General features: G+C 32.0%; 1 protein-coding gene and 1 long non-coding RNA gene across 3 annotated transcripts in view; both read left to right on the forward strand.

The window, feature by feature from the left end:
* The first annotated feature begins 8,947 nt into the window (after positions 1-8,947).
* On the forward strand, positions 8,948-25,025 carry LOC128164406 (receptor-type tyrosine-protein phosphatase epsilon-like). Of its 2 annotated transcripts, XM_052828203.1 has the most exons (26): positions 8,948-9,082; positions 10,431-10,652; positions 10,892-11,134; positions 11,253-11,390; positions 11,481-11,621; positions 11,791-11,931; positions 15,110-15,250; positions 15,464-15,604; positions 17,790-17,895; positions 18,838-18,920; positions 19,014-19,177; positions 19,284-19,371; positions 19,499-19,569; positions 19,681-19,717; positions 19,807-19,904; positions 20,030-20,158; positions 21,660-21,808; positions 21,906-22,041; positions 22,323-22,481; positions 22,877-22,970; positions 23,170-23,231; positions 23,505-23,639; positions 23,791-23,910; positions 24,012-24,163; positions 24,328-24,463; positions 24,711-25,025. In XM_052828203.1, the coding sequence occupies exons 1-26, from the start codon at positions 9,019-9,021 to the stop codon at positions 24,780-24,782; spliced, it is 3,222 nt and encodes a 1,073-aa protein (XP_052684163.1). In that variant the 5' UTR covers positions 8,948-9,018; the 3' UTR covers positions 24,783-25,025. The 2 variants fall into 2 exon arrangements, with proteins under 2 accessions (XP_052684163.1, XP_052684164.1); XM_052828204.1 differs by lacking the exon at positions 11,791-11,931.
* A 38,110-nt stretch (positions 25,026-63,135) lies between these two features.
* The window catches only part of LOC128164416 (uncharacterized), a 23,329-nt gene continuing 14,375 nt past the window's right edge, over positions 63,136-72,089 (forward strand). The window contains exons 1-3 of the long non-coding RNA XR_008240937.1: positions 63,136-63,271; positions 68,559-68,699; positions 69,084-69,224. This is a non-coding gene — a long non-coding RNA (uncharacterized LOC128164416). The remainder of the gene's footprint in view (positions 63,272-68,558; positions 68,700-69,083; positions 69,225-72,089) is intronic.

Below are 72,089 nucleotides of genomic sequence, written 5' to 3' on the forward strand. Positions count from 1 at the left end.
TCATAATAAGTGATTTTAGGTCTTCGTTGTTTACTAAATTAACTTCACCAGTAATGACGTATCCGACAGGACCATAGTTGTAGGGCGAAGAAGAAATGAGAACGTTAGAGAATAATCTTTCAGATGTTCGATGTTAAGGTCTTGTAGAGTTTGTTTGGAAGGAACAGTTGAAGTTAATTTTAGGAAATACAAGGGGTTGTCTTTATCTTAAAATATGGCGGAATGCAGGACTAAACTTTTTGTGATAAGGAATATTGCTTATATTAACGGCATCGATTCCCTTGTTGGCAAACTGCAGTTTGAAAAAATAATAAGGTGCATGAGCAGTGTTTTCTGTTTGTGTAAGCTTAAAAAGGCGATGATAAGCAATATCCATAATCATGGATCTGAGTCTGTATTCCGGTGTAGAAAAATCAGAAAGCGGCTTTTCCTTGACTTTTTTCGAGAAGATTGTTTAACGCTTTCAAAGGGACAGAGTTTGGTGCTAATGTAATGGACTGTAATTTTATTTCATAAATATAATGCATCACTTCTCCTAGTGAATATAATACAAATCAGCTAAACATTGTCTGTGTAGATTTTGTCAAAGTCGTATTAAGAAATAATTAGATATTATCACGTTGCATGCACATATAATAAGGTAACGGTTAAACTTAAAAGCGAGTTTGAAAAATTTCTCGGCAAGATCTTATGAATGGATGGTGTAAACAATGCTGATACAAATTGGACTGCCTAAACATGGGAAAGTATATTTATATTTGTAACTTCCGCAACCTAAGTATCAAAGTTTATATATATATATATATATATATATATATATATATATATATATATATATATATATATATATATATATATATATATATATATATATATATATATATATATATATATATCTATATTCAAATGTCGGTAACCGCTTATCCTCGATATCCTGGCATACTTCACCATACTTTCCAGCAATAATATTCTACAGAAGGTCGCTGACCATCTTTTTTCAAGCAAATTACGATCTTTAAAAGATTATGACAAGCAGGTGTCAAAAGAAATCACGTTTTGAACAGTCAACTTCGTTTTTTTCAGAATTTTTCTATACATGTACACTGCACAATGGTTTTAGAAATTTGGGATTTGCAGATCACGAACTAACGCTTTTTTGTTCAATTGCTTAAAAGGGAAAAATAGGATTCATACAAAGATATAACATAAGAATATGTTTTAAAGATTTATCAACTATGGACAGATATTTGCATTATTAGAGATAAGCTATGTAAATATTTGTATAAACTTACTGGAAAATTAAATGTTAAATATTTTTTATATATATATAGAAAAGATATAAACTGATCAGGTCGAATATTTATATTTTATTGATACTCAAAACATGTTACATGTTTATATATGATTCAAGCTTATCATCTTGCTATCTTTAATAGCAAATAACTTCCTGTTACGCTATATACACTGTCCCAGTAACACAGCTGTTTATAATATATTTTTCTCCGTTTTGAAATCAGTCAAATAGGAACACAACTTTTTAATCGTGTTAAATCTATTTAATTTGGCTCAGTAGCCCTTTATCAACTCAAAGCACTGTTACAAAGAAATATGGTCACAGGGGTCAATTTTCAACGTAGAATATTGACACGAGGGTCATTTTTCAATGTTAAAAATTGATACAAAAAGTCGATGAATTTTATACCCGGGGTCATTTTTTAACAGCTAATCTCTGATAACCTTGATACATTAGAAATTGGCCCTGTTGAAAATGAATTCAATCTTCAGAGTTTAGAATTGTCTTTGAACCGAGATGGAATTTGCTCTACACATTTAAATGAACATGTGTATAAATGTAGTTGAAAGTTTCAGTTTTTAGCATTTAAATTCTTTTATACTGACTGATACATATGCGGTCGTGGCTGGTAAGTTTTAGGTTATGAATTGTCCGATGGCAAACATTTGATATTAAGACTGGATATCCTTTTCACAGCAGTATACATCAGTTAAATTATGTATGAAATATCTTGATTTACCAACCTCAATGATATAGGTTTTTAATCATAATTGCAAAAAAAAGTTAAAATGTGCAATAAAATATCCCATTGAGGGCCCCAAGTTTACTTAACCATCCTTGCATTATTTTCAAGAGTGCGGCAAATATGTCACGTGCACCTTTTACTCCTAATCAATTCGAGACATGCGGTCATGATCACTCTCAGGATGGACCATCTAATGCTTGGCGATTTTGACTTTTTGTCGGATATTGCACCTTCTGACATTTTAAAAAATGAAGAGGAAAACATTCAGTTTTGACAGATTGCAGACAAGATAGAACAGGATTACATTTCAAGGGACCTGGACATGATTTCAGATGAAAATTTTATTTTTGAATCTATGTATAAAATAGTTTACTTTTGTATTTTGAGTGATTCACCAAAATGTGGATGTTAAAAGTCATGTTACAAGGGAGATACAAAGGAAAGAAGTCCTTGTTATGTAAACAAAGCTCGAGTCTTATATTTGTTTACAAATACTGTTAAGTAAAAAAATTGCCATTTCTTTATCAAAATAACTTGTGGAAACAAGATAGACTTATTCATAAATAATTTCTTCACAACAAACAGCAACATTAGATTGAAACATTTACCAATACAACAGATATGTAAACATTAACAGGACTCGAGCTTTGTTTACAAAACAAAGAATTCTAACCTCTGTAACTCGCCTATAATTCGATATTTGACTTTCAAATTTTGTCAAAGCATTGAAAACATCTACATTAATAAGTCTAGACATAGGAATTGAAAATATAAATTTTGAAAATTTTGAGCTCAAATCCTGTCCAAGTCCCTTTAAGAAAATACGATGGTTACCGATTTTAACAAACCGAATTTTAGTCTTGATTCCGAGCATTTAGATATGTACATGGACATAGAAGTCAGGCAAACTGTAAGACATGAGATCCAAGAATAACTCCAGATGTGTATTAAAATATGTATTAAATGAAAATAATGATGAAAACACAGAGAATGACAAAGATGATATATCCGACAGACGGACACACTTGGCTCAGATGACTAACGTTTAGCACACGCGGACTCACACGCGATTGTTAAAACTCAATTGGTCAAAACCCCTGCTAATTTTGGGAAACCCGATGATGACAGTGATTTGAATGAACTTGATTATTTCAGACGCAATTCCACCTAACACAAAGAAGAGCCCATTGTTAGAAAGACAGAAAGGATATGTCCGAGATAATTAGTGACAATTAGCACTCGTGTTCATAATGGCTTCGATTAAGGGCCGTAAAGATAAAAATGAAACAGATGGTTGTTTAATTATAAAATTGATTTATTTAGTTAACGTAATACTCATGCTTGCTATTTTTAATAAATTTTAAACAAACTATAATTACGATTAACAAGGGGCAATTTAGGCCCGCTCATGCACATATGCATCTCAAATGGCAGCCTAGACGGAGATGGTGAATGCACAGCTCAATATTCACGGTGGCTTAATGTTCACAGAAAATTGTCTGTCTGTGAACATAGTGAAATTAAAAAACACCGTAATGTTTTTAACGTCTACAGTATTTCTTGGCTGCTTGTTACAAATTCCTAGTTGCAAATATTTTTTTCACTTACATGAACATCAAAATAAACCTATAAATCTGATTGTTTAAAAAGCTTGGTCTTATTGGTGGAGTATGCCTAAAAACAATAAGCAGCAATTATCGATGTAGCCTATAAGGTACACAGTCCAATATTTGAGATGCTGTTTAGCGACCGAGAATTTTTTTTGAAACTCTTGAATGATTTTGAATTATTTGTACATTCATGTCGATGAGTGTGAGTGACAACCATATATCACAGGAGTATAGAGCGGAGTGTAACATAATGGGTGTCTAAATTTTAGCAGACACAACTGGATGAATGTCGGAGTTATCAACACCAATAGTATATAATTAATGGAGATTTGATCTTGCAGTTTTGCACACTCGTTCGGTAAGCTTGGCAGTTTTCATATTTGCTTGTTGAAGGCAACCAGCATAAAAAGTGCTATCAAACTTGGGAATATCAATGCCAAATAATGTAATAGTAAACTGAACATTTATGGCTTTTGTAACTTTGATTGAAAAGAAGTATATTTTATTTTCTTGTACTGTTTAAAAATCCAATTTACCATTTCATTGACGAAAACAATTATAGTTATTTAACTTATACATAGTAATGATGTAAGCAAAATTATGTTATTTAAATTGTATTTTCTTTATGGGGTTTATTACCGTTACTTTCTATTTAAATGCTCTAAAAAAAACTTTCTCTCTGATTTGTTTTTATCTTAATTAGATTAGATCTTGAAGATTCCCATGCCGATGTAATGACGAATTTTGACCCGGGTCATGAAACTGAATCAAAATTCAAAAGCAAATAAGCACAAATTAACGAATTTATATTTATAACCTAAGTTTATTCAGCACCAAAGAGGGTGTTGCAGTTCATATACTAATTTTCCCTTTAGGAGTTGCAGAGAAAATAGAAAAAAAATCAAAGTTACAGAATTTGATGTAAATCTTTTTTCATGCAACAGTGTACATAAAGCAGTGTAGAATTTTATTTGGAAAGGTTGTAATAATTTATTTAAGACCATGAAATAAATTTGCAAATGGTTACGCAGACAAATGTGGCAGAATTCCTGCTATATAAAAAGGGAATCCTCATCATTGTGAAAAAAATGCCTCCTTGAACCAAATTAATTTAATCTTAACGTTTAGAGTAAGACAATTTCTTGAAAACTGCTATTTCCGATTTTTGTTTCAAAGAGGTATATTTTTAATAAATCTGACTTTTGGAAAAAAATCTTTTATACCTTTGAAATCTAAAAACGACGTATCAAATTTTCCCTCAGTAAAGCATATCTAGATTAGTCGAGTGGTAAAGCAGATAGAATAGACTAAAACCGTGTCTTATATTTTTGACTGGGTTAGAATCCCGAAAAAGTTGGAATTTTTTTTAATTTTATTTCTTTTAATCGCATGGAAAGGTAATTTATAGAGATAATTTAAGAATGTCAGAATAAAGGTATTTAAACTCTTGTTAATGTAATATTTTCCATGCCTGCTTATTTTTTTTTCAACATTACTGTGTGAAGTCCCCTTTATAAACTTGAAAAACAGTTTCTTCTGATCAAGAGATTTTAAAACAATGTACTTAGTAGGCATTAGTGTAGAAATTTGATGTTCACCCTTTTTGAAATAAACAGGTATTCTGACTTCAAAGATACATGTACACGTTGTTAAAAGCAAACAAAATCCTTTTAGAAAGTTTGAATCGGTGATGAAGCAATAGGTTACTGAAAATATTTACGGAAAAAATTGTATTTGTTTACTAGACTTAGCGTTTATTTAGATACTATAGAAACATAGGATGCTTATAATTACAACTCTGACGGTTTTTTTGAAGAACCAGAATAGATCTAAGATTTATTCATGTATCTCAAAAATGATATTTTAAACACGCTGGACAGTAGATATCAAATTGAGATATGTTAACATTCGATTACAGAAAACATGTATATGGTTATCTTTCTGACTGTATTTGGTGACTGCCGTGTTCGATGGAGATGCGCGTAAAATGTTACATATACAAATGGAACATACCCGCTATGTGAATATAGTCGTCTACGTAATGTGTCTATATTTAGATGTGACTCACAAGCGATATGGATATTTAAGGTCCTTTCCAGGTTAGGGAATAGTCCCACTGTTTTGCAACACCTTCTTTACAGTTTTATTCAAATTTTTCCGTGAGATTTACATGTTTACATCTTTTAACGATCGGACGAAAAAAAAAGAAACATTTCAAGATTATTTTTCGAATTTACATATTTAAAACTCTTCTAGATAATATAGATTGGCTATTTTATTCATAGCGAAATGTTCGCCTATATTAAATGTTTTGTGTGATATCTATATTTCAAATATTATGTTTTAAAATAAGAATATTGGTATACGTGGTTAGATGATAAACTCTCCAATTCAGAGAAACAGTTTAAAAAAAAATATTTTCTGGATAGTTGTACAAATACAACTAATGAATAAAAAATTTCTGTACGTCATATTGTTTAATTTTGGTATTACACTTACCTTGAAAATTGAAATTTTGATATTGTTCATTGTAAGTTTTCTTGATATGTGTAAATACAAAATTTACCGTATGACATATTATGATTTTTGTTCTTGCACACACTCAGTATGTTAAAACTGTGATTATCTAATTCTTACCAACCCAGTAAATCACAAATTTACAATACGACGATACGCTAACAGTATTCTCTTTATATAGATTTCTTCAGAGAAAAAATACCCAGCAACCATCGCTGTGTTCTTAAATTCATTTCACCTAACAGTTGTAATAATAGTATTTAAGACACGTTGAAGATTTAAGACATGCTGTACATGTACAATTTCATGCATACTCTTTTTCAGTGTTTTATTTTGCTGTTAACAAAGTGCTATAATGATATATTAAATCAGGATGTATCTAAATATGATGAACATGATTGAAACAATTTTTTTCTTAAGTATTTACTGTCCGCTTAAAGAAATATATATCAAGTTAGCAATCTAATTTTTGTTCAGGATGACAATGACGTAATTTTGCTTCTATAGTTTCAAAATAGTTTTGATCACTAAAACTTAACAGAAGTTTTGATCGATTATTTCAATAAATTGCAATTGGTAAATTGTATTTTTTAAATCAAACAAATCGTACATCAAAATGAAATAGAGGGTCATGCGATGGGGTCAGAGTTGGTGTTGGACCTTCCTATCACAGTCACTTAAATTATTAATTTAATGTAAAGGTTATATATTTTTTATACATGTAATGTTATGAGAAAATATAAAACGTCAGGTGCATGTGTTTCTAATCTACACGTAGTTAATGAAATTGACAACTAAAAAATAATAGAGATCAATTGTAATCTTCTTAAAAAGAACTATATACATATACAGAAAGTTAGCCCGTACTTCACAAGTAGTTTATCTGGCAAGTTTGCGAAAAATTATTGTTAAGTCGAATAAATTGAATAAAAAAAACAGTTGACGACTTGTCAAATAAAGATATGACAACTGTTCATTTATTATTTGTCAGGGAAATATTCTCGGAGTAAAGCACAGGCATCGGCGTTATATATTTTTCTCATAATAAAAATTTATACCCTCTACCTAATAATATAGTATTATAAGGTAGTTAGTATGACAAGTTAACATCAATTAAGGGACAATCATTATATCTCGATAAAGGGAAAAGTGGGGGTTGCTGTCAGTTTTTGAAATTTAGATAGAGACATTAATTTGTATTCAGTTCTAGTATAATACTTGAAAACAATTAACCTATTTTCTTTAAGCTACAAAATATTCTGACAGTAGAGACCAATAATTTGTCCTTGGTGAGTGACCATTAAATTCTGTCCCAGGAGGGAATGAAAATCAATTCTATGTCCAAAACAATTGTAGCCCGACTCGCCCGTTCCATTCAGAAGCAAACGGTGATCTTCTTAGCTTTATTTACATTGTATAATTAATGGATACATGTACCAACTTTTCAGTCATAATATTAACGACTTTTAGTCTCGATTTTCAACGTTGAAAAATGACCCCGGGTCAATATTCAACATTAAAAAATGACAAGTTTCAATTCACATTTGATGATGGTATTTTATCTTTGTAACTAAGCGTGTATACAAATGCAATGTGTCTCACTGACGTCAGCATCGGTGCTGCCCTCTCTTCGATGCTTAGAGATAACCCAGCAGGGAGGTAATAATTTTTTTCAATCTGACACCGCTTATGGATTGCAAGAATTAGTTATTCTAAGTGGGATATCTTAATGAGGAAAGCTGTGTCTAAATGGTTTTTAGATATCATTATATAAATCAAACAGACAACTTTGATCCCATGGATATTTTTTCATGTTCACTTCCATTGAACAAATCCAAGTAATGAAAATAAATTCATTTATTTGTGCTAATTTGCTTTTGAATTTTAAAACCGATTTAATTATCAAAATTCCCCAGTGCAGGTCAATTTTCAGCAAACCAGGGTCTTTATTTAACACTTTTTTTTCAATATTCAAAGTTGAGATATCACATCCGGTTCAATCATCAAGCCGGGTCAGAATTGCTCTTTGCAATACGCGCCGCTTTATTTACATTATTCACATTTTTTGATGAACGACATTTCCAGTTTTATGATTTGAGAATATCTTATTTTGTTTTGTATCCCTTGTTACGACGATCAAAAGAAAAATTATGAAACACATGTCTTAAAACAAGGATAATATCTAGTTAGATTACCAAAACAAGTCTTTTTTAAATTGCGGTTTATACACTTGAACTATCAAACCCTAAAATACACTAGTTCGTTCATTTTATTATGTTCAAGTATCAGTAATCGTTGATGATCAATGCAATAACTATCAATCTTTTATCATATTTAAATAGTGGTAGATTGTGATTTAATATTACTCGCAAGTTTTATGAGCAATTTAATCTCTGTGTTGTATATGTATTTGGTATTCTTTAAATCATAGTGAACTGTGTTATGAATAAAGAAAAGTTAACCATTTTTCTCGATATCCTGACATACTTCACCATAGTTTCCTGCAATAAAATATATTCTAGAGAAGGTCGCTGACCATCTTTTAACAAACATTTTACGATCTTTAACAGATTATGTGTCACCCAAATGAACTTTTGGACATGTCATATATTTATTTTGTATTTGACAAAGAGAGAAAAGTATATTGTCTAATAATTTTATCATAGGAACATTGGCGATGTAGCCCAAAAGGATCTTATTTCTATTTTAAAAATGATCACTCAAAATATATTGATATATGACCAAAACTTACCACCTTATCTAGAATTTCAAATTACTTCCTGATTCACCATTATATTACGTAATCGTGTAGAAATAATTTGTTTGACTATGAAATCACAACGTTTGACATTATGCTCATAAACACTCTGTGGATCAATTGGACTTTCCTGAACTTTATTGTAATTAAGGGGTATGGTAAGTAAACATTTCTTTCATATATAACTCTAAACGTAACCACGTTTGTCTACTTTCGTTTTATTTCAGAAAATGTCAATCACTAATAGGTAGCAACATGAATAAGGTTAAGAATTGTGATTGCATCCAAAGTTGATCAAACTATAACTATACTGTGTTAACTAGGTAAAGTTAATCGTAGAGTATGTTGAAAATGATCCAAATAAAATACTACCCATATCATCACCTGTCAGGTGATCTGGGGCTCATTGTTTAAGGATTGAAAAACTTCATTGTACTTTTCTATTTTTAGTGAATAAATTAAACATTTAACTGAACAAATAGGTCTTTAAATAGATCAGTAAATCAGCATCTCGTATACCTATATTATCTAAGATCTAATTTACTTGCAATAAAATCACATTTTAATATACTTGTATTTAAACAAGTATTCCTTTTAAAGGAATGATCGGCAATAATGATATATAGATAGCTAGAAGCAATCAACATGATCAGTTTGATGTAAAATACCCGGTAATTAAAAAATACGGTATTTAATCAAAATATAGAATATTCTGAATCTGTTCACCATAATTTCATCATTATAAACCGTCAACAAATTTAATTTTGAAATAAATTTGGGGAAGGCCGTACGTAAACTCCTTGTCTTGTTTTATATTTTTAACGTAATTTTTAAATGTTAATGTATCTTCTTCTTCTTCAGAATACCAGGCAGGACTCTTCAAAGAGCATTAACACGTATACAAAGAAAGAGTTGTATTAAAATAATTCATAGCGACTGAAAAACATTGAATGCCATCATAACTTGCTATTGAGGTCTCATTATAACGTTACCTTGTTTAAAAATCAAACCGTCTTCCTAGCTACTATTATGCAATATTAATAGATCGAGGTCAGTTCATGGAGCATCTTCTTATGATCGAGGTCAGTTCATCGAGGTCAACTGCATTACTGAATGAATCTTTCGATCGAAATTCTTACGCGTGAGACAAAATGTGCATTCTTGAATTAACAGGTCTAACTCTATTTAATGTATGTTTGCATCTCTTAAGGTAAATGAATGTAAATAAAACTAAGTAAAATGTTATCTAAATACTAAACCAAAATTTCAAGTTTTATAAGAACTACTTGTGCAATCGGAATGTGTGCGCACGTGGATCCCGGAAGCATTTGCCGGATGCCTCATATGGACACAATAGTGATCGGCCGAAACCGATCACAATAACGACCAAGTTGAAAATAAATTCAAATTGTATTATTTCTTTAAGTTTTCAAGATAACATGTATACTGCTTTTACATTTCTTTTTGTAAATGACGTACGTAGTGTGTTGATTGATTCCTTAACAGATGATTTATCAGCGAATAAGGTCGCACATCAATACAAAACATCTAGTAGTTGCGCAGGATGTGAAGCTAATAAAGCTGTCGATAGAGACATACAAACCTGTACCAGGATGGAAGAAATAGGACCCACCTCGTTGGATAAGAGTACCTGGTGGCATGTAGACCTTGGAGGTACATACAATGTGTACAATATCAGGATACAGTTCAAGAACTATGATGGTTATAGTAAGTACTAAAAATAATAGTATGTATTATCATTAGAACATAGTCTTTATAATGTTTAACCTTATATAAATATGGAAACAAAAATGTACTTGCATGATTTCCGATTGCTCTATTTACCATTCATGTTGTTTACCAGATACATTAAACAGCAGGCAATCCTAAATTAACGAGTGTTAAACATCATTTAATGTTCTTTATTTAAAACTCAATTCGTTCCTTCACTTTGTTTAATTTAACAGCCATGAGACAGAGGGGTCGTTTTGCCGGGTTTTCCTTGTATGTGTCCAACACAACTGATCGACATATGGGACACCTGTGTTACAAGGACGGACCAGAGTTACCTCCCTTGGATTTCAACACAAACTGTTTAACTCATGGACGTTACGTTATCTTTTACAATGAAAGACTACCTGGAAAAATCTATCCTATGGGTTATAAAAACACCAATGTTTTTACAGAGCTGTGTGAAGTAATAGTGACAGGTATTTTATCAGATTTTTCAGCTGGTTTACATACTTTCAATAAACATTAAGGAGTTTTATATCTTTTTTCTTCACTTTCGATATAGTTATATTATCTACACTAATAACACTTTAAAAGGTTGTTCCTCGTCTGGTGTTTATGGAGAAAACTGTGATAAAGTCTGCCCAGGGACTTGTCAATATCGTAGATGTGACATCATCAATGGGACCTGTTTAGGATGTTCACCAGGGTGGTTAGGAGCACGCTGTGACAAAGGTACATTGTAAAAAAAAAAACCCGAAAACGTATGAACATGTTGAAGCTCTGTATATTTGATTATCAATACATTTTTGCTTTTTTACAAAGCATGCTCTGTTGGATATTACGGTCTACAGTGTGAATCAAAGTGTGTTGGACATTGTAAAGACGGCGTCGGTTGTAATCACACCAGTGGTTTGTGTGACAAAGGATGCGATGATGGTTGGACTGGATCAAACTGTAACAAAGGTTGTCAGAATATTCATGATAACAAACAAATACATGTATATATTTAAAGATTAAACTGAATTATGTAATGCACATTTTTTTTAATTTACAACTTTATTTTTTTCATTTAAAGTTAGAGCTTTCATAAGTTTATCTAATTCAATGCTACAAAGATTGTAAAAATTTACAGAATGTCCTTTTGAAACTTATGGACCAGATTGTGCGAAAAACTGTAGTGGTAACTGTTTAGGTGGCATTGCGTGTAATAGAACGACCGGATATTGCGACACTGGCTGCAATTTTGGTTACAACGGAGAATTGTGTAAAACAGGTTTGATAAAATGCCGATTGAATTATTCTAATATCTTGAGAAATTGATTTTTCAGGTTAGAAGATTTAATATTAACATGCATTTTTATGATGAAAGACAATCGCTATAATCAAAGGTTATGTGATTGTTAGTGGCATATTTAAGTGTAAGACAACTGACAATTATGGTTTAAAAACTGATGACATTTTCTCAACCCTTTTTCTTTAGAGATGATCTTATTATATTTCCGTGTATTTTTTAAAGTTTCTTATGCTTATATTTGAGGTCGCTCAACACACCAATGCATTATTTCATGGATCGATAAAGAAATATTTTTTAGAAATTATTGTACAAAATTGAAACCAATATCGGTTTCCATTAATTTTAAATGATTTTTTTTTTGTATTTTTAATAGAAAGCGGAAACATCGTTTTAGCTGCGAATAGAATACCTTAAAACCTAAACTTTATTATCAATTAATACATGTATACACTATAAAATTACCTATAAATACATATCAAAGTCGGCCATGTTAACTTTATAGAATTTTTATAAAATAAATATTTATGAAAATGAAAACAAGAATTGTAGATAATTTTTAAATCTATAAATAAACACTGCAAACAAACTGCTACTAGCGTTAAGCAATTGCTGTACAAACATATTTCAACTAGAAATTGAAACGAAATTGTGAATATGAAGAAAAATTGAAAAATCTTAAAATCGAACCGATCCCGATTGCAATTAAACTGATCCAGAGCGAAATCATATAAAGTTAGAATGTATCACTATTTTTTCACAAATTTCAGGTTGTTTAGCTGTAAAACGGTAAGGTTATTTACTGACTTTATAATTAATATCAATTACTCAGAAGAAACTGCAGTTTTTTTGGTAAAATTTCATTTTAAATTATTCTGATCGGGATATTTTTTTTTTATTCGGATTCGGTTCAAATTTGATAAAAGCAGTTTTTATAATATTTCACATTTTTGTTTGAATTTCCTCGTAAAATATCATTGATTAGAAAGTACTTTGTGTGACTATATATTAGTCTTTGAATTATATATATATATAATGGAAAAATAATAAATACTAATTGACCAAACGATCTTTGGCATGCATTCATAAATACATGTATATTACACATTAATAAACACCAAGCCTTAAGCTCTAAATACTGTTTGTCCAATTTCACTGAAAAAATACAAATAAATTAACTGAAAGCAGATATTGATCTCCGTTTTGTATAATTATATCATCGGACTTTAAACGTCTCCTGATCTTACTAGACTTTGATTTTGATTTTGCATAAGATATCTGACATTTATGAAATAGATACGTTTACATAACCAAGCTTTAAGCCTACGATAATGCTATTAATTTCACTACACTCTGCTTAGTTAGAATAATCGAACTGTGGCTCGGGACACCACAGTTAAAATGCCTCCCATATACCCGTAATGTGCAGAAAAATGCAGAATCGCTGGAGAAAATTAATAAAGTTGCATTGAAAATAACAGTTAAATTATTCATAACAAACCATTTTGAGGCTGTAAATACTTTTCGTCTTAAAATTTAATCCATATCATTGAAGAATTCAACACTTTTTCACCAACATTTTTTACCCGCTTGTTGTCAAATTTAGTCAAATTATTCATAATTTACAAACCATTTTGAGGCTGTAAATACCTTTCATCTAAAAATTTAATCCATATTTTTGAAGAATACAGCACTTTTTTACCAACATTTTTTACTCGCTTCAAATTTACACATCTTGTTGACATTCGGATCTCTCGGGACTTTTCATAGTAAATGCATTGTGTTAGAGTTTTCTCCCGCATTTTATTTAATGGACAGAATATATAGCAAATTTCCAATGAAAATTTACACGTATTTGTATTATCGTTTCTGAGTTTATCCATGCAAATGTGAAGTTGTGGAAACATAAACTAAAGAGCATCCCGTGATTTAGCCTAAATGTAATGCGCAAGATTGTAACCCCCCCCCCCCAAAAAAAAAAAACAAAACAAAAAACAAAAAACAAGATGATTTCCGGGATTCTTTAAAGAATTTTCGTTGATTTTTAATTAGCAAAGCTTGATGGAGAAAAATAAAAACATACTGGCAATCTTCAAGTGTCAGTGATGTTTATAATTTATATAAAACAAAAGACAACACTCTTCCGATTTCTCGGTATTAACTAATGCTTTACAATACTGATGCAAGATGCGCAAAGTTGCCAAGTAAGCGTGCTTCAGACTTGCACTGACAGTATTAATATTTGATAGGGTCTTCCTTGTCCAATGCACCAAACTTTACCGATTTAGATGAGACATGATTACACATACGTGTGGTCAAATTGTGAATGTAAATATATTTGAGTCACGTGGCTTTGCTATATATGAGTTTAAAACGGGTTAAGATTTGTAATCACCCTGCCTTTACTTAAGAAAAAAGCACATGCACAAGAGTTTGCATTTTTAGATTTTAAAAAAAAACCCATTAACGTTCGATTGATTTATTTACTTTTTGGATGTGAATGATTTTATATAACTGTTTTCAGGTAAACAGGTGGCTCTCAAAATATATGTGTAACCTAAAATATAAGACATCGATGTAGACAACATACCCCTGCTTTATTATTCTACGTAATGCGTAATTACGCTGTCAGGATGTAAATAATTAAATTTAAATTAAAAAACGTCAATGTTTGAAGGAAAGAATGAGGCAACAGAATGTTGACAATCTTTAATTTGATTATTTTGTAAATTATGAGGGTCGAATTTTTGACGATTAGAGTATTCATTCTCTGATCAGTTCATTTACATCACTTCTACCGACGACTGTTGTCGCCCAAAATCACGTGATGCATATAAAATTTGATAGTTCGAGTCGGTGTGTTATCAGTTTTAATTCCTGAAAATCTATAAAACGCAATGTGAGCTTCTTACTCGTTAGAACAATACAAATTTTCAGCACACGCATGACTTCTCTTCTATTTTTGTTTTATTTAACTGTTTTTTTTAAATCCAAGGTGAGGATACTTCACTTTATTGTCTCATTTAGGAGATGCGGCAAAAAAGATTCAAACATTTTTGGCTGATAAGCCGAATGCCTGTTTACTTTCCTTCAAAGAGGTACCAAACATGAATATCTATATCAATAACAACGTTTTAATCTGTTTTAATGTTGACTACAGGTTGTGTAACTGGAATGTTTGGTAAAGGTTGCAGCGAAAAGTGCAGTGGACACTGTCTAGATAACGTTTCCTGTAATTCAACAAATGGACACTGTGATGGTGGATGTGATTTAGGATATGTAGAGCCATTTTGCAACAGAAGTATGTGTGTTATCAATTTTTATTTATTTGATTGAGCAATTGTATTTAGTAAAAATCAATATTTAAGATTTATAATCAATATTTTAAGGACATATAACTGAAATATGTAGAGTGTGACGGGGTAAAATATTTAAGTAAAATTATAATAAAATTACGTTTCAAACGCCGTTTATCATAAATTTCATACTTTTCATATGTTGTAATTGCTAACAGGTTGTGAAATGGAAAAAAATAGTAAAGGATGCAGCGTAAAGTGCAGTGGACACTGTCTAGATAACGTTTCCTGCAATTCAACAACTGGACACTGTGATGGTGGATGTGCTTTAGGATATGTAGAACCTTTCTGCAACAAATGTATGAATGTCATCATTGCTAAATGAAACGTTATTCCATTTGAATCACGTCGATATACTTTGTAGTCATAAATAATTGAGGTTTTTATTTCATTTAAAAGCAATGAATCAATTTCCCGACTATTTATTGATATGCAAAATCAAACAGAAGAAAATATTTAGACTTTTTCTATCTCATTATTTTAATCAATAAGATTTGAAACAAGTTATGGGAACGTATAATGATTATAAACAAAAAACTGTCTATTCTGTTAGATATATATCTGAAATAATGGACAGTTTCAGGCTTATAACTTATTTAAAACAGTTTGTCTTTTCATTGTTTATGAACAGTTACTGTTTTACGATTGTTCTATTTCATTTAACCTGGCGCTATCCAATAGTTGTACAATTAGCAATAGTCAAAAATGGATCATTTTTTTACGTGGGTATGTAAATAATCTAAATATTTAATAAAGAAACGCTGTTGTGACGATTAAGCATGTTTAGATAGACAAAACGATGTTGTTGCATTTCTTCTGTTACTTCCAAATTTCGTCATGAAAAAGCAATCGCAAAAGCGAACATAGCTCCAAAGCCCCGCATTGTGGCAACGCACTTTGAAAAAATTAAATTAAATTTTGGACCAAGTTAACCCACTTTGAAAAAAATTTCAAAGTGCGTTATGAAAGTACATCAAAATTTTTTAGTATCGACACTCTTAACGCACTTTGAAAAATATTTTATATCACAATTCTGGAACTGAATTTCTAATTTTTTGATTTTATGATGATTTGTTAACACTCGTGAATCTAACTTAACGTTTTTAGAACGAGGATTGGGGTGGGGGTAAACCAAAGATACAGGTCAAATACCAGTGCATCATTTTAATTGATTACAGGATAAAGGCCCCCTACCCCTCATTATTCCTTCCAAAACATATGATATTCAGCAACTTTGGGTAAACATTTAAGATCGGAAAAAGAAATATGCTCTGTATAAGTACATGCAGTGTTAATGAAAAAACGAGCTGGCCGAACAATAATTTCTCCATTGGTATGTTAAAGAATCTATGTGTTTCAACAGTTACTGTAACCCTCTTTTCGTATTCTAATCAAATAAATCACTTCAATACAAGGATATTAACATTAACGAACATTAATTTTTTATAAAATTAAAAAGCAAGCATTAGGATGTGGGTTAATTTTCTCGCACTGATCTTCTAAAAGATCATATTTTTTTTATAAACATAACTAAGGTATCCTTTTTACCTTAGATACCATAAATAAGGTATCATATTTGCAATAAGCCAGTTGAAATTTATTATACATTGATCTCCAAATAAAATACATGCACTCGTTAATGGAAATATTACATTGCATTTTGAACCTACAAGAACCATCTTTTAAATAATAAATATCAGAAAAATTGCTGTTTTGTAAATAAATATGTTTACGAATAGATATTCAATGTCCCAAAGTAACAGGTATAAAGCTAAGATATCTATACAGATATTATAAACAGTTGATTAGATTCTTTTGAGCGTTGACTTGTTTTCTGCAGACATTACCACAAAAACATAATCAATAAGTTTGCGTTCGAAAAAGAAATGATTAAGTAAATTAAGTTAGCACATACACATTCATAAAAAAAAGACATCCGACAGAAATACAAACATTTTGTAAGTTGTTCTGCGGAGGCTTATGGAATGAATTGTTTTGTATCAAATGCAGCAAAGGTTGTACAGACAAATAATGTGACATGTACCAATGTACCAATAGGTGCACATTTTCATATGAAGAATTAACGTGTGACAAGAACAGTTTCGTAAATTAAAATGTAATTCCAATAATAATTTGTTACTTTAATGGAAAATTATTTTTGTGTATTTCAAACATATTTTTTCATAATTTGATAATTGAAATTGAATTTAATGATTGACTGTTAACAATGCATGCAGTTGCTTAGAAAAACTTAGATTACTTTAATGTATTTTTGAAAAAGTCATCCGGTCGATCTATTATTGTCGAAAAATTGCTGTTCACTGAAAATTGGTTAAACCACAGTGCCTGCGTGAAGAAAAATGAATAATATTTTTTTTTAATGTTTTGATAATCAGTCCTTGGAAACATTTTTTTTTTTGCTTTTTATTCTGTAATCTGCTGATTTCTCGTTTTGCTTTATGTTAAACAATTTACTTTTTGTAGATTTAGAATCACAGACCGCTGACCTACACCTTGAAGTAACTATAGGAGCAGTTGGAGCTGGTGTTTTTCTCTTAATATTTGTTGTTATCATTTTGTATGTATTAAGGTAAGTATTCATACAACTTATATATTTTATCATTTAATATCATAGATTACTTACACCAGAATTTTATTTGGTCATAATTGGTCATAATTGGTCATAATTGTCCGGCATCTGTCGTTAACAATGTCTTCATCTTATCCTAAATAATTTTTTTCGAAGAGTCCTGAATTATTTTCAAAAGCGACTTAAAATATCAAAATATTAACGATTACCTTAAGTTTTTTCTTGGTTTGCTTTTAAAAAGTAAACGATTAAAAAAAACTAATAAACAAGTCTAATAAACAAGCACCGATTTAGATAATAGATATTTGTTTATTTAAAAACGATGTGCAAATACAGGTAGAGATTTATATAGTAAATTTTGACAGCTTTACTTTTGTTTCCCTTAATAAAATACAATCGGAAAGGTTCCGGGTTTGGGTTTTCTTTGCGTGTTTTTGAAGGATTTTTCTATAAATACTAAGAGATCATAGTATAAAAATTTTTTAAAAAATAGGTTATTGGCGTAGTTGTTTGAAAGAAAGAAATAGCTTAAAAAGCTAGATTATACGAAAGTATTTTTTCGATCATCACAATTTTCGTTCATATTATTGGAATGAACATCAGTAATCCTTTAACAGGAATTTAAATTTCTTCAAAGGATTTGTGGTAGCAATGTGATTTATTTTACTTTTGTAACGAGAATGGATGCCTTCAAGTTCCTCAAGGCCGATATCGCTATAATGTGTGATATTCCCTATGCAAGTACTATTATTATATGTATTGAAATAAAGAAAGGGAAACGAGTGGAATTTTAGTAGAACTGATTCCAAAGTGAGCGATACAACATCGGTCTGGGCTACATCTGAATATGGTTGATATTTTAATTTTAAAACAATGAAAACATTGTTAGAGTACATTTATCATTGTCTATACGAAAATATATTTTTTGGGTTTACGTCACAGGCAGAGAAGAAATAAAAGTAAAAAGGCTGATGGAAGGGAGGAAACAATGGGATTTTCAGCTATGGATGAAATCTTAATCAAAAGTAAATGTCTATGAATTTGAAATGATTTTTAACTTATAAACTATTTATAAGAAATTTTAAAAAGTGATTATAATTATTACATTCAAACTACAGGTAGGAAAAAGCCAGCTGTTAAAACCGGAATCAAAAATGACGTTTTGAAATCAGATACGAAAGAAGGAAAGGAAAGACTGTTATCCAAAGATTCTCAAAACCTGAATGGGTTGACAAAATATCTTTCTGAAATCAACAATACTAAGATGGAAGAAGAATATAAGGTGTGTTGAACGAAATATATAACGTCAATGTCAGGCAGGTGGAATTAACTTAACTCTATATGGGAAAACGGCAGATGATTTAATTCATTAAAATATATTTATACAGGCAATTCCAAAGGGAGAGTTACACTCATGCATTGAAGGGAAAAGACAAGAAAATAAATCCAAAAATAGATATACTACAATCTTCCCATGTAAGTTTCATTGATGACAGATTGATAAGCACATTATATTTTATATTTCGTATGGTATCTATTCATCATATAGTACAGTTTTAAATGACAAACGTTGGTCAGTTGTTTTATTATTAATTATTTAAAGATGACCACTCTCGTGTTGTTCTCAGTTCCCCTACGACTGGGTCGGACTACATAAACGCCAACTACATTGCGGTCAGTTGATGTGTAACATATTGTTTATTTACTTAATGCCAAACAAATTTACATTGTTACTGTTTGAATGTTTGAAAGATAGATGTTCAATTTTTTCGTGATTTACAACAGGATGTATTTGGAAAAAAAAAGTACATAGCAACACAAGGTAAATGATTTTTAAAACTAAGAACGAATATGCACTTTTTTCGATCAAGAGACATACAGTTTTTTCTAAAATATCGTTGTTTTATATAGGACCAAAGGAAAGTACAATTGCTGATTTCTGGAGAATGATCTGGCAAGAAAACGCTCGAATCATTGTTTGTCTCACAAATATTAGTGAAGCCAAGACCGTATGTTTATTTTTTATAAATTGTGTGTTTGTGGTCATGAAGATTTAGAGAGTTGGTTGTATGAATTGTTCCACTGGCTTATTGGAGCAATTGTAATCTAAGTTTTTTTGTAATTGTTATTTTAGAAAAAATGCGCTAAATATTGGCCGGACCTCAACGATAAACACATGGAAGGGGACATCAGCGTACGCTGCCAGAAAGAGCAAACCTATGCAGAAAATGTCGTCAGGCATCTCCGAACTAAAAGCAATTTAGTATGTGTAACAACTTTATTTGATACTTTCTATAATTGTAATTGTAGCCAATGCCGAGCTCATCAAGTATCATTTTAATAAGAACATATTAAAATAAATGTAAAACTTAACAAAAAACCTATAATTTCATTTTTTCATTCTACAAATAGACACACTTTTAATTTCTCCTATTTTATTCAATTTACCTACCGATTATCAAAAAGAATAATACCATTTGCACAATTACATAGGTTTTGATTTGCAAAACTCCCTTGATTAACATATGAATGAAAATTAAATCAACCATGACATAATCCGTGGGAAATAAACAAAAGAAGAAGCTAATCTACATCAGATAATAGAGTTAGAAAAACCAACAATACTTCAAAATAATATATGGTTCTAAATTCAATAATAAGTGTAATGGTCAAGTCGGTCAAGTCTCTTTTACCACAAATTTTTATCTAGTTTAAGCGATCAGAGTTAAGGTAAAAGATAAAATAATAATGTAAGGAATGTTGGCGCATGTGTTTAGCTGATTTGTATTCTGGACGTGTGTGCATTATTTAATGCATGGTGATATATTCTGGGTGCATTATCAATACATCGTGGTTATCTTATGATAACTGTTAATAATATAAATATATATATCACTTAAAATTCATAAGATAGGACAAGAAAGAAAAAAAAACTCTGAGAAAAAATTCAGTGTAATCTCAATAAGTTTATAAAACTGTTGAAGAAACATAACATAATAGTTCTATTTAAGGTCAAGATCTAGTAAGTGATTCCAGAGTGTCTTTTTGGTGGTAGATTCATTATGACGTCATAATTGATTTAAATAATCGCTTTCCCGTCCTTTTTGTCTCTAAAGGAATTATGTAGAAAATTAAATATTTTCTTGACATTTTATATTAAATCGTGGGAAAAGTAATCCCGATACCTGTATTCAATTTGACACCACATTAAAGAGGAAGTCAAAAGCTTGTTTCATTCCGTTTTTGGAGAGACTGTAGGCATTTATATATATTTTATAAGAAAAAATGGACAAAACTTTTGTTCCTTATTTCCTTCATATTTAATTGAAAATGACAGTTTAAAACATGATTTTTCATTGTGTTTACCAAAACGTTTAGCCCCGAAACACCCAATCAAACAAAGCTATTGTTATGAAGCCTCATGGAAAGAATTTATATCTTTAATTTCATAAACCTGTAGGCACCTTTAATTTACTAGATCTTGACCTTAATGCATGGTATATTCAAGTTCTAATATTTTGAGACCTTAATTGTATGATATAATATGTTTTGCTCCTATTTTTACAAGCATTGGTTAATTTTGTGTTAGAATTAACCCTTCGCTTGTTACGACAGCATGTCTAATGCTTGTTTACAAAATCTGTATATCTGTTGTATAGGCTTGGCAAAAAAACTGTTTCACTTTTTATGGATTTGATACCGTAAAACATTTGTTATACCTAAGTCAACGATTGAAATTTGAAATTACCATTGTAATGTCTCAGGATAAGACAGAGCGAGACGTGTTCATGTTTCACTACACCCAGTGGCCAGACCACGGGGTCCCAGAACCACTCAGTCTAGTCGTGTTCCATCGTCACGTGATGAAAACTGTAGAGGATCATCCAATGGGATACATTGTGGTACACTGCAGGTAATTTTCTCGTAAAACATGCACCTACATGGATATGCTTATATGGTTGTATGTACATGTAATGAACGTGTTATAGTGTATTACGTTATTCAAACAGTGCAGGTATAGGTAGGACCGGAACCTTTATAGCATTAGATGCCCTTTATAAGGAAGGGGGGAAAACTGATAAAGTGAACGTTCCTCAGTATGTAGAGAAGATGAGAAACGCCAGGATGAACATGATACAAGGAGAAGTAAGTGACTTTCAGTCATTTGATATGGGTAAGAAGTATTTGTAGGTCATATTCATTCATTAAAGTGATAAGTTTTAAACTTTTAATTGATATATCATATTTTTAATTGTTAACCAGTATATTTGTTTAAATATAAACATATGGTTTTAGCTGTAAAAAGTATTCCTTTTAAAGCAATAGTTGAGATATTAATGATCGACACCATAAAATGTCTTTATATAAATGTTTTAAAATATTTGATATTTTTGCTGAATAATTAAGAATTTGATTTTTTTCACTAGGATCAATACAAAACTGTGTATATGGCATTACTTGAGGCTTTCAGAGGACGACTTCGTGCTGTACCATTAGATTTTTTTCTCAAGGAATTTCAGGATCACTCTTGCTACTTAAATCATGGAGACGTTTCCAAACAATCACCGTTTGCTTTAGAGTTTGAGGTATATGTACTTTGAAATAAAGAAATTTGACAGCCCGTATCATAAAACTGGCCTTTAGCTCACCTGAACTACAAGTTCGGAGAACCTCAATCGTTCATCTGGGTTTTTTCTCGATATATTTTTTTTTTATTTTGACTTCTGTCCATTAACCGTGCAACTAATTTGATCCAAACCTTTTAATATTTGAGCAAGACATTTATTTTGTCATTTATGAGGGGGTTGTTATTTGGTATGTGCTTGGGTTTTTGGGGAGGGTGGAGGAGATGAAATGTTTTTTTTAGTCTAAATCAATGTATAGCCAATTAAGAATTGTATGTATGTTGATCTTCGACAAATAATAAGTTAACCAAATTACTTTTTAAATTGCGATTCTAACATTACTGCATTCCTTTTAGGAATTGTTGTCCTTTAGAAAAGTGTATACACATGAGGATTATAAATCTGGAATGTCGAACATAGTAGCAAACTATGTTCCAAGTGTCTTACCAGGTAAATTGTCTGCTTATACTGTATGTAATGGCAAGCAATAAATACACCTTGAACTATTTTTAACTGTTTGCCTTGCTCGACTATCTTTACACTTGTTCAATGTGGGTGTGATCTTTATATCTATAGGTGATCTTATCTATCATATGTTTGTTGAGGGTTATTTCACACTAACTATTTTGCTTCTTTTATATGAATGCAGTTGAAAGATACCTATGTCCATTAACAACAGAAAATCTATATTACAACGCAGTCTGTTTACAGGTATAAAAATATACAATTGTCATAATAGTTAAAGGAAGTGAAACGTTACAGATTTTTTTTTTGGCTTTTCCTGCCTCTAAGTATGGTGTCTTAAGCAAATTCAAGTATTTTTGTATTTGAAGAGGAACAACAATTAACATCTATATCTAAGCGATGTAATCAGATCATTGCTCCGACCATTAATAGTCATGAATAATGATCCCTTTCAACATCCTTTGATTATCAATGTATATTAATATCACTTGAAAACTTAGAAATGTTTTTTAATTGCAGTCGTTTAAACAATGTGACCGATTCATCAGTGCCCAGTTCCCTCTCCCCGACTACACAGAACACTTCCTGAATCTTGTAAAGACAAACTATACATGTACCATCGTATCGCTGTATCCTCTAGGGGAAGTCAAATCGGTACCGTATTTTTTAAAGTTTGTCTATATTAGTAAAATAAAGAAACAAACTACTATTTTAATTTCAATAAGTGAACTAGCAATTGTCATTTGATTAACGTGTCTATACTACATGCAGTAATCAAAAGAACATTTTATATCTTATATTGCAGACTTCTCTCTGGCTACCAACAAAGAATCAACAAAAAACTGTTGGACCTTTTACAATCAAATTGGCTGAGAGTACACAGGCAAAATATGTGGCCAAGACTAACATTACGATACAGCAAAAGGTTTCTCACCATACCTATTCAGTTATGCAATATGCTAATAAATATCAATAAAGACTGAACAAATGAATATATTAAAACATAATCCTTGTCAATCTTTACAGGGAGGCAGCAGCATGCGAGTTGCTGTTCTGGAGTGTAGAGGGTGGGAAGATGAGTATGACGGCAAGAGTAGAAGAATACTGATTGACCTTGTTCAAGAAGCCAAAATAGAGGAAAGGACCCATCCTACTGGAAGAATACTTGTTCTCTCCAGGTTTGATATAATCAAGCATACGCTATTTCATTAGTAACAAATCCCCAAACAGTGATTCGATACTGTCTTGAATCTGTTTTGATATATACTAGTAGAAGAGTTTATTCGTCCAATTTAATGCAGATCAGAGTAGCAAAGATGAAATAATTTAAGTTTGTTAACAGCGATGGTGCTAAACGGTGTGGTCCATTCTGTGCTGTATTTAACGCCCTGGAACAAATGATGATGGATGAAGAAGTGGACTTATTTACCATCACACGGCAGCTTCAGACTAGGAGACCAGAGTTTTTGTCTAGTCTGGTAACATTAAACATATTTATACATTTTAGCTGTCGTGATTATTCCATATTTGATGACTGAAATCGATCATTACAGTTAATGTCACAGCAAAGGTTTTTTCTAAATAGTAATTAACATCATGTTTTGATATTTAAATTGTATCAAGAAAGCAGCATCTGTGTATGAACAAGATGTATAATTTGTTTATTATATTCCTTTTTTTAAGAAGGAGTATAATTGTGTGAACTATTTTGTTGTTGTTTTTTAGGAGGAATACCAGTTTTGTTTCGACACGATTTCAGACTACCTACAGAATGACACTTTGTATGCAAACGTTTAGACTTTTTGGAAAATATTTCGGAGTGTTGTTCAACAAAACAATCTTATTTAGTGCTCCGAATCTAGTACATGTATACAACGTTCTGGAACAGTCTGTGATGAACAATAGTTTTCCCTCTATTTTATACTACATTAGATTTTTTTCCATTCAAATGAAAATTGTGTTGTGTTTACTAGCAGAATTGTGTTCTATTCATTTATGTAAAATAATATCTGATCATTGAATTAATTTAGATGAACTTAGCATTTGTGTTCAACTTTTAGACTTTGAATAATTTGAATCAATGAAAATACTTGCTAACTGTGTAATGCTGTAAAGTTTACATTTTAGAAAGCGTCATCTCATTTACATATCATTGTTATATTCTTAATTGTTGGCTGTTAAAAAAATATTTTTTGTTGCAGTTGTTTTATGTGCATGCTTATTTGTTTGTTTTTTATTGTTGAATTTAGTGAATATTTTTAGAATATCGTCAATTGTTTACCACGTAATTTTATGTCAAGCAGAACATAAATCCCTACATTTTGCACTAGTTCTGACATAGTTTATGTTTGTTAATTATTTTTATCAGTTTGATTAAAACCGAATCTCTTATCGGATTCTACAAATTTATTTATAAAATTATTTTTGTATATTTTAATGTTTTGCCTTGTTTTGAGATTTAAAATCTACAGTGTTTTAAAATAATTCGTTTGATATTTGTAAAATTTGAACCAAATGCTGTTTAATAGTTTATGCAATAAAACAAATTAGAGCTACATGTAATAAGATACTGGCTATCATCATAAACCCACGTACCTTTTCTGTGTGTTGATTTTCCTACTGAATGGGTACTAGATAGTCGGAGAACATAAAGCAATATTTGAAATGTAATTCAAATAATCATCTTGACTATTGCACAGATCAAGTAAAAAAAGGACATTGTGCAGTTTAAGTTAATTTTCATCAACAAGGAGAAATCATAAAAATTTAAGACAAATTAAAAATTTTGAATTTAAACAAATGAGCTGAAGAAAAGGGTACTGTGGGTATAAAGAGTACACTTAGATACAAGATAGGTTTCAACACTATTAGACAGTGATACAAAGTTTAAAAGTCTATATTTTGTTATAAGTAAGAAATCAAACTAATGATAGGAAAGGGTACAGTGGGTACAAAGGGTACACTTGGATACAGGATAGGTTACAGCAATTTAAAAAAGTGATACAAGTGTTAAGAAGTCTTAATTTTTGTCTAAGATAAAAAATCTCTAACAAATGAGATGAAAGAAAAGGGTACAGTGGGTCCAAAGGGTATACTTGAATACAGGATAGGTTACAACACAGATTTAAACGTTCATAAAACGATGCATCTTATATTACAAAATATTTATGTAAAGTTATTTTATCCTGACATAAATGTGATATTGAATGAAACAGTATAGTAAATGCTACTTTGTTTGACACTTAGTGTGGTTCCCTGAATCAATAGTCACGTAACATGTGTTGATTATTCTCCCTAGTGGGGGTCATTAACAAATTTCAATATCACAATGGCATACCCTTATTTGAAATACAAATTTAAATGATAGTCAAATTCTGCTTCTCTGGTAGATTCTGAAAAGTGCTGCTGCTTTGTAAAGAGTTCATCTCATATTAGATTAAATATCAAAGAAAAGAGCTCCGGCTGGAATTTATATGACCTTGGCTTAATATTTTACGTATTTATTTATTCGCTCTTTAGATTTCATCAAAGCATCAGCACTTTGTATTAAATTGATAATTCCCTTAACTTATATCCAAAAGATCGTAATGATCTGTTTAGTCTATGCCCTTTTAAAAACCGGATTTAGATAGGCTTCCCGATGTCAAACACATCGAACTTGTACATTAAACATTCTAGAAACAAAATAATACACGCTCTAAAAAGCACATGTCGAATCAAATCAAACATAGTAGATATGATTTGATGGTATAATAATTGTTTTAAGATAAGGCGCTGTTCATTTATGAAATGCATTTATCCATGTTAAAAATATGTCTAATCCGCCTCTCTTTACACAAAATATGCGTCAAAATGTACAGTATGACGTCACATTGACAAGTGCACCGCGATCAGTCAGTTGTTTATATTTATCGTTGTTGGACTTATTTGACAACAACGTTGCACGATAAGGTAGTTTTTAATGTAGTTTAATGTTTTCGAACCCATAACAATCGGAAATAACTTTATTATCTAGCATTTTTGACGACTTGTTGTTTCGTATGATGTTATAGTTAACATTTCATTTGATTAAATATTCATTTATTTCATAAAAATCAAATAAATGAGCTGAAGGAAAGGGTACAGTGGGTACACATGGTACACTTGGACACAGGAGAGGTTACAACACTAAAAGAAAGTGATACAAGGGTTTAGAAGTCTATATTTTGATCTTAGTAAGATCAAACAAATGAGCTAAAGGAAAGGGTATAGTGGGTACAAAGTGTATACCTGGATACAAGATAGGTTACAACACTATTAGAAAGTGATACAAGGGTTTTGAAGTCTATATTTTTGTCTAAGATAAAAATCAAACAAATGAGCTGCGAGAAAGGGTACAGTGGGTACAAAGGGTACACTTGGATACAGGATAAGTTAAAACACTATCAGAAAGTGATAAAAGGGTTTAGAAGTCTATACATGTATTTTGTTCTAAGTAAGAAATCAAACAAATGAGTTAAAGGAAAGGGTACAGTAGGTTACAACACTATTCAAGAGGGATTTTATGTATCCCATTCTAATTTATGTACAAATATTGTTTTTAGAAAGTAATGTTAAGGTATCCCACTCCTCAATGTTCTTTTATCAAGAATTTTTTGAGAAGTATATCATTGAAATCTGTAGACAAAACACACTTAAAGGGTACCTGCAGCCCAGCCGATGTGAAACATATGTTAAAGAGTTTATTTACCAAAATTTAATGCAAAAAATCGCATCGAAATCGGTGCAAAAATAACGGAGTTACGACTCTTCAAAGTGGCTATTTTTACCTGCTTTGGGAAATCTAATCAAGAGGAAACAGAATTAGGCGATAACGAGGCTTCGGCGGAAGTGACGTCACGAGGTCAACAGGAGGGACATTTCCTTACAAAGCTATACAAATTAAATTCGATTTTTCAGCCAAAATGATTGATATATGTCTGATGTTTTGACTTATCTTGTTATTTTAAGTATTGTAGATCTAGAAATTTGTATTCGTTATCATTTTATTACAATCAGATTTCTTTTAAAAGGATTTTAAAATTTGTTATTCTCGTCGCCTTTTTACCGATGAATACGATATCGTAAAACGCTTACATGGGCAAATTTATGTTCATTATTCATTTTTGATTACATAACATCCTTTAACACGCGAGTAATCCGAGACAATGACACAGATAAACAGGTAAACTAACGAAGCCACTGCTCCAGACACACGTGTATCTGGGGTGTGTATACACAAGGTACACGAGTTTGGTGAACGAAGAGAGGGTTTTACACCTCTAGGCGGGTAAATTGATTTGAGTATAATTAGCTACTCAATTGTTAAATGATAAAACAGAAAAATAAATTAGACTGTGTAAAATCAAGCATTCGTCAGCTTAAACGTGTATAGTCCGTCAAGCAGTGATTAAAGAATCATGCACGATACTATTAAATAGTAAAACTAATGTTCGAAGTAAATGCCTTTTTTGTTACTTATCTATACTCACTTAAATAATGACTAAATTTACAATTTAGCAATTGAAACCTTTTTAAGTGATCAAGTAATTATTTCGGAAGTAATTACGTTGGTCTTTATAATTTCTTATTTAAACTAGAGGTACTGTGAGCAAGCTCACAATTGATACCCCCCGCTAAGAAAAAAAAAAATCATAACGCAGGTATTTTTGCTATTATAGAAAATATTGGATGAATCTATTTCACTGTCCATTTTCTATAAATAACAACTGCTTTATTTTTGAAAACTATTAATTTTAGCTTCTAATATTTCCATTAATACAAGACATGACACAGACAGAATTTAGCTTTTTTGAAACAATGACCTTGAACTTTCTCAATTGACCTTGGGTCAAGGTCATGACACACCCTTTAATCATAAGCAACCTTTGTGTGAAGTAAGAACTTTCAATGTTTCCCCATAAGAAAGATATGGACGGGCAAAACGAATTTTGCATTTTTCCTGCCAGTGACCTTGACCTTGTCCGAATGACCTTGGGTCAAGGTCATGGCACACCCTTAGGGCATAAGCAATCTTTGTGTGAAGTAAGAACTTCCAATGTTTCCCCATAAGAAAGATATGGACCGGACACGATTGCACAGACAGACGGACAGACAGACAGACAGACAGACAGACAGACAGACGGACGGACGGACGGACGGACGGACGGACGGACGGACGGACAAGGTGATTCCTATATACCCCCCCAAACTTTGTTTGCGGGGAGTATAAAAAGTACAACTTTCTTTCGAGCGCTATGGTCCGCAATTAAACGCTTTATAACTCCGTATAGCTTATATTGTAATACTGACAACGAATCATTATGAAATCTGAATAAACTGGAACATTTTGACAAAGCATGTAAATAAATGTAAAATTAAATTCCATTATCGTATTTTTAAAAGAATACGAGACAGACTTAATCATGCAGCCATCTTGGACTTTCGCCTTGATCCGTTTATAATTTTTGTTTGTTTGTGAAAGAATGCATACTATTTTGATTGTTATTGGTCCGATATCAATATTATTGAATAATCGGGCAACATCATTTGTAATTTTATGCCTTATACGAGGAATAGACCCCGAGTTACCTTTTACGAAATATCATTATGTATTATCAATATTTTTTTTTTTTTTTTTTTTTTTTTTTTTTTTTATTTGAAGTTGAACAATCAAATGCATTTGTATACAATAAAGTGATAACAGCTTTGAGAAAATTTACTTCAAAACAAAATTTTTCCTTGAGAGAGAGAGAGAGAGAGAGAGAGAGAGAGAGAGAGAGAGAGAGAGAGAGAGAGAATTGGTTGTTGAACATGAGTAAGTAATTGATTTATAGTTTTATATCATCTCTATATAGTCAGAGTCTGCTATAATTGTTTAGTGAAGTCTATTAAGAAGAAAAAGCCAAGTTTCCCATCTCTTATAAAAATCATCTAATCTGCAATTTCGGATAGCTATATATCTTAGAGTTGATATATGTGTTTTAATATCTATAAGTAATTCATGAATTGTTAGTGCTTCATTAAGACATCTTTTCCTATAGATATAGGATTTCATAACCAAGAAGATAGAATAAATGTCTGTAGAAATAGGGTCAGAGTGTAGCCCGAATATAAAAATTAAAGGATCTCTTTGGATTGTAATTCTCTTTGATTGACAGAATTCAAAAAATTGCTGAAAGAGTTCTTGAACATTAGGACACTCCCATAGTACATGAAAAATTGTTTCATCATGTTGTTTACAAAAGTTACACAACTTACTACATTCCTTTCCTATTTTAAATAGATATTTATTAGTTGTTAGAATGTGGTGATTAATTCTAAATTGCAGCCATTGTAATTTGGTACTTTTAATGTTGACAAAAGGTAACTGGTATATGGTTTTCCACTGTAAGTCTGACAACATAAAAAATAATCCCCATTTTGATTTATTGAAAGATGTGACATTTTCCATGTTTAGAATATTATACATAATCTTAGATCCTTTTCGAGGTGAGCAAAATAATTTAATGTGGAAAGGTATAAAAGGCCTTGGGTTATCATCTTCTTTTGAGATTCCATGATAATGTAAACTAGTTAAAATAGATTTTTGTAAACCAAGATAAGTAAGGAAGTTTGACTTGACATCAAACTTACTTTGAAGGTCTTGTAAACTTAAAAAGGACCCATTTTCATCCAGCAAATCATTGATATAAACAATATTCTTATTGAACCAATCAATAAAGAAAATTGATTTCCCCCCCATTGTAATATTCTTATTGTACCATATGGGTTGTGTAATAAATTCATACCATGTAAGTAATTTCATTCTATCTTGTATATTTTTAAAAGCAATAAATGTATCCTTCCAAAAGGAGTTTCTAACTAAATTAGTTAATATACAGGATATGAAGTCTGGCCCAGTCTTCAGCACTATGTCCGTATTAATTGATTTATTTAATAATATATTCCATTTTGAATTTGGGCTATTTATCAATCTTCTGATCCAGGATGACTTTAGACTTTGGATGTAATTATTTATTTCAATCATTTTGAGACCACCATCTGAGTATTCTTGTGTAATTTGTTTTCTTTTTATTTTGTCCACCTTAGATTTCCAAAGAAAATTAAACAATATTTCATTTAAGTCTTTAATAAATTTATTTGATGGTGTTGGAAGTGAAATAAACAAATGATTCATTTGTGATATAATAAGAGATTTGATCAAAGTAATCCTACCAATAGGAGTTGTATGTCTTTTGTTCCACTGATTGATGATTTCTTTAATTTTAACTAACTTTTTATCATAATTGAGTTTTGGAATATTTGCTAGATCTACGTCAAATTGGATGCCTAGTAATTTAAATTGTGTTGTCCAATGAAAATTCATTTCATGACATAATTTTTCAGTAGAATATTTTTTGCTGCCTATCCAGACTAATTGTGTTTTCGATAAATTAATCTTGAGTCCAGAGATTGTATTAAAATTATTCAATTCATCAATAGTTGTTTTGAGGGATTTTTCTGAGCCATTTAAAATTAGTACAGTGTCGTCAGCATATTGAGATATAAGATATTCAGTATCATCTATTACTATTCCTTGTATATTCTTATTACTTTTTATCTTATAGGCCAAAATTTCTGCACACAGTAGGAATAAATAAGGAGAGATCGGGTCGCCTTGGCGACATCCTCTGCTAGGTTTGAAAAATTTTGAAAGATATCCAGCTTGTGTGACCGATGATTCTATATTACATTGAAAAGTAGATATCCAAGATTGAATGGATACTCCAAAGTTTAAAAAATCTAAACATTTGTGAATAAATTTCCAGGAAACAGTATCAAAGGCTTTTTCAAAATCAATCATTAACAATACACCAGGGATGTCATTTTCCTCTGTATATTGCATAAGATCATATATCAGTCTAGTATTTTCACCAATATATCTCCCTGGTATGAAACCTGTTTGATCGGGACTAATAATAGTATCAAGCATATTTTTAATTCTCTGAGCAATACATCCAGAACCTATTTTATAAGCAACGTTTAATAGTGTTATTGGTCTCCAGTTTTTTAAAAAAAAATTACTTTTACCATCTTTTGGGATACAGGTAATAATTCCTTGTTTCTGTGTGACTGAGAGTTCCCGAACTTTGTACCCATAATTTAGAGATCGAACCACGAAATGTCCTATCTTGTTCCAAAAAACTTTATAGAATTCTGTTGTAAATCCATCACTACCTGGACTCTTATTATTTGCCATATTTTTCACAACTGTTGTAGCTTCTTTAAAGGAAATTTCACCTTCTAAGGAGTCTCTTTGTTTATTATTAAGTGTTTTTATTTCAATGTTTGTTAAAATTTCATTTAGATTATAGTCAAAGTTTTCATCATTTTTATTATATAAATTCTTATAAAAACTTTCAATTTCATTCAAAATTTCCCTTTGGTTTGTTATTTCTTTCAAATTCTCTTCCTCTATTATTAGTTTTGGTATTATTTTATTTGTATAATGTCGATTTTCTAAATTCAGAAAATAATTTGTAGGTTTTTCTCCTTCATCTGCCCATTTAGCTCTAGATCTCACCATACTGCCTATAAGCCTATGATTTCTTAAATTTTCCAATTCCTTTTTTTTTTCATTAATCAGACCTATATTTTGTTCATAGTTTTCTTCTAATCTATTCATTTCTGTTACTATTTTTTTTTCTTTTTCATTATTTCTTTTTTTTATAAAGCTTGAATAAGATATGGTTTTGCCCCTAATTTCCATTAAAAGAGTTTCAAGGAAAAGCTGATCATTAATTGTAAATTGTATTTCAGAGTCAGATATAGTGGAAATGCCATTTCTACTATATACGGGCAATGCATAATTTTCTTTGATTTGCATGATTATGGTATTAATGGTTTTAATGTAATCTGAATCCTGCAACAAGGAATTATTAAATTTCCATAGACCTTTTCCATGAGTAAAGTTTCCAATTTTGAGAGTTAATAAAACTGGAGAATGGTCAGACTTGTAACTTGATAAAATATCACTTTCTTGTACCATATTTAGTAGAGAATTTGAAACCAAAAAAAAATCTAAACGTGCCTGTTTGAATGGGCGAGGTTTGCGCCATGTATATCTTAGTTTTTCAGGGTGAAGTTCTCTGAATATATCTGATAGGTTGTGGTGAGAGTTTATTTCCAACAGTTTGTCCCTAGCTTTGGCATTATTGATATGCTTATAGTTGTGATAGTCTTTGTCTGGGTTTAATACAAGATTAAAATCCCCAACTAAAATGATATTATCATTCTTAAAATTATTTATAGCTTCTGATACCATGTTATAAAAACCAGGATTATCTTCATTAGGGCCATATATAACCGCTAAACTTACACGTATATTACTCAATTCAATATCAAGGGCAAGGAAATTACCAGAATTGTCATTTACTGTATTATGGACTTTGTGCTCAAAATTATTATTTATAAATATTGCTATACCTCTAGACTGAGAGGTAAATGAATCAAAATAAACATCGTATCCCCATTCATTACGTATTATCAATATTTTTAATCAGTTAATAATGTCACTGAGAAATCATTCGAAATAATGACAATATTAACAAAATATGTTTCTTATAACAATAATGCTTTTATTAATTGTCATTTTGCTACAAATGGTGTGCATTTATATGTAAAATGTGTTACACATTTGACGACATTCATGAAGCAAACAATTGTCCGAATTCGGCATTTTTGTTCGATAAAATACGGGTTAAACTCAAACAACAGTAAAATTTGTCATCCAGGGTTGATAAGGAAATAAAACAACAGAAAAAAATGTTCATATATCGATAAAACAATGCAAGAAAACGAACAGTTTTCATACGATATTCCTGTTTCTCATACAGCGGCGTTGACCCCGTGACGTCACAGTTCATCTCGCGCCAAATCGGCTTGATTCAAAACTCGTTCAGGTGTGAAATCGGGTTTTCCCCAAATATCTCGAAAACTTCTTATGCGATCGCTGTAAAATTTTCAGGATGATGTTTTTAAACATAGATCTCCATTATATCAAAAATTGACCGGCACTGCAGGTATTCTTTAAAAAAATACAAAGATAATGGGTAGTCAGTGTTCATCCCTCTGAGTTATGGCCAATTTCATTTCACCTTTTTGAACCTTCAATGCTATTTTAGCCTGATTAGAATTTGCTGTGAGTATTTTTGATAAAACAAACTTTTTTCTTAAATTATTGCTTAAAATGATGCGCAATGGTGATACTGAATAGAGGGCTTACGACAAAAATTTGTACGAAGCTTCGTTTGCCTAGATATGTATTCAGTATCATTTTGACGTAATAAAACATGGGGGTCAGTGATGTTAAATTTTAGATATTTATGGCTTCAAATGTTTTGGCTTCAAAAACGTTTTCTATATATTTTCATGATTTCATGCTAAACGTCCATCACTCTCTTAAAATTTAGTTTTGTACAAGTCCCACATGACCTATAGAACATGTCACAAACCTATCAAATGTTAAAGATGTGAATAATGAAAAAAGTATAATAAAAGGAAAAGTATATTGAAAATTCATAAAATTGCTTGTTTCTGTCATTCTCGACTAAAAAAACCTTCCGCACGAGAAAATAGTTCCCGTAAAAACTTGTTTGTTTCTTGAATTCAAATGGATTTTCTTTATAAATGTTGTGTCATTATGAAATGATGATCTATTTGTGAGGTTTAAATTAATAAAATCATATTCCTTAAAAATAAATTTAACATCTGCGCAATGAAATCAAAACGTGAGGAGTGAGATACCTTAAGCTTTGTCTTTCAAAGCTGTCTGTCTCAAGTTTTCAAAAATTTAAAGAAGAAAATTGTGCACGCATCGATTCAGCTTGTGAATGGATTTAGCCAGACTTTGTTTTTAATTTGTTGTTAAATTTAAATTTTTGTTAAGGTCTCAAAACACAACCTATTAAAATATATGGGCTAATGATACACCTGTCTTCTTTCTTTCTTTTTTTTAGCTCACCTGAGCTCAAGTGAGCTGTTCTGATCACATTTTGTCTTTCGTCCGTCAGTCCGTCTGTCCGTAAACTTTTCACATTTTCAACAACTTTTCCAGAACCACAAGGCCAATTTCAACCAAACTTTGCACATTGCACCCTTCGGCAAAGGGGATTCTAAGTTGTGAAAATTAAGGACTACACGTTTTTACAAGGGGAGATAATTAGGAATTATTGAAAAAATTTGAGAAATCTTTAAAAATCTTCTTTTCAAGATCCATTTAGCTAGGAAAGCTGAAACTCTTTTGGAAGCATCCTCAGGTAGTGTAGATTCAAAGTTGTGAAAACTATGACCCTGGGTGTAGGGCCTGCAGTGTAACGTAGAATAATGACCCCCGTAGAATAATGACCGGGGTCATTTTTCGACGTAGCATAATGACCCCAGTCATTATTCTACGCAGAAAATGACCACCGGTCATTATTCTACGTAGAAAAATGACCCTTTTGCCTGGAGAATAAGTGTCATTTTCATAAAAATGAGCACACTCTTCGTGAAGAAAAGTCACCACTGTAGAACAATGACCCCCTTATAGATTGATGTTTTTCAGTATATTTTTTTTATTATGTGTGAAATAGTCTTTACAATATTGTAATTTTTACTGCTGCAGTTTACAGAAAGTAACAGAAATTATAATTCATATTCAAATAAACTTAAAGTGAAAGAAGGGGTATATCTAAGAAAATAAAAATCCTTCTGTTCTAACAAGATACTGACGTATTGCATCGGGGTATGGTTGTCATCTTAACGATTACATTTAAATATATCTATAGTGTTCCGATAGGGCCACTTCGACCTTCGCGTGTTTGCCTTTAGGGCGAAGATGCAAAGTTGGGAAGGCGATAGTGCAAAGGTGCGACGGCGAAGGAGCGAAAGTGCGTATATGAGACGGCGAAGCGCGAAGATGCGATGGCGAAAGTGCAAAGGCAAAGGAGTGCCTTCGCAACTTCGCACTCTGGCCTTCGCATCTTTGCACTTTCGCACTCTCGCCTTTTCTAAATGCATTCCGCAAGTCTTGGTCGATTACATAGAATTTGATGAATGCACCGTACTCGCCAAGGTTTTCCGATTAATCCATGCTATTATTGGTACGCATGCGCTAGGCCATCGTGCTTATTATGAATGTTTATACACATGTAACATATATGTTTACAAGTGCTGGCTATGCCTAATCATTATATACTCCACATAAAATTTAATGTCTGCTATAATGTGTACATATGCTCTAACAGACTCCTGTCACTTACCAGCCGTCTGTTTATCGTGGATCAAACAGTAACATTCTAATTTCAGTATTCGACACTCCTTGCTCATGAATGGATCTAGAGGGGGAAGGGGGGGGGGTCCGCCCCCGGAAAATTCAATATTAATAATTTCACGCAGTAAAAGGGGAAAGGGGGTCCTGACCCCATCCCCCTGGATAATCTAATTTTATTAATTTTATAAAATAAAATTTCCAAAATATGCCTCGAAACCCTTGAAACGATAAAGAACACCACAATTATTAAAAGGCGAAAGCACGAAGATGCAAAGGCGAGAGTGCGAAGTTGCAAAGGCGAGGGAGCGATAGTAGTATCGCTTCTTCGCCTTCGCAACTAAGCACTTTTGTCTTCGCATCTTTGCGCTTCGCCGTCGCATCTTCGCACTTTCTCTCTTTCGCCGTCGCACTTTCGCCATCGCAACTTTGCACTCTCGCATCGTCCTATAGGCGAACAAGAGGCCAATTGGCCTTAACGGTCACCTGAGTAGCATATATCCAATACACAAACTTGTCATGGAGTCTCATATATGCATCTAATTAATTAGGTTTCATACTGGAGTAGAAAAATTATAAATTTGTAATGACAACCACATTTAATTCAAAAAGAACTGTGAAACCTATAATGTTGGTGAAAAACTAAAAGATCTGGTCTACAAAATAATGAATTCAGTTTTCCTTTCAGGTGTGTGGGAGTAAAGAAGATAATTGTTTAACGTTATATGCATTAACATCTATACATCCATTTTGGCCCTGCCCTAGAGTCAAAACCCATACCCCAGGGGACATGAAAATTAAAATTTCAGTAGAGGACTTCCTGGTAAACATAATTATTAGTCGGTTTTTTTTTATACAGATGTGTGAGAATAGAGAAGAAGATTTTTAAACATTATATGCATTAACACTTTATTGCCATATTGCCCCCTCATGTCCTGAACCCCTGACCCTGGGGCCATGAATTTCACAATTTAGGTATCGGAGATTGTGGATATCATAACCATGTATTCAGTTTTTTGCCCACATGTGTGGGAGTAGAGAAGAAGATTTTTTAAGATTTAAATCATTTTTACTATATGGCCATATTGGCCCCACCCTAGAGCATGAACACCTAACAAAAGGGTCATGAATTTCACAATTTTAGTAGAGAGCCTCATGGACATCATAATCATGCATTTAGTTTTTAACAAATATATATGGGAGTAGAGAAGAAGATTTTCTAAAATTTAATACATTTTTACTATTTGGCCATATCGGCCTAACCCTAGAGCCTGAACCCCTGATCGAGGGGTCATGAATTTCACAATTAAGGTAGAGGGCTTCATGGACATCATAACCATGCATTTAGTTTTTAACAAATATATATAGGAGTAGAGAAGAAGATTTTCTAAGATTTGAAACATTTTTACTATTTGGCCATATCGGCCCCACCCTAGAGCCTGAACCCCTAACCCAGGGGTCATGAATTTCACAATTTAGGTAGAGGGCTTCATGGACATCATAATCATGCATTTAGTTTTTAACAAATATATATAGGAGTAGAGAAGAAGATTTTCTAAGATTTGAAACATTTTTACTATTTGGCCATATCGGCCCCACCCTAGAGCCTGAACCCCTAACCCAGGGTTCATGAATTTCACAATTTAGGTAGAGGGCTTCATGGACATCATAATCATGCATTTAGTATTTAACATATATATATGATAGTAGAGAAGAAGATTTTCTAAGATTTGATACATTTTTACTATATGGCCATATTGGCCCCACCCTAGAGCCTGAACCCCTGACCCAGGGGTCATGAATTTCACAATTTAGGTTGAGGGCTTCATGGACATCATTATCATGCATTTAGTTTTTAACAAATATATATGATAGTAGAGAAGAAGATTTTCTAAGATTTAATACATTTTTACTATTTGGCCATATTAACCCCACCCTAGAGCCTGAACCCCTGACCCAGGGGTCATGAATTTCACAATTTAGGAAGAGGGCTTCATGGACATCATAATCATGCATTTAGTTTTTAACAAATATATATGGTAGTAGAGAAGAAGATTTTCTAAGATTTAACACATTTTTACTATATGGCCATATTGGCCCCACCCTAGAGCCTGAACCCCTGACCCAGGGGCCATAAATTTCACAATTTTGGTAGAGGGCCTCATGGACATCATAACCATGCATTCAGTTTTTTCCTCACATGTGTGGAAGTAAAGAAGAAGATTTTTGAAAATTTGGCTTTTTTTTGCATATTTGGCCTCGCCCGTGGCACCCCAGGGGTGGTAGAGCCATAAATTTCACAATTTAGATTCTTCTTACCATAGAGATGCTTCACACCAAAAATGGTAACGATTGGCCTGGTAGTTTTCAAGAAGAAGTTAAAAATTGTAAAATTGTTAACGCACGACGCACGACGCACAACGCACGACGACGGACGAAGACCAATTGCAATAGGTCACCTGAGTGACTCAGGTGACATAAAAAGCTAAGGTCGATATGGCCCCGTCGAAACACCATATGTATCTCATTAATACGAGTGACACATTAAAATTATTTCGAGATAGAAGACACTTTAAAACAAAATTCTATTTATTAGAGATGAAAGAGCAGACTCGATATTGTTTATGAATTATTCTTGCATTGACGATGTCACCTACTACAAATTGCTGGGTATGCAAGTGCATCACCCAGAATTAATGATGAAACCAAAATTATGAAAAGTTTACTCCACTGTTAGGAATTATAACCAAGCTGAAGTTAGCAGGCACTGACAGCAACCATTACGCCAGTAGAAATTAACGGCCAATAAAGAAAATCGTCAAAGTACTGAGAGTACTCGAACAGAAAATATATTTTACTTTATCATCGGCATACTTTAATTAATATCAAGATGATTAATGCATCATAAGTTTGTATGAGCATTGACAACTTTAGAAAGATCGTGTGATCAAAATCAAGGGGGTATAAACCCCTAATATGAGCCCAAACCCCTTATCAACGCTTTTAGAAACAATCTTTTCTTATTATAATCGATTAGTGTTTATTATCTATTAAGATTTACTCTAGTCAGGTACTCTTCATACATTTGCTCTAAAAGAAGTCTATTCATGATCACAAATACAACATTACAACAAATGTTTAGAATATTGATGTTCATGTATTACGTAGAAGAAAACAAACAAACGTAAAATGATTTTTTTTTTCAATCACTTTCCCCCAGAAATGTAAATAAGAAGTATTCATATTCCTACGTTACCTGCCTCCTTAGTCTTTTTCCATAAAAATATATACATGTATCATTCTTCGATTGACAATTTATTCACCAATGAATATTGTTTATATTATTACAATAATTACTCTTTCATGATTACTGTTCGTTAATTATTACATAATATCCTCATTGTGTATGAATTTGTTTTTCTTTATTTGCGTCATTTTTCGCCATATGTCGACGAGACAAGTGACGTTAACAATCAATTTGTGGCAATGCTAGAGTGTTTTGTGTTTGCTTGATACGGATATGAAAAACTATATACAGCGATCTATTGACAAGTTCGGTGTTTATAACTCCAAAATCAGTTAAACAGAGTGAAAATTCAAGTAATTTCAAAGTCATATATATTGGATACGGGGTAACCAATTTCTTGTTCTTTTTGTTTACAGCGGGGGTCATTTTTTTACGGGGGTCATGTTTAACATGAACAAAAATAATCCCTGGGTCTTTTTTCTTCAGCAAAATCCAATTATTCTTTAGTAAGGGGGTGGGGTCATTATTCTACGTCGAAAAATGACCCCCGGTCATTATTCTACGGGGGTCATTATTTTTCATTACACCTGCCCACAATAGGGGGTCAAATTTTACAAAGGAATATATAGAGTAAATCTTTAAAAATCTTCTTCTCAAGAACCATTTGGCCAGGAAAGCTGAAACTAGTGTGGAAGCATCCTAATGTAGTGTAGACTCAAAGTTGTGAAAATCATGACTCCCGGGGGTAGGATGGGGCCACAATGGGGATCAAATTTTTACATAGGAGTATATAGTATACAGTCTGTTAAAATCTTCTTCTCGGAAACTAATCAACCAAGAAAGCTGAAACTTGTGTGGAAGCATCGTCAGGTTGTTGAATCATAATCCCCTGGGTTGAATGGGATCACAACGGGGGGAGGACAAATTTGTACATATGAATATGTAAAGAAAAATCTTAAAATCTTCTAAAAATCCATTTGCCTAGAAAAGCTGTAACTTAAGTGAAAGCAACTTTAGATAGTGAGGATTCAAATTCGTTAAAATCACAATTTTGAGAAGTAGGGTGGGGCCACATTGAGGATCTAGTTGTACAAAGGAAAATATTTTAATTATTTACAAAAATTGAATTGTTATAATGTATGGTTTAACTAATACGCAAGTATTTTGAAATATTGCTGAATCTTTAAAATTGTTTTGACTTTAGCCCCTGGACGATTCTTGGGCCTCACAAGGGGTACAGAGTGTAATATAGGTTTTTATCCCGTTTAAAAACAATTTTTTAGGATCTTTGTGAGAATTGCAATGCTTAACATGTGATATGACTATAAAATCATCTGGGACTGGACCATAAACACAAGAATATCCGGGGGGATGGACTTTTATTGATACAGGATCTTCATGTAATATACCACATTGTCCACAAATTTTTATTACGACTCCATTAAGCTTATTTTATCATGCCTATTGTTGCTTTGGTGAGCGATGTGGCCAATTGGCCTCTTGTTTTTTTCTCACACTTTCTATTTATTACCGATAATTAAAATTGCTTGATTACTGTACAGTCTGTCAGTACAGATAGTATGTACACGACCTTTTGAAGTTTCTGTTAGAATACACTTATTAAAGCTTTTAGGTCTTTAGGTGTCTAAACTGTAAGCTTGGTATTAAAAAGATAATTGTTTATGGGAACTATATTTTATGTAGCATTTGATATTGCAATCATTTAAGTCTAGATTTGAGTGTTAACTCTCAATGGGAGTTCAAAAATACATCTCGATGGAGTCACATTCATTTCATCATTAGCCTTTCCTTGATCTCTACTTTATTACGGAAGTAATTTTTTAAAATTATATTGTACATATCTTTACAACTTTTTTTATTTTTGTAAAAATTCTTTTAGTGACATTGGTATAAATGGCTGAATCTTATAAAACTAATATATTCCCACTTTGTATTAATTTTATTCTCTTTATCTATTTAGTTAGTTTTTACATTTGAATTAATAATAGTCCTTAATTAAGCTGAACTTTGAACAAATGCTTTAAAATTCAACATTTTCAAAGTGTTTCCTATTATAATAATACCTCCAAAATAACTCTCTCTGGGATTTTCAGGAAATATGAAGATTTATTCCCCCTAAAAAACCCTCGTAAAATATGATTTTTCGGGGGGAATAAATCTCGATATTTTCTTCACCATCTTTTGTAAGACCACAACTAGAGCATGCTGGTGAAGTTTGGTCTTGGTGTACCTATTACTAGTATTTGATGTTGATAAACTACTACAAAGAAGCTCAGGTATATGAGCAAGAACAAGAATACTAGTAGTCACATGGCTTTAAGTCATAGCTGCAAGAAGTTCACTATACATGTTTTTCGATACAGCTAGAATAGAAACCACGGGACAAGACCGTTTTAGATTATCAACAATGTTCAAAATTTGATCAAAACATCTTTCTTTGATGAAGAGATGTGAAAATGTTTAAATCAGTTCAAGATTCAATACAGGAATGAGAAAGATTTAACTAAATAAATTAATTTAAACTTTAAAACTTAAAAGATTATTTGTTTGAATTTGAAATATCCATCTGCATGAATTAATGTACAATTAAATATACATGTATACATGCCAATTAATCACAATGTCTTCTGTTAGTTTGGTAAAAACACGAATAAAACAATATTCAAAAATATTTGCAGGTACATATACTCAATCAAAGGCTGGCTGAATGATTTGTCTTATCTTATATCCATCCATTAGCTTTTCTTTCTCATGGGAAAATTTAGGTGTTTCCTTTGTGGGTTTGATTGATTTTTTTTGTTTGTAGAGAGGGGGTAGGGGTGGAAGAGATGTAGGTCAGAGACTAGGGATAGAACCGCCTAGAAAAAAAATCTTGGCTCCCTTAATCTAATTTAAGAGTATCAATGCTAGATCCTTCAAAAGAATGCTAGTTGTTACAATTAGAATTACATTGTATTGTAATTTATCCTAGATTCTTCTATCAGGTGCATTAATTTTGTTGTGATGTTTTCTTTTTGCCTAAAACACCCCCATCTTTGATGTAAACCATACAAAAAGAAAAAATGCTTACATTGAGGTAATATTTCAAAAGTTCCATTCCTTTGGCCTACCTTTAATTTTATTTTGTCTACATATTGTATGTATTCTATTTGGAATATATAACATCCTAAAATTTATTCCTCAACTAACAGCACATTTTTAATACAGGATTAGAACTTATTAGTTAACACAGACTATTTATATGGGCCAAGAAGAAGACAAAAATGTACTTGACTGAAAATCTAGCTGTGACAATTTAAATGTTATTAAACAATTGGTTTAGGCAGTCGATACCATTCATCTTAATGAATGAACATTGTTTTAAGAATTATATTTGAAATAAAGAGAGATACGACACCAAAAACCTTACGAATAGGATTCGATATCTCTATATCAAATAAATTTGATTTATTTTAACTGTATATTCATCATGTACTGGTATGCAATGATGTGAATGTAAAATCTACACATAATGTACAAGATGTCATTGAATGTAGACACTGCTCATTATTCAAGGTTTGCACTTCAATGATGTTTTGATTTTTAAAAAAAATTCACTTAAATAGTTTTAATTTACAGTATATGTCAAATGAAAAAAAGAATTTACTTGATGGGTACAAATTTAGAATTAACAATTTGACATAAGCAGAAACCGGCTCAATTTTAAATCCAAGAGTTCCCATTTCAACATGTACGGAATCTACACTAGTTCAGAGTGGTGATGGTTTTTTATAAGAATACCAGAGGCACTTAGTAACGTGACAATATCAGTAAAGTAAAATGTCTTTACACTGAACATACATTTACATTACTAATAAAACTATATATCTCTATGTATTAGGAAAAGTCTTATGATACAGTATTAAAAATAAAAATTTCAGAGTGCCTGTTGCCCAATCCTGTTATGTACATAATTCAATATTGTTTAGAATAAAAAAAGAATTGCTAGTAGTATAAAATGATTTAATGAAATGATTCAATAAAAAATAAATAAATAAATAATAAAATGATTCAAATAATATTATAAATTTTGCTTCTCAATTTTAGTCATTTCTAGATAATTACATGTATTTAATGCTAAATCTGCTAGACTGTGAGGTCCGTGTAAAAACAATGCATATGCGTAAATAGTCTCAATTTCCCTTGTTAAAATGTCTAGACGTTTGATATGTTTGTGTATATCTAATGAAAATCTAAAATCACCTTGAGAAGGTGGATGGTCACGTGACGTACAGGTGAGAGGACACGAATCTTACCTGCTCCGTATTTTGACCAAATACTTTTTTTCCAAGGAGATTTTGCAAATAATTTTGTGCGTGTTGGATTTAAGACCATTGTGTGTTTCTAAAACCGTGTTGGAATTGTACCCAAACGTGTGTATATATGTTTATTTTGATGTTTCCTTTATTTCCTTTGTTTACCTGGAATTTAAATTTCCACTAGCGTAGTATCTACCTGAATTGTGTTCACCTGTGTTCACCTGTGTTATAACGGTAATTCAGTAATTCAATGTGTGACGCTGAAATGGCATCTGAAAACGTTTTATCACAGTCATTCGCAATGAACAAACCTGTATATATTAAGAACTCTGAAATTCAAATGGACAAGAACAAAAAAATTGGCGATTTTGAAATGTACGAATCCATACATAAGAAGGTTGGAGATGAAGTGCTTTGCATACAATTGGAAAGAGATCTCTGGAGAGTTTATCTAAAATCCAAAGAAAGTAGATCTGTGCTGATAGTAGAGGGCTTTGAAATCAGAAACATCACTGCCCAAGTATACGAATCAAATCCGTATTCTACTGGTGCCTCAAGTCCACGTGATAATGTCCTTAAGGTAACTATATGTGGACTCCCTTTGTCTGTAGATGACTCTGCAGTACTAGAGATGTTGCACTCTTTTGATGTCACGATCAAGAGTGACCTTAAATACGAAAACATCAGACACCCGACGACCCGTCGAATGACTAGTGTGTTAAACGGGAACAGATTCATTTACATACCCCCCCTTCCTAACAACAAATCACTCCCTAGGAGTGCAACATGTGCAAAGTTAAAATGCCGTATATATCATTATAACCAAGTCGTAGATGATCCTAAAGCCCAATGCTTTAACTGCTGGGAAAACGGTCACCGAAAACAGCAATGCAAAAACCCTAAGGTATGCAGAGTGTGTAAGGAACCCGGTCATGCGCCTGGATCTTCCGAGTGTCGACATCATGAGGAATCCCCTGATAATGTGGTTGTTTTCCAGGGCCAGGACAACCCTTTGTCTAACTTCTTTCCCTGCGATCTTCGCGTATTCGGGGAGCACCACAAAACAGCGGAGCACGCATATCAGCTCACAAAGGCCATTCGATCGGGGAACACGGATGCTGCACAGAAGGTGAGGGATGCAGAAACAGCCCTTGATGCTAAAAGGATTGGCAATTCAGTAAAAGACCCTCAAGGATGGAGTGACGATAAAGAGACTGTAATGGAGGAAATCGTTACTGCAAAGGCTGATCAAATAGCAGAAGTCAAGGCTGTCCTTGAAAAACTCGATGGTAGCATCACATTTGCCGAGGGAACCTTCGACATGTTCTGGGGGACTGGTCTGGACAAAGAGGCCACCCTATACACAAAAATCAACAAATGGCCTGGAAAAAACAAACTTGGACTCTTATACCAAAAGCTGGCTAACAAACACACCCGGAAGCTCAGGAGTTCTTCCTTACCCCGGAAAGGAGCATCGGCCGAGGGTCAGCCGAACATTGAAGACTTTCTAAAAGATCTTCGAAGGCAGAGAAAAAAGAACGACAAGTGCGACAAGGGTGACAATCAATAGTAAGTCAGCAATGTAACTCTCATAAACCTATGAACGATACGACATTAACTTTTTTCTCATTAAATGTTCGAGGTTTAAATACGTACAAAAAACGAACAATTCTTTTTGATTGGCTAAATGATGTGAAATATGATGTAATATTTTTACAAGAAACTCATTTTGTAGAAAATCAAGAATGTATATATAATTCACGATGGTTTGGTGAAATAATTAATTGCTATTCAGAATCAGTTTACAGCAGAGGAGTGTCAATTTTACTCAGGAAAAATAGCAATATAGAAATTATCAATTATCATAAATCACTAGACGGTAGAAGATTATTAGTCAATATAAGATATAATGAAAAAGTCGTAACTTTGGTGAATATTTATGCCCCAAACAACGAAAAAGATAGGGCTGATTTTTTCAAACGATTAATTTCTTGGATTATTAAAAATTCTCTAAACTTAGATAATGTTGTACTATGTGGTGATTTTAATTGCCAAATTAACAACGAATTAAGTGATAAAACTGTTAATATTCTAAAGAAAATTTTAAAAACTCTTAATCTAAATGATAGTTGGATATATTTTGGAAAAAAATCCGAACAAGGTTTAACTTGGTGTGATGGAGATAATGTCCCAAAAAGTAGAATAGACTATGTTTTCCTTTCAGATAGTTTATGTTCCATACTTAACAATATCATGATAAGAAAAGCTCCCAAAGTAGAAAATAATAGATTAACAGATCACATGGGGATAACTTTTGAATTATGTACCTCTGAAAATCCTAGCGGCGTAGGATATTGGAAACTAAATACCTCATTTCTTAACAATGAAAATTTTTGTAAACAACTAAAACAATATATTCGAGAATATACATCAGAAATACAAGACCCTGTAAGTAAATGGGAACACCTTAAAATACGAATAAAAAACTTTTGTATAAACTTTTCTAAAAACTTGGCTAAAAGTAAGAAAAATCGTATAAACTTCATTGAAAAGCAAATAGGAAAAATAGAATCTCAGCAATACTCTGAAATAAATATGAACTATAAACGTTTATTAGAGAAAGAAATAGATGATTATTATGCGGAAAAATGTAGTGGAGCTTATGTTCGCTCTAGATCTGTTTGGTTAGAAAAAGGGGAAAAAAGTACCTCTTACTTTCTAAATCTAGAAAAAAGACAACAAACAAATAATACGATTAACAAAATAAAAGATGAAAATGGAATAGAATATACGACGACAACAGAAATAATAGATGTTCTTATGGATTTTTATGATAAACTGTATACAAGCGATGATATTGATATTGTTGATATTCAAAATTATCTCGATAGTACTAATTGTGGAAAAATCAGTGATAATGAAAAGGAAATGTGTGATGAAATATCAACATTAAATTAATGTAAAACTGCAGTTGAAAATAGAAAAATCACCTTGAGAAAAACCCTGCAACTAACACAGAATATACAAGATATACACAACTGGAGTAGCTTGTACCCAGGTGCACATCAAAGTGCTTATTCAGATTATACATGTATACTTAGCTGTAGAAAACAGGCATATTTTTTCCATTGCTCATTTTAAAATAAAATATGAGATCAGTTTTCAGACTTTGATTTATGCAGATGATAATTCATTACAATGTGCAATGTAAAAACAATAGAGAGAGAGAGAGAGAGAGAGAGAGAGAGAGAGAGAGAGAGAGAGAGAGAGAGAGAGAGAGAGAGAGAGAGAGAGAGAGAGGATGATCTTCATTACATTTTTTTTTAGAAATAATTTGACGAATTTTTCAGTCATGTAAGCTGAAGCTCACTGTAGTAAAACAAAAGTGCAAAGGTATAAATATTTCGGCATTTTTAATAAGTTTATAAGTTGTTTTAACTTTTTTAACTTAAAATTAAAAAAAAAAGTTTGGTTTATGTAAAGAAAAATATTAGTTAAAAAAATGAGAGTTGAATCAAGGGCCAAAAAAAAGTCTTCCAAACCTAGGCGCCGCCATATTGACCGCCATTTTGTATTTAAAAAAGTTAACTCGATCATTAAATGACTGCCGCTTGTCGATGTTTTTTGCCCTGAATGTCGATCAAAAACTTTCCATTGTTAAATTGAAAGTAATTAAGATGAAAAATAATTGACTGTGCAAACTATGGAACTCTTAACCGGGCTTTAATAAAAAATACGAATTCTCACGTATGTATTATCAAATATAGTCATTAACACCAAAGAACCAATCTTTTAGAGTCTTAATAAAGTATAACAAATTCAATTTATCAACGCAGGAAAATTATCAACATTGAAGGAAGAAATAAAAAAAATTTCGCAACCAAGTACATTTCTTTGGTTTTTCCCGAAGACAAAACTTTTACGTTTTATAAAACCTGACGTCATAATGTAGACTGAGCATGTGGTGTTTAGTTTAACTTTGGCTTACAATTTTAGTATACAGGCATATCCTGCTGTGTGTATTTCATATTAATTTTGTTCAAAAAAATTCAAACTTTAAATTTACTGTTAAATCTGTGCTCGGTCAAATAAGTTCCCGAACATCCCGATCATCCACTATCTTTGATCATATTTTATTTGTCTGTTATCAGAATGCTTTGGCGTACATCGGGTGTTTAATTTTTCGATTAATAACTCGGACGACAATTTTCAATTAGCCCAATTAACCCAATTAGCATGAAGTCGACAGTCGATTGATACACCAGAGCGTTTAAATATATTTTGTTTTTATTTTACTGTAATATCTTCCGACTTCCCCTGAAAAATACGGAAAAATATGACTTCTATTTCAGACTTCGTATAAAATAATCAAGATCACAATTATATCCTTCTTTTAACAACGAAGTCGTGTTTCAGAGATTATACTTTAACGATTTATACTATAAAAAAAATGGTGTAGCAGTCGACCCTAAAGGAAATAAACTTGGATATTTAGTTTTGGAAATTTCAAAAAGCTTTCTTTAAAAGAACATTTTATCTCCAAAACTGAATGCATAAACATATTGATATTAAACCCCAATTCTCCACCATATCTTTAATATTTTTACTTCCTGTTACACCTGTACATTTCGTGATCAGTTAGAATAACTACGTATTTTAAGAACCGAGTTACTACGTATTTTAGGAACCCAAAAACTTAAAAGATGTGTACTAGAAACATTTGGATTTATTGGACATATCTTACAAGTATTGTTATTGTAAGAGGTGGTAGGTTCATTTTTAACATTTTCTAATTCTAAAAATAACTGTCCCTACTTACTTGCGTTTTATCTTGCAAGACAATGTGTAAACAAAGCGTTTCAATGCTTTTTGCATTAAGTATTCATAACCAAACGTTTATGCAAACACTCTGTAGGCGAACAAAAGACCATTTGATAAAAATGTTCGATTAATTTATGAAATAGCATTCATACTGAAGATCTGAAAGTGTCATTGTCATGTAAAAAAAATACCAATATTTCATAAACTAGATGTATTTGACATTTATAGATAACGAAAAGTACATTTATTTCAAAAATGATTAATTAACAGAGAATTTATCAGCAAATAAAAATGCAAGTCAATATATAGAAGATATAGCATTTCCGCCAAACAATTATGATGCCAAAAATGCCGTTGATGGAAAGTTGGAAACTTGTATGCGGACTAAAGATTTCGGAATAACCTCGAAAATCACCGACTTTACATGGTGGTATGTAGATCTTGGGGATATATACAATGTGCATAACATCAGGATACAGTTCAAACAATATGATTCATCAGGTAAGTGAACAGGTATATTTGGTGGGTTTTTTTTTTGGGGGGGGGGGGTTCGTTGGTTTTTTTTCTTTTTTGTTTTTGTTTGTTTTTTGTTTGCTTTTTTAATCAATGAATTTCTGTCCACTATTCCTATGCATAAATTCTTGTTCTAAAAAGATTTTTGTAAGAAATCGTCGTGGTTCACACCTTCTCAAGGTATCAACAAAAAGTATGCGTATAAACAAGGATCAGCTTTTGGTTAATATTAGAGGTTGTCATTGAATAAAGAAATTTGATCAATAATTTTACAGATTTTCCATGATGAATAAATCGATTATTCTCTTTTAGATTTCCACAATAAAAGAATGTGTAATCATTTTAATCTATTTATTATATTCAACATTTGCTGAGAACCTTTTAATTATGTAAAACTCGAATAACAATTCGAATATATGACTTTCGTTATAAAAGGACTATATATTTTTTAGTATGATGTGTATGATTTTATGAACACAAACATATGTAAAAGTCGTACTTGCAGACGTGTGCTTTTTACTTTAACGACAAAATATAACGAAAAATGGCAACATTTTCATTTGTTTGCAAAAACGCGGAAATTGGTCCATTTAGATTATTATAACAGATATACTCTGTATAACGTTAAACGAAGAGTTGATTTTTATACGATAACATTAAAAAAATAAAATTTGGGTATTTGACAATATCAAATATAGCCCATTTCAAGAAGAAACCATTTCAAGATAGCTTTCCGGTGTTGTAGAGCAGTTTTCTAAAATAGTAGCCCCCCTCCCTCGGAAAACCTGCTATGTGGTAGCCCTCCCCCCGGAAGAAAAGCTACTAAATAGTAGTTTTCCTTCATAGTAGGGCTTCTTCCTCACGTTTTGGGGATCAAAAAAAGAAAAAAACGACTGCACTTATGGGCCATAGTAAACAGTGAAAAAAAAATTAAGATAGCATATATGATTTTTTTTTTATCTCACATCATCTATTGATATTTCAACCTTAAGATTAAGAACTAACAAGTCATAGCGCTGAATTTAGTGCATATAAAATAAAATAGCACAAAGCTTCAAAACATGAAAGGGGTCAGTTGACATTCGGGATTATATGTAGTAAATTGAGGACGGGCATTCATTTCAAAGCCATTGTTTACTGTCAGCCTAGCTAACTGTGTACAAACTTGTGGAAAAGATAAAAGACGCTTTACACATTTAGAAAACTCTTGTAAAAAATTTTAAAAAATGTACAACATTAGACTTGTGCTCCAAAAAGGAAAAATGTAAGAAAAGTTCCAGGTTTTTTTCTATAGCAAGCGAGAGCTATTAGACTTGCGTGAACCATTTTGAACCAACGTATGGAATTATTCATTTTAAATACATGAAGTCACGTGGGTTTTATCCAAGTAGAGTATGACGTTTGTCAAACGTGTTCACTGTAAAACACTGACACGTTTTAAATCGCTTTCCATCGACTTTGTATGGTCAGAAATGTTTGTTTGGACACTTTGCTTATATGCAGTTTCAAAGCTTTATTCGATTTTTTTCCAGACAAAAAATAACGCATAAAATATAACTCAGCAAACGCACCAATCGATCCACCAACAGAATAATGTCGATTTAAATCTACTCTAACAAACCTATAAAATTTGATTTAGATAGACACAATTCAAAATAGGTCGGTACGATTTTTCCGGATTTAGAATATTTATAGGCATGAAAAAATCCTCAATTGTTTATAATGTATGTTAATTGTGGTGAGGTTAAGCGTGTACTTAAATCAGAAGTATCCATAAATGCATTATAAATATTACGGGAAAAAAACCAATTTGTTGATATTTTCAATATAAAAATGACATTGAAACCTTGCCCATTCACCATAGCTTAAGTGCACTTCTTTGACAATCTTCGATGTTCAAGTGACATAAACAGTGTGCCACAGTGTGGCTTGCCTCGCACGTGATAAGTCTATTGTATCCAGGCCGTCAGAGAAAAGACTAAGGGGAAAACCTTACAAAAAACGCAATTGAGAATTCTCAGAATGTATTTTAATTCCAATTCCTAGTAACATTCTTATTTTAATGTCCTCTTAGATAATCGCAAAAACAGTAATTAGACTTATAAAGTGAGTTAAGTCTGTCTTACAGACTAAGATAGCTTCATAAACATGCCTGTATTCTTTTCTACGATAGCGAGGCGAAAATTGAACGCTTAGCAGGAGCTTTATCAACCTCTAAAGAATAAACGCCATTTTATGATACAAATATAATTAAGCGTTGCAATTGCAACCCCTAATGCTATAAGTTCTTGCATTAATAGTCGACAACATCAACCGCTAATGATAAATCGCCGCTTATTGATATAGCTTTATCTTTAAGCGGTGCAAATGCACCACAGAACTAACGCTTAATGAAACAAGCAAAAAGCTACATGGTTAACCCATAATGATTCAAACATTTATATCATCAAGCGTTGCCATTGCACTCTTAGAGATATGATGATCTTTGTCATGTAAACAACTCTCGTTCCGATTTAACTTATTAGCAAAGTATTGCAAGTTCTGCAACTTGCTTATAACTCAACGACTGACTCTCAAATTTTATTTGATCATTGGAAAGCATAATATTTATCTATCAAACTCAAACAAAATCGTATTTTTTAATAATAATGCATTATGATGGTACTGTACATCATTACATGCACGTGTGTATGCGTCACTGAACTGTGACTAAAATCTTTGATACAAGTTTGTATTATATAATTACACTTGCAAATAAAATTAGAGATTTTAATAAAAAATAAACATATATCAAAAAGTACCCAAACTCTGTCACCACAAGCGGGAAACTTTCTATGGCATGTCAAGCGTTATTTATAAAATTATCAACAAAATAAGTTTTATTATTACTCAAATAAGCCCTCTTAATACGACGTTAATCACACGTGCTTATCATAAATTATGAACCTAACTCCGTCACCCATGTGCTCTATGATATGTCAGGGAATAAAGACACATTAACAATTTAGTTTAAACTCAATTTGTATCGAAGACAGGTTATGATAAGTAAAAATGATGCATACAATTTAGATGGTATTTCATTTCATCGAAATGATATGGTGGTCAAACTAAAAAAGGGGCCCTTGTAACAACAATAACAGTGACCTTTTCAGAATGTATGGATGCTGTTTGGTTTCTGTCCTTATATATTTCAAATATTTCATATCAATAATGATAATATTATTTATTTATTACATTTTTAGCTTACCTGAGATGAAAGCTCAAGACAGCTTGTCTTATCACATTTTGTCTGTCGTCTGTCTGTCTGTTAACTTTCCACATTTTCAGAAAAAATTGAGATATTTTAAAAAATCTTCTTCTCAAGAACCATTAGGCTAGGAAAGCTGAAACTTGTATGGCAGCATCCTCATGTAGTGTAAATTCAAAGTTGTGAAAATCATGACCCCCAGGGGTATGGTGGGGCCCCAATGGGGGTCGACGTTTTACATAGGAATGTATAGAGTAAATCTTTAAAAATCTTCTTCTCATAAACTCATGATAAAAAAAAAGCTGAAACTTGTGTGAAAGCATCCTCAGGTAGTGTAGATTTAAAGTAGTGAAAATCATGACCCATGGGGTAGGGAAAGACCACAATTGGGGGGGGGTCGAAGTTTTACATAGGAATATATAGGGTAGGTCTTCAAAAAACTTCTTCTCAAAGACTTATCAGCCAGGAAAGCTGAAATTTGTGTTGAAGCGTCCTCAGGTAGTGTAGAATCAAAGTTTGGAAAATCATGATCCCCAGGAGAAAGGGTAAGGCCACAATGGAGGGTCGATGTATTACATAGGAATATTTAGAGTAAATTTTTAAAAATCTTCTCAGATATAATCAGTCAGGAAAGCTGAAACTTGTGTGAAAGCATCCTCAGGTAGTGTAGATCTAAAGTAGTTAAATGGTCCCCGGGTGTAGGGTTAGGCCACAATGGAGTGTCGAAGTTTTAAATAGGAATATATTAAGTTAATCTTTAAAAATCTTCTTCTCAGAAACTAATCAGCAGGGAAAGCTTTAACTTTTGTGGAAGCTTTCTCGGGTAGTGTTGATTCAAAGTTGTGAAAATCATGACCCCCGGGGATAGGGTGGGGCCACAATTGGGAATCACATTTTTACATAGGACTATATAGAGTAAACTTTTTAAAATCTTCTTCTCAAACACTAATCAGCAAGGAAAGGTGCAAGTTATGTGGAAGCATATTCAGGTAGTGTAGTTTCAAAGGTGTGAAAATCATGACCCCCGGGGGTAGGTTGGGGCTACAATGGGGCGGAAGGGTGTCGAAGTTTCACATAGGAATACAGTACCGATCAGACCCAACGTAACACCAGAGTAAACCCCAACTAAACCCCGGGTTTACTTTCTGGGTTTACTTTGGATTTACTTTTGGCAAATTTGGATTCACTTGGGGTTTACTTTGGGTTTACTCGAGTATTGCTTTTGGAGTCAACTATACGCACTGAAGTGTGAAGCAGACCTGTATTTTATCTTATCATCCTACGTCCTGTTATTCCTGCCCCTTGTATATTCCGAATACACATGTAGCGTCTGCTTTCAGGGTATACTTCTGATCGGGGTTTACTCTGTATGTCCACTCTGGGTTTACTTGGGGTTTACTCTGGGTTTACTCTGGGTCCACTCTAGTAAACCCAGAATAAACCCAGAAAGTAAACCTAGGGTTTAGTTAGGGTTTACTTTCTGTTCTGTTGGGTCCTGATCGGTACTGTATATAGAGTAAATTTTTAAAAATCTTCTTCTCAGAAACTTATCAGCAAGGAAAGCTGAAATTTGTCGTCAGGTAGTGTAGATTCAAAGTTGTGCATATAATGTTACCCCCGGGAGTAGGGCCTCACAAGAAGGTTTAAAGTTTAATGTACGTTTATATCCCATTTATAAACAATTGTTAAAGATCTTTTTGAGAACTGCAATACCCAATACTGTGATATGACTATAAAATCATCCTCTTAGAAAAGGACTAATGATAATAATCATAAGAATATCCAGGGGGATAATGGACTTTATTTCTACAGGATCTACATGGACCATTGTACATTGTCAAGATAGTTTGTATTATGACTCAATTAAGCGGATTTCATCATACCTATTGTTCCTCAGGTGAGCGAAGTGGCCATAGGCCTCTTGTTTATGAATGTAGCATATTCTATATAGCGACAAATCGTTATATATCTATATTTATACCCTGTACAAGGCACATTTTACGGAGGGCCTATTTGACGTTATCATTAAGTGTAGTGCATAAACGCTATTGCGGACTGAAAAAATGTATTAATAACTTTAATCAAGCATGCATTGCATGTGAGATGTTTCATCTTGACCTCTCTCAAAATGACTGTTCACCGTAAATGATCAAATGGACCCGCATGTCAGAAATATCGATATTTTAGTGCACCCGTAAAAAGTGTTAGCTGATTTCACGCAATTCATGGTGCATAAAATGAACAAGGTGTAATTTTGTTTTGTTTGAACATATTTTTGAATTTAACCATTGTAATTTGTTGCCATTAGATTGAAAATTTTTGACATGCAAAAAATAACGTCATTATCGAACTTGATTTCAAACGGCGAGGAGTTACCCGAAAGTGATGGAGGTTGAAAACTTTTATAGACACTTTATTGTTATAGGTGGAGATTTTAAATTAGTTCAAGAAACATCTCTTGATTATTATAGCTACAAACTCATAGGAAATCCTAAAGCAAGAAAAATAGTTTTATAATTAATAGAAAAAGTTAACTTAAAAGACCCATGTAGAAGTTTGCACGAAGATCAAAAACAGTATACATGGTTTGGTCAATCTAATAAAAAAGCAGAATAGATTTTTTTCTTGGTCTCTTCTCGTTTGTTAAATTTTGTACATAAAGCAAAAATAGATATAGGGTATAGGTCAGACAACTCTATTGTATTTATTGATATGGTTTTCTCACATTTTGTTAGAGGGAAGAGATTTTGGATTTGGAAATTTAATAATTCTCTGTTGAAAGATGAAGAATATGTAGATGGGGTGAAAAACATTATAGTTTCTCTAAAACATCAGTATGCAGAAAAACCAGACTCACTGGGAGATATAGAACAAATACCTGATGCCATGTAATCTCTAAATATTGATTACCAGTTCTTCTTTGAGCAAATCTTACTCCATATTCGAGGATTTTCAATTGAGTACAGCTCCAGAAAAAAAAGAAATAGAGTAAACAAGCAAAAAGAAATAAAAGAAAAGACGAAAACTGTAAGGACAAATGAATAAGTAACTAATAACGATGAACTTATTCTTTTGCAAAATGAGTTAGAATCAATCAGAAAAGAACACATGAAAGGTTTAATGGTAAGAGTTCGTGTTAAATGTAGGGCGAAAAACCTACTAAATACTTACTTGCACTTGAAAAACAAAATTATGTAAAAAAAAAAAACAGTATCCAAAGTTGCCAATGACAGTGGAGTTTTAATCACAAATCAACAAGAAATTCTTGATGAAATTAAATTGTTTTATCAAACCTTATATAGCAATAAAGATAATGACTTGAATGATGTTGATATAGAAGCAATTATAGATAAAAGCTTGGTAATCATACTAGGTAATAATATAGGTGAACAATTAGAAGAAAAAAATAACCTTCACAGAAGCTTTAGAAGCTCAAAAAATATTTTAAAAACGATAAATCGTCAGGTTTAGATGGCTTTGCCGCCGAATTTTAAAAAAAAAATCTGGATAGATATATGTCACTTCTGGTTAATGTCAGCTAATGAAGGCTTTGATAAGAGACTACTATCAACAACTCAAAAACTAGAATTAATATCAATCTTGCCAAAAGAAGATACTATTGATTCCTAATTAAATTAAAATTAATATCCGCGTAAAATCGCGAGAAGCACCCATCGCGAATTTTTAAATATCGCCATTATTCTTTGAGACTTGAGAAGTAAGGGAAATCAGGATAAAATTCCGCTTTCGCGATTTTATATTTTTGCGATTTGATACAAAACAGCGGGATCGCGGAATTAAGTACTCGCGTAATATAAGGAATTTACAGTAAATGTAGAGATTTTTTTTTTAAATTGGAGACCAATATCACTTTTAAATGTATCTTATAAACTGATATCAGCATGTATCGCAAACAGAATAAAACAAGTAATCGACTACATTATAAATGAAAATCAAAAGGGGTTTTTAAAAGGTAAGTTAATCATTCGTTTTGTTTATGATATAATTCATGAAACAAAAATAAGGCAAATTCCTGGAATGATATTTCTTATTGATTTTGAAAAACGCCTTTGACTCGATATCATGGTCTTTTATGTTCAAACCACTTAATTTTTTTTCAATTTTGGTCCACAAATTATTAGATGGTTGAAAACACTATATACAGATGTAAAGTTATGTGTGATTCAAAATGGAATTTTCTCAGATTTTTTTAGTATTGGGCGCGGATATCGACAAGGAGATCTTATTTTACCTTATCTTTTTAATATATGTGTAGAAAGCATGGGTATTATGATAAGACAAAATAGCCATATCAAAGGAATACACATACAGAGAAAATTTAGTTTGTTTCAATGTGCGGATGATACAATTATGTTTTTAGATGGAACAGAAAAAAGTTTAAAATCAGCTTTTATTATATCTTCTTTTTCAAAATATTCAGGGTTAAAACCAAACCTCGGAAAAACCAAGGCCATTTGGATACTGTCAAAATTAGGAAACAATGATATTTTGTGCTCTAGTTATAAGATACAATGAACAAACGAGGATTTAAATGTATTAGGAATTAAATTCAACTCAAGTCCAAATAATAATCAATAACTGGAATAAAAGGCAGTTAACTCCCTTAGGAAAGATAACTGTTATAAAGTCAGTATTACTACCTAAATTGACACATCTTTTCATAACGTTGCCTACACCAAGGAAAGAGTTATTAAAACAACTAGAAAAAACCTTTTTTTAATTCATTTGGAATGGAAAAAATGATAAAATATCAAAAGCATTATTGATTCAGAAGTATACTGATGGGGGGGGGGGGGGGGGTCTAAATGCTAAATGGTACATTGAGATTCCTACATCAAATTACTGATACTGTCTTGGTTCAGGAGAATTTTACACTCAAAAGATAACCTACTGAGTATTTCTATAGTGTGATTATAAGAAGTACAATATCTAAAATTTTGCAATTAGGATCTGATTATCCAAAAGAATCTCTTAAATAATATCAACAACTTATTTTGGAAAGAAACTTTAATATCATATTGTGATTACATTGCCATTGCACATTAATCAGTGGATGCACAACACATTCCTGTCTGCTTTAATCTTCAAACCAAAATTAATATAAAGAAAATTACTGTTTTTTGAAAGTTTATATGAGAAAGGCTTTATGTATTTGCCCGATTTTTTTTAATGATCTTGGAGAGTTTATCCAGCTTGGTGAATTTGATGTTAATCTGCCATTTACCACTTTACTTGGATTTAAAAAAGTCATTTGTTTACAAATTGATGACAACTATAATACACATAAGCAATTTCCTTTCCTACCAGCATCTATAAATATTTTACAAAAAAACAATAAAGAAGTGTATAATGTGTTTATTGGAGATATCCAATTTTGTGCTAAACATGAACATAAATGGGAAACTTTACTTGAGTTAGATGATACATTTAGTTGGAAATCATAGTATAATGCACTTTTTAATTGTACGAAAGACAGTAAGCTATTATGGTTGGAATATAGGATATTCCATAGAATTCTAGGAACAAACAAATATTTATTTAATTGCAAAATTACATGCAATAACAAATTCAATCTTTGTACAAAAGAACCTTAGTCATTTGAACATTTGGTTTTTTTTATTGTCAAAAGAGTAAACAATTATGGGTGCAATTAGAGCATTTTTGTCTTATTATTGTCATTTTGATATAAACTTCTCATTAAGTGAAGTATTATTTGGCTATACAAGAGAAAAAGATGACATTGCTAATTTATTGATACTATTAACGAAGAACATATTTTTTACAAATCAAGGAAAAGTTCTGATCTGCATATTTGCGAATTATTGAAATCAATATTGGCATAGTATTTGGTAGAGAGAAAGTTGTTTTGCAATAAAAATGAGAAGTGATGATTTTATTACTAGGTGGAAAACTATTGAGAATCTTATTGCAAACATTCATAATTATTTTTAATCAGCTCCATATGCTGACTTGTTATAATGGGCATTACACGTATATCTATATCATCGTGTTATTATGACATACATGTAACCCCTTAGTAACCATGGTAACTGTACATTTAGAATGAGTGAGTGGGTGAAAGTTTGTGTTCTGTCTTTTTGGTGTGTTTGTCTTTATATACAAAACTATTGTATTGATTGGTGTTATTAGAAATAAAGCATGGCGGGAAAAAGATTTAAAGTATTTGTAAAGAATTAGGAACAGATTCAGTTATAATTTGCCTTGTCTTGAAGCGATTATTATGAATTTCACAAGAAATTCAAATATAACATTTATTTACACAAAAATACCCTAAACTTGGAATCTAAACAAAGTTTACCGGATTAAACTTTTACAAGATTAATTGTGGCGTCATAGACAGTGCATTGTACCGTAACTTTCATAAAACTGAGTAGAAGGTATCAATTATTCGGTTTTTTAAGGTGTCATATCCCTCTGCAATTGTTTATATCCATTTATTTATTTATTTTTTTATTTCATATTGATTTTCATCAAAGTCAATATCAATAGATTCAAATAAAACAAAGTTAAAGTGAAGAACTTCTACTAGATTTTTAAAAAAAATTGATGTGTCTAATCATGATATGAAGAAAACTAGACATAGTGATTGGGAAAAGCAAAATTATACAATCGCATCAAAAAATTAAATTTATTAACTGTATACATAGAAATATATATATTACCCTTTTCCATATCACCGACAAAACAAAAGAATGCAGAGGAGTTCCAAAAGGGGTGTGATACGGATCCATACCAGCCCTAGGGCTGATAACATGTATCAGCCCCGCAGGCCGATACGGGTTTTGTGATGTCATCTCTATTACATATGTATAAAAACCTGTATTTATCACTAAGTATGTAAAAATGAAAATAATTTATAGTTATATACACTGCCAATTCATATAACAAAACACATTTTCCTCTTCAAAAAAATCAAAAAAAAGAGAATGCAACATTTTTCATCACTCTTAACCGACTCTTAAAAATATGCCAAAATGTTGAAATCATAATTATTGCTAAAACAAAATAAGAGTGTATTACTTGGCACTTTATATATACATATTCAAGATAGTATCACAGGGGCATCGTATGCGCTCTACACTCTATGACATATACAAAAATAATACACAAGGGAAGAATTAAACGTAGGACACGTAAGCAATGTCTTAAAAAAACTTATTTGACAAAAGTTATGCAAATCCTCCTACACAATGTTGCAAATGTTGTCAAAACACAAACAAATCAATAAACTCGGTAAAAAGCGTTGTTATCCCTTTAAAACCGCTGTCTGCTGCAGACATTCAATCTCTTAGTCCAAGAACAGATAACTCTGTACTTTCGCTACTTGAAAACTCTCGGGACTCTCTATATGTTAAGTAATAATAGAGGAAATTTCGGCGGTAAACTATAAAATATCAGGGAAAATGTTCGTCATGATGTAACTAAGCATAATAACATTCATACCGATATGTTTTGCATGTACTCTAATTACATATGTACTCTAATTTAATATGCAATTGTTTAAAAAACGAATACATTTCATATCATTTAATCTTGTGTAGAAATGTAAATAATTTGATATTGACAAAACAATGCTGAAATTCTTAGGCAACGACAATTAATTTTGAAGGAATGGGTTGCACAGACAATTAATGAATTTTGCCTATTTTTTATTATTGAATTAAAAAAAAATAATATGTCAACACCGACATAGTTTTTTAGAGAAAATTTTAAAGAAAAAATACATTTTAAATAAAATACTGTTTCAACACTTTTTGGTCATCATTTATTGTTCATTTTAAAATTAAAAAAATATATATATTTGTTAACTAAATTTAAACGTTACGAGTCTTTTTTCTTCTAAATCAAACGGTTTTGCTCTATAGTGGTCCAGTAAAAAGTAATATGTAGTAGCAGGCCGAACAATTCCTTGTTCTCAAACCTTCTATCATGATCTTTAAGACCACAGAAAAAACATACATTGTGACAAGAAATCTGCATTATAAAAATATATATTTACATAGTTTGACATTTTTAAACTGAATTCTACTTATTTATAATAAAATAAGATTGCCCATCATTCAAAATTGACGTTTCGCAGAATTTTACAAAGTGTACATACAGAGAGTCCCGAGAGTTTTCGGATGGCGAAAGTACGGAGTTATCTTTGCTTGGACGAAGAGATTGAATGTCAGCAGCAGACAGCGGTCTTAATGGGATTAAAACGCTTTTTACAGTGTTTATTGGGAATATTTCAGTGTGAACGTGTGTTTTGACAACATTTGCAACATTGTGTAGGAGGATTTGCGTAACGTTTGCCAAGTAAGTTGTTTTTTGGCATTGTTTACAAATCGTGTCATACTTTCGATTCTTCCCTTGATTATTCATATATAAGTTTTTATGTCTTAGAGTGTAGAGCGAATATTATGCCCTTGTGATAGTATATGTGTATTTTCATGAGATTTAAACAACTTTTGAATTTTAGGGCGAATGTCGAAAGAAACTGTACCTTCTTTTTTCGGTAGTTCTAGTTTTCCTATCATCCACTCTCGCCTTTCTTTCCAAGATATTTTTAAAAAAAAAAATAGCGACAGTTCTACACCTTGTATGTTATTATATCATTTTTAAAATAGTGCAACTGCAACGCTTAATGATAAACATGTTTGTATCATTAGCAGTTGACCATGTAGCTTTTAGCTTGTTTCATTAAGCGTCAGGTCTGCTGTGCATTAGCGACGCTTATTGATAAAATTGTATCATTTAGCGGCGATTTATCATTAGCCGTTAATGTTGATAACTATCAATGTAGGTATTTATAGCATAAGGCATTGCAATTGCAACGCATAATGATATTTTAAGCGGCGTTTTATCATTAGAGGTTGATACAGGGGCAAAGTCTATCGCCATGTAGAACTCCGTGGTTGCACGTCGCGGTAGGTCAAAACAAACGCATCGGTTAAACTTTTGGGGATTTTTCCTGAATTCCCTTCATTTCCACGGCAATTTTACATCGCCTTGATAACAATCTGATGTGTCGGAGCCTTTATCGGAGGGTCTATACGCACACTAGCCCGGGCATCAGTCTTAGGGACATCTTGAGCTCCTCTGGATCTAATCTAATTTACTAGCCGATAAGCAGGCTGCAACGAACCTAACACCAAACCCCGTGAGTGGATTGGAGGCGCTTGTATGCCCTTGATGGTCAAACTGAGGCGTTTGACTACATGATGTGCTACCTGTAAACGTGGCTGTCCTCTGTGAATAGGTGTCACTCAGTGCAAAAAGCCATATCTAAGTCATCGTTAGGATAAGGACAGTGGAGTTTGAGCAAAAAGCAGACCTCGAGGGAGGGTAAAAACATGACCTTACATCGACAACGACACACTGTATAGGGTAGTTCGGAATTCACAACTACAAAGTCGATATATTACAAGGGTCTTACCAATTTACTATTAGTTCAACAAAAAATCATATCACAGATCGGATCGAAGAAAATAATTTTCGTAATGAGATATGTCAAGGGTTCATAGTGAGCAGAGTGAACACCCTTGACTAGCCAACATGAAAATTCAAGAGCATTGCTTATGTTTCATTGATTCATAATGCTATATGTATCTGTAAATGACAATTAAATTGAAAATTAGAACTTCTTTATGTTTGTACCTTACTATTTAAAAACAACTATCACAGATTATATATATATACATGTAGCTACTTTTAGCAATCAGTTAATGTAAAAAGTATATTTTCTACGATGCTTCCGTCCGAGTTAATGCTCTCATTTTTCAGCCTCAAGGCAAATGGGTCGTTTCGCTGGATTTTCTTTGTATGTATCTAACACAACTGACAGACACGATGGATACCTGTGTTACAAGGACGGACCAAAGTTACCTCTCTTGGATTTCATCACAAACTGTTTATCAATCGGCCGTTTCGTTATATTCTACAATGAAAGACTAAAAAAAGCAATCTATCCTGATAATTATCAAACATTCAGTGTTGTTACAGAGTTGTGCGAAGTAACAGTAACAGGTAATTATCGATATGTTCAATATTTTAATTAACAGACTTCCAATAGTTTTTTAAGCAATGAAGGTTCATTTAATTTCATTCAATTTCTTTATCATCTTGTTACACTTATAATGTGTAAAAAAAAAAAAGGTTGCTCTTTTGGTGTTTATGGAGAAAACTGTGAGAAACCGTGTCCAGACAACTGTCAGGGAAGTAGATGTGACATCATCAATGGAACCTGTTCAGGATGTACACCTGGGTGGTTAGGACCACGCTGTGACAAAAGTAACTTAATAAAAAAAAAAATTCTGAAAATACTTGTAAAAAAGCACTGCATGATTTCTTATTAGTGGGTTTTTTTTTACCTTTTTAACAAAGCATGCTCTGTCGGATATTATGGTCTACAGTGTAAATCAGTGTGTGTTGGAAATTGTAAAGACAGCACGACGTGTAATCACATCAGTGGTTTGTGTGACAACGGATGTGATTATGGTTGGACAGGGACAAACTGTAACAAAGGTTTGATTATTATAAATGTACATAATTATTAAATTAAGCAAACATTTTCAGTTATTAAAGGGACGTTTCATCTTTGATCTTTCATTGGACTACATTTGCTGATATATTTTATCAAAAATGATATGAAAATGTTTACAGAATGCCCTTTAGGAAGTTTTGGACCATACTGTGTGTATAACTGTTCTGGAAATTGTTTGGGTGACGTTGCTTGTAACAGAACGACCGGAAAGTGTGACACTGGCTGCGACATTGGATACACTGGAAATTTGTGTGACAATGGTTTGATAAAATTTCTTTTAAATTATAGATATTTCTAAGGAGGTTCTCTCTCTCTCTCTTTCTCTCTCTCTCTCTCTCTCTCTCTCTCTCTCTATATATATATATATATATATATATATATATATGCAAAGTACTTAAAATATGGTATGATACCAAGGGTTTGGTGTTATTGAGACAAAAATATCGGCCAGTCTGGGTTGATCTGCACTGTAGGTAAGAGTTGAGAGACGAGACTGACTTGGGAGATTTTGTCATGCTTATAGTAACACCATTGCTAAACTGATCTGTTGTAGAATATTTCAACGACATATGAATTGCATTAGAGTCAACAGGAGTATCTGTCATCAGCATAATTTTCTCAATGGAATTGTATTTAGTCAATGTTAATTCACTAACTTTGATCATACCAATAAATGCTAATGAGAAGGCAACTGTAAATAAACGGCGCTCATATGATGATTTACATTGGGTAAACCATTCATTATTTCGCACAACATTGTGTACGTACGAGGGCTTCTAATATCTTGCAGGGTATAACGTCTTTAGAAACCTGGGGCCCGTTTCTCAAAAAGTGGTAAATTTGGGCTTAAGTTAGTCTGACTAACGAAGTTACGCCAATATTTAGTCGGGTCTAAGTTGCGTTTCTGAAAGAGGCGTAAGTTAGGGTTTAAATGTTGAAGAACTTAGACATTTCCGCTGCGTACTAAGCATGCGCATATCCTATTTTGTTTTGCTTTGAGGCTTTGATTAAATGTTGTGGATCAATTTTCCAATTCATAATAAATGTACCCGATAATACGCATGTTGTAATTTACCACTGAATGTGCATAGTTCAAGTTGGTCATAACAGTGTATATTAATGAAAGTAGAACAAATGCCTATAAACTTCATAACATAATGAAATTTTAGAGAAAAACAGTTGATATGAAAGAGGCATATTTAAGAGGTTTCAGAAACCAAATATATGACAATTAAATGCATTGTAGATGATACTGAGGCACATTGAGTCGTACATATTAATCAAACGAAACAATGCATAGAAATTAATTCCAATATTGAAAGAATATAAACAATGACATGGAAACGATTCTCAATTTTCTGCGATTCAAATGATAATAGTTTTGAAAGATATTGTCAACAATTAACAAGTCAGGAACTATCAACATTTGAGGCCGGGGTCTCCCCAATTCCCTTTCTTGTTTTTGGTTTAATCGATTGGGTTTTTTTCGGGGGGGGGGGGGGAGTAACATATATTGTATACAGAGAATTATTCGCCCCCATTTAATTTTCAATGATTTCACCCTCGTTGTCAGCGTGCGAATTTAAGACTTGTTGATTTTCACTGTCTAGTATTGAATAACTTAAGTAATAACTGTGACTGGGCGAATTCACGACAAGGCGAAACTGTTCGCAAGTGTAGAAGGGCGGAAATTACACTGGATGAAAATAACCCTGTATACAGTATCTTGATTAAAATATAGATATAAAAGCAGTCATCTAAGAACATCCTACCAATTTGAAGAGAGTTTAATAAATAAAAGGTTTCTAAATGTTTAATGGAAAAGGCAACTATAAAATCCCCTATCCCCCTCCGGATAAGACATTTTGCATCTTAGCGGTTTTAACAAGTATGTTAGAGTTTTACTTTTTTCCCTATCTGCTTTGGGTTATTGGGGTGGGGGTGTATAGAATTGTTTATATAAAAAATATGACAAATGCAAGCTAGGTAATTGTGTAAATAATGCACACTGTTGTAAAACTGTTAAAACAACGCTTTTGTATTCGACATCTTCGAAATAAAAAAACATCCCTTGATATACATACATTTTAAATATGATGTAACAAAACTATCGGGAATTCAAGTAAATAAAGATCAATTCATTTAAATGATAAAAATAAACAGCACATTTGCATATGCACGAAGATCATCGAAGTACATGTAAACCATGCCGATTTAAAAGAATTACATTCGATGTTTAATATGAATGCAATTGATCACTTAATCCTAAAATAAATATCATTAATGAATTCGATTTTCCAAAAATTCAAGGAGGTGTGCATGTGAAATTTTAGAATCTTCAAGAACCTTGACAAACGCTTGTCAATAAAACTAGAATTGATACATACTCTGCACGCTTCTAAAATATATTTTTAAGTAATCTTTTAACAAAAATTGATTGTTCATGTATCTAAATGCGAGTTCATAAACATTCAAAATACATGTAGCTTTCATGCAGTTTTGTATAGATAATAGGAGTAAAAAATGAAAATAAGAATGTATACGTGTTGTAAAGTGGTAAGTAATATAGGTAAAAATATTATACAACCACACACAAGGACAAATTAAAACTGTAAACGTTTCGCGTTGCTCCTATTCAAAGGAGTATTCTCAATATTTTGAAATCAGTTTCGTTTCATAGATTCAAATTTGATTAGAAACATTAGATTCTAATGTATGCTTACTGAGTATTGATTTAAAAATCAATAATCTATTCGTTCTTATGTATACATCTATTTTTTGGGGGAGTACATGTTTAATTTAGAATTATAGCATCTTTTTTATTATTGTGTTATATCATTTATCAGGATATACCCATCTTTCATTCTTTATACTTAAAGTAGATTTCTTTAACGAGTATTAATGTATATTACATGTGTTTAATGAGGTAAACCCATTAATTATCAAATTAATTTAATCTTAAGTTTTTCGAAATATGAACGCGTATTGATAATAGGTATTTTTTGAAGTTATGCGTACATGTACAATGATTTCATTAAATGAGAATGTTTACCTTAAAAACACGTAAAACAAACCAAAAATTAAAATATTCTGTTTATTTTGCCTTAAAAGCAAAATACTCGCCATTTTTGTGCACAGACTAAGGACTTACGCCTACCCATTAGCAAGCAAAGATTTAAACCCAAATTTAGTGTCTCAAAAAGGCCTCCGTCCAGGCGTAAGCTTAGTCCGGACTAAATCAGGGACAACACTTCAAACCAGACTAAGTTGCATTCACAAAAAGGAGGAAACTTAGTCGGGACTAAATTTAGGTTTAAATTTACGCCTGCTAGTGGAGAGGCGTAAGTCCTTAGTCTGTGCACGAAAATGGCGAGTGTTTTGTTTCTATGGCTAAATAAACAGAGAATTTTAATTTTGTTTTTTTTACGTGTTATTAAAGAAAACAATCACATTTGTTCGAAAACTGTTCCTATTTCTAAATAAATTCAGATTAAATCAATTAGATAAATAATTGGCTTAACTTATTAAACGTATGTAATATACATTACAACTCGTTAAAGAAATCTAAATAAAGTATGAATATGGGTATATCTTGATATATGATATAAACTAAATAATTAAAAAAGATATAATAGAGAACGAATAGATTATTGATTTTTAAATCAATATCCAGTAAGCATAGACTAGAATTTATTGTTTCTAATCAAATTTGAACCTATGAAACGAAACCGATTAAATAGGAGCAACTGAAAACGTTTAGTGTTGAAAGTTTTCCTTGTGTGTGGTTGTATGTGTCCTTATATATAGGACATACAATTTTACAACACGTGTGCATTCTGATGTTCATTTTTGTACTTACGTTCATATTTAACATCGATAATAATTCTTTTAAAATATCCTATATTTGGTTATCTGCCTCTTTCATATCAATTGTATTTCTCTAAAATTCCATTATGTGAAGAAGTGTATATGCATTTGCTCTACCTTCATTAATATATGCTGTTATGAAAAACTTGAACTATGCACATTCAGTGGAATAGTATAACATGCGTACTTGTGTACTTGTACTATGAATTTGAAAATGATCCACCACATATAATCATAGCCTCAAAGCAAAACAAAATAGGATATGTGCATGCTTAGTACTCAGCGGAGATGACTTAGTTCCTCGACATTAAAACCCTAGCTTACGCCTCATTCCGAAACGCAATATAGACCCGACTAAAAATTGGCGTAACTTCGTTAGTAGGACTAAATTAGGCCCCAAATTTACGCCTTTTTGAGAAACGGGCCCCCTGGAGTTTACATTATTTTCAATACGCAGTGCGAATGTTATTGTCATTTAAATTTTAGACCACGTGGTTTTATTTTACCCTTTCAGTACCGCAGTAAAAGTCGTGCCTCGTGGTTATAGTCTATTTCATAGAATCTAGGTACTTGTGGTCAAATATAAAATCTAGAGGTTTATTGATTTTAAACTTTGTCTTCATCGATTGGTGGAAAAAATGTGTTCTAGAAATAAATGCAACAATTAACATGCCTAATAGAGATCCCTCGATCCGCGCCTGACCTAGTTATAGCATCAATTGTGAAATAGATTATACTATTTTATGCAGAATGTTACTTGAAAATAGATCGATATACTTAGTTTTTATGCAAAACAGACACCTATTATTTTCTTAAAAACTTTGTATTGCACAGTACAAGTATCTAGCATGGCTTTAAATTTATTAAGCAACCCAGTGTTTATCTTTTCAACCACTCTACACGTGGTTGAACACGAACGATAACTCTGTTCTGAATATTATCGTTTAATATAAATAACCGCTAGATGGTGAAATAAGACATACATCTTAAAGAGTTTTATGTTTTAACATAAATAAAACTAGGATATGATATGAAAAACGACCAGTACTTACATATTTTGAGAATATTATCCGAGCACTTATACTTCCGCTCGAAATTTCACAGGAACTAAACAAATCTTGGTGAAGTCTTGTGAACTTTCATTCGAGCTCCTCTGATTTATTACATACTTAGCAACGATAAAGAAAACACTCTGAACACATTCGCAGGGGTGAACTGTATCGACCAAAGAACTTACGAAATGATGACTTCAATCGAAACTCTTTTTTTAGTCAAATTTGTCAATTTGTCAACTTATATGCCTCCAATTCAGTTAGGACTACTGTTATTCAAATCACATGATATGAATATAAATCAAAAGTTTAAGCATGTTCTAAATTTTGAATTCCTGAAAATTAAGAACACGCAATTGCGAGTGTTTAATTGCATTAAAGCGCATCAAACTTTCAGCAGATGCATATTTTTATTTTTTAACTGTGTTTTAAAAACTAACCAAGATCAAGTTTTATATGTAATGTCTTTTAAGAAAATATGACATAAAAGTTATTAGAAAGTGAAGCCAAATGTATGTAATACTTTCCTTTTTTTCAATGAGGTAGTAAATATGAATATTCATGATAATAATGATATTTCAAAAATTGTTTGTCATTATTTTTAATCTGTTTTTAATGTGGAATATAGCTTGTGAAATCGAAAAACTTGGTAAAGGTTGCAGCAATCGATGCAGTGGACACTGTGTAGAGAACTTTCCTTGCAATTCAACAACTGGACACTGTGATCGTGGATGTGCTTCAGGATATGTAGAGCCTTTTTGCAATAAAAGTATGAATGTTATTATCTTTAATTTGCATTGAGAAACAAAATCAATAGTTTTAAGGAGAATGGAACTTGAATTTTTAGATTGTGTGCATAATTAATTTAATGTTAATTAAATCATATTTAACTGATGAACGTAATTATTAAGGAGATGCAGAGAAATACATCTGTATCGTATAGTGGTTTATTTAAAACTGTCTTATGTTATGTATCTATATCGTCATGGAAAGGTCTATGGTATCACACTTTAAAACGTTGCAGTACGGCAAAAGTAATGGTAATAAATGTAGCTCATACTACACAACATTGATAAAATATCAAGTGGTAAATAAAAACTATTTAACAAAAGCTGTTTATCATAGGTTTTATACAATATGTATTTAACTATAGGTTGTGACATTGGAAAGTATGGTATAGGTTGCAGCCATAAGTGCAGTGGACACTGCCTAAATAACGTTCCCTGCAATTCAACAAATGGACACTGTGATGGAGGGTGTGCTTCAGGATATGTAGAGCCTTTTTGCAACAAAGGTATGTGTGTCGTCATTGCATGTTTTAAGTAAAACTAAAAATAAACCATCCCTTCTGAAAATCCCTGTACTTTAGGGACTTTGAATGCTTTTGCTGGTGTAAAGTAGAATAATGACCCCCGTAGAATAATGGCCGGAGGTCATTTTTATGCGTAGAATAATGACGGGGGGTCATTATTCTACGTCGTTAAATCATCGGGAATTATTATTCTACGTAAAAAAATTACCATTTACCCTGAAGAATAAGTGTTATTCTTATAAGAATGAGCACACTCTCCATGGATATATGTGGTCCCCGTGGATTAATGACTTTTTATGAAATAGTCTTTATAACATTGTAATTTGTAATGCAGTTTACAAAAAGTAACAGAAATTATAATTCAAATAAACTGAAAATGAAAGAAGGGGTATATCATAGAAAATAAAAATCCTTCCGTTATAACAAGATACTGACGTATTGTATCGGGGTATGGTTGTCATCTTACCGATTTACATTTACTACTGGGTATGCAAGTGCATTACCCAAAGTTAATGATGAAACCAAAATTATGAAAAGTTCCCTCCATTGTTAGGCATTGTACCCATGCTTAAGTAAGCAGCCACTTGCAGAAGCCATTAAGCCTAAAGAAGCTAAGGGCTAAATAAAAAGAATCATCAAAGGACTGATAGTACTCGAACAGAAAATTATATTGTACGTTATCATCGGCATACTTTAATCTATATCAAGATGATTAATGCATCAATAATTTGTAGAATCATTGACAGTAACACAAGGGGGAAAAATGCGTCTTGTGATCAAAATCAAAGGATGTATAAACCCATTGAAACCACCTGGTGGAACCCGTATAACTAAAACTTGAAGCCTTGAAATAAAAGCCCTATAGATCTGCTGCACTGCCCTGTAATTAGTATGATGTACACTCTAGAGAACAGGTAGATAACGGCCTACCATTCACCACAATATCTTCGTGAAAAGTTAAAAAAAATGACAAAGTTCTAGTGAGCTAAATGGACACATTAAGATGTGATAAAATCCTCAGGCGCTTGTTATAAATTTAGAAAGTTCATCTACTTACCGCATGTGTTTTTAAGTTCGTGTGATCAAAATCAAAAGTGTTATAAACCCCTTAAATGAGCCCGAGCCCCTTATCAATGCTTTTAGAAATAATCACTTTTTAGCTCACCTGAGCTGAAAGCTCAAGTGAGCTATTCTGATCGCATTTTGTCCGTCGTCCGTCTGTCCGTCCGTCTGTCCGTCCGTCTGTCCGTCCGTCCGTCTGTCTGTCCGTCTGTAAACTTTTCACATTTTGAACTTCTTCTCTAAAACCACTTAACCAAATTGAACCAAATTTAACCCAAAGCATTCTTATGGAAAGATGAATATAAATTGCAGAAATGAAAGACCAATTTTCATTGAGAGTATAGAAAACCTCGAAACTGTAAAAAAAAATAACGGGGGTTTAATCGGTTTATAAGTTCGGGTTCGTTATTCGAAATTCACATTTCATCTCGAAAACGAGGTTCTTTGGTCGAAGCGGACATTTTCGACGCATTCTGGCAAAAGATTCTTTTGTTTGTTGTGGAACAGTTTACGCGCAAAGGTAATGTTTGAAACTTGCAAGGTATATTGGTGCCGATCATTGTGAGAAGTAAATTGAGGTTGAATATATCAATGCGTTGACATTTTCACTTGTGACGCGACGGTGGGTTTTTTTTTTTTGTTTCATTTTCATTGTGCTCTTGAACTTGCGAAAACAATCGCCTGTATTTTGGAATTTTTTCGTATTAAATCAAGCATAAACTTCGGTAATTCAGGCAGCTGATTGTTTACCTGCGTAAAATGAGCAAAACAACATGTGAAAAGACGATTCATGCAATTGGTAAATCGGTATAATATCTGTGCAGTGGTGGATATGTGCAATGTGTTACGTAAATATACTTAGCATTTTGTAGAGTCTATTCAGTCTAAGCAGACATTGTTTTCGCTGAAGGGATATATGTTATTATGTAGGTGTATGTATGATTTAAGAAATAAATTGTGCTCCGTCTTTGTTATTGTGCATTTTCTCTGTTTTTATTGTTTACAATTTTCAATTTACTATCCATATTTGAATCTTAAGTCTCAAGTTATGAACAAGATATAGAGCTTTGCTCACAATTCGTTGATTGTACATAGAGCTTAGGCCATATTTTTGTTTGTTTACATTTTAAATGCTGAATAATAAATACCAAGTTTAAAATCTGAAGTTGAATTCATTAAACTCATGTGAACAAAAAACATGACTCAAACCACAAGCACCTGACGTTATACATTTTTCTCATTATAAAAATAAATACCTTTTATCTAATAAACCGTAGTAGACATTACCATTTTTATTTCAAACTGTCACATTAGCTGGAAGTTCTGCTTGACTCACCTGTTAAATTATTTTGCGACCCTCTCCGTCTCCCGATTGGTCATTCAACATCTAAGCTTACAACTAATTCAACCAAAACGGTGCATTACAACTGTCATTAATAACAATCACCCCTCAATCTGCATCTACTACCCCGGATATGCGATAAATGTCTAAAGGGTGGGCGGAAGTTGACTCCTGTATGTAAATGAGATTTCCCACCACTGTGTTTTGTTTCAATATTTTAAAATATAACTTGTTGATGGAATTTCAAAATTAACGCCTTTTGAATATTCGCTAGACGTATCAGTGTTATATGTGAAAGGGATTACCCAAAGTATGCTAGATGCAGATTGAAGGGCGATTTTTATTAATGACAGGTGTAATATAACGTCAGGTGCCTGTGATTCAAACCTGGCGGAATTGTGGGCTCTGTATTTTTCTTATGATTCTATGACTGATGCTGAAAT

This window comes from Crassostrea angulata, chromosome 10 (assembly GCF_025612915.1).
Source record: "Crassostrea angulata isolate pt1a10 chromosome 10, ASM2561291v2, whole genome shotgun sequence".
Classification (NCBI taxonomy): domain Eukaryota; kingdom Metazoa; phylum Mollusca; class Bivalvia; order Ostreida; family Ostreidae; genus Magallana; species Magallana angulata.

Coding starts and splice junctions, on each gene's coding strand:
- LOC128164406 (XM_052828203.1), top strand. CDS start 9,019: ATGCTCATAAACACTCTGTGGATCAATTGGACTTTCCTGAACTTTATT. Junction 11,391..11,480: donor AGGAGCACGCTGTGACAAAG/GTACATTGTAAA, acceptor TTTTTTACAAAG/CATGCTCTGTTGGATATTAC. Junction 19,178..19,283: donor AGATGGAAGAAGAATATAAG/GTGTGTTGAACG, acceptor ATATTTATACAG/GCAATTCCAAAGGGAGAGTT.